At 44.8% G+C, this 59,455-nt stretch overlaps 1 protein-coding gene and 2 long non-coding RNA genes across 3 annotated transcripts in view; 1 reads left to right on the top strand and 2 right to left on the bottom strand.

Annotated features, from left to right (window-relative positions):
* LOC138808323 (uncharacterized) overlaps nucleotides 1-3,578 on the bottom strand; it is a 3,760-nt gene extending 182 nt beyond the window's left edge. The window contains exons 1-2 of the long non-coding RNA XR_011366453.1: nucleotides 3,482-3,578; nucleotides 2,997-3,113 (exon numbers count right to left, since the gene is read on the bottom strand). This is a non-coding gene — a long non-coding RNA (uncharacterized lncRNA). The remainder of the gene's footprint in view (nucleotides 1-2,996; nucleotides 3,114-3,481) is intronic.
* Nucleotides 3,579-10,183: 6,605 nt separating this feature from the next.
* Nucleotides 10,184-12,888, top strand: LOC138808324 (uncharacterized). The gene is made up of 3 exons (XR_011366454.1): nucleotides 10,184-10,279; nucleotides 10,575-10,681; nucleotides 12,460-12,888. It is a non-coding gene; the product is annotated as an uncharacterized lncRNA (long non-coding RNA).
* An 18,791-nt stretch (nucleotides 12,889-31,679) lies between these two features.
* LOC138808244 (zinc finger protein 705A-like) lies at nucleotides 31,680-54,730 on the bottom strand. Its single transcript, XM_069994223.1, has 5 exons — nucleotides 54,648-54,730; nucleotides 36,334-36,423; nucleotides 33,509-33,635; nucleotides 32,353-32,445; nucleotides 31,680-31,762 (listed from the first exon to the last, which is right to left on the bottom strand). Exons 2-5 carry the CDS (start codon nucleotides 36,367-36,369, stop codon nucleotides 31,680-31,682), a joined length of 339 nt encoding a protein of 112 aa, XP_069850324.1. The 5' UTR covers nucleotides 36,370-36,423; nucleotides 54,648-54,730.
* Between the last annotated feature and the right edge of the window lie 4,725 nt (nucleotides 54,731-59,455).

Raw genomic sequence — 59,455 nt, 5'->3', positions numbered from 1 at the left:
AGCTGCTCCCAGGACCAGAAGGTCTCCCTTTCCTTCTCCGTCTAGCTACTACCCATGCACACCTGCTCCTGGGGCTTGAACTCAAAGCCTGGGCACTGTCCCTGAGCTATTCTGCTCCAAGTTAACACTTAAGCCACCACTCCACTTCTAGGTTTGTTTATTTTTTGGAGGGGGTGATGGGTTTTTAGTCTTGTCTGGGAAGGGAATCTGCTTTGATGTAATTCCATTTTGCTTCCATGGCTCAGGCCCACTGATCACCCTCCCCTGGGGATGTCTCCTGCTTCCCAGGAAAACCTCACACCTGGCCTCTTCTGAAATGCCAACAGCCCTTATCTTAAAGAACAGGACTGCCAGGAGGATACCCCTACCATAAAACCTGCCAGACAGGGCTGTTTACACTGTAAACCCCAACACAGGACAACTCCTGTCAATAAACCCCCATCAGGGCAGGACAAAGAATTTCCAAAAAAGAGTTTCATCTTAGACTGTATAAAAACCTAACACCTTCTCCCCTCAGCTCTGTTTCTCTGACTTTGCTCTGTGTTACATGGAATCCCTGTTGTGCTAATTAAAGTCTGTTCAGGTCTGTTGAGGACTCTGTTTTTTTTTTCTTTTTCTTTTTCTTTTTTGTCAGTCTAGACAAAAGTCTTGGGACTTGAACTCTCAGCCTGGACACTGTCCCTGAGCTCTTCAGCTCAAGGCTAATGCTCTACCACTTGAGCCACAGTGCCACTTCCAGTTTTCTGGTGGTTAATTGGAGTTAACAGTCCCACAGACTTTCCTGCCTGGGCTGGCTTTGAAGCAAGATCCTCAGATCTCAGCCTCCTAAATAGCTAAGATTACAGGCATGAGCCAAACAGCGCCCAGCTGTATCTGTCTTCTTTCTCTTCTTTCTTCTGCTTGACTTGGTTTCCTAAGAGTTTGAGGGGTTTGGGGTGATAAACTGGAGATAAGAGTCTCATGAGCTTTTCTCCCTGGGCTGGCTGCAAACCATGATTTTCAAATCTCAGCCTCCTGAGTAGCTAAGATAACAGACATGAGCCCCTGGGGGCGGGCTGGCTGCTATTCTTTTGATTGAAATCCCATGCTGAAAACCATCTATTCCTGGGAGCCATGCAAGCCATAGGCCCACCCCCCTTTCCAGCACCCATCACAGCACCTTCACTAATTGATTTCCCACAACTGGAGATGCCAAGGTATAAGAATGCAGGCCTTGAGGAGGGAACTGGGGTTCTACACCTCTTCTCCCTAGGCTCTGTGAGGCAGCAACTGATTAAACAAATCAATGAATGAACATGAGAAATGAAAATCTGGCCTTGCTTCACCGTGTGTGTGTGTGTGTGTGTGTGTGTGTGTGTGTGTGTGTGTGTGTGTGTGTGTGTGTGTGTGTGTGTGTGTGTGTGTGTGTAACTATCATCATGTGCATCTCCATCCCGGAGGAAGCCAACCACCCTGTCCTCTGAGCACCCCTCTTGGTGAAGCAGGCTAACAACAGGGACAAAATGCTGATACCCCATCTCCAGTCACATCCTAGGAGTCAGACTCAAGAAGTTGAAACTAGTGGGGTGCTGGTGGCTCATGCCTGTAATCCCAGCTACTCAGGAAGCTGAGATCTAAGGATTGCAGTTCCAAGCCAGCGTGGACACAAAAGTCTGAGATTCTTATCTCCAATTAGCCACCAGAAAACAGAAGTGGCGCTGTGGCTCAAGTGGTAGAACACTCGCCTTGAGCTGAAGAGCACAGGGACAGTGTCCAGGCCCAGAGTTCAAGCCCCATGACCACCACCACCAACAACAACAACAACAAAAACAGAAGCTGAAACTAGGTAGTAACTAATAAAGCAATTAAGCTTCCCTCCATGTAAATGCTAAGTTTTAGCAGTTTGGGAAACTTAAAAGTTTGCCTGTCTGCTTGCCTGCTTGTTTACTAACTCATTAAAGCTCTGCCATTGTCACTTGTCCAGAAATTCTTATTCCGTGTCGAAGTCAAGGACCTTACGTGAAGAGTTCCTATATTTAAGGGAAAGCTTCACTAAACCTCATTTCCGTCCAGTGACAGTATGAGCTACGCACATCAGCTTCACTCAGTTCTTCATTGGAGAACTCACATTATCCTTTCAACTCTCTACCTTCCACCTCCTCACACTGAGCTCTACAGCTTAGGTGTCAGAGTTACTGGGCACAGCATCCAACTGCCATTCCATCTGTTTGTTTTAACGGCCCTGGGGGCCTGAACTCTGGTCTCTAATCCCAATTTCCAGATCTTTCCAACAAGTTGTAGGGTACCTAACAGCAGTCTGGCTAGTGTGATCTGTCCACTTTCTTGACAGTTAAGATTAGCTTCTTGCCAGACATCAGTGGTTCACGCCTGTAATCCTAGCTATGCATGAAGCTGAGATCTGAGGATCATGGTTCAAAAGCCAGCCCAAGGCAGGTAAATCCTTAAGAGTCTTCTCTCCAGTTAGCCATCAAAAAAAAGCTGGAGGGCTGGAAAGGTGGCTCAGTGGTAGAGTGCTTGTCTTGCATGCATGAGGCCCTGAATTCAATTCCTCAGCATCACATAAGAACAAAAAAAGCTGGAAGTGGCACTGTGGCTCAAGTGGTAGAGTGCTAGCCTTGAGCTGAAGAGCTGAGGGACAGCGCCCAGGCCCAGAGTTCAGGCCTCACAACCAACAAACAAAACAAACAAAAAGCTGGAAGAAAGGGTGTGGCTCAAGGGGTAGGCTACTGGCTTTGAGTGAAAAAGCTAAAGGATAGTGCCTAGTCTTGAGTTCAAGCCCCAGTATTGGCACACAAAAAAAATAAAAATAAAAAAGAGCATCTCCTATGTAAGATGATGGCAATTAATTCCTAATATCTTGAAAATAGAACCTGTTGTAGGGAAATACTATAGGAATGACAAATAAGGCCTTTACCAAAGATTTCCAAGTAGTTCCATTGCTGTTGGCCTTGCTTCTGGCTAGTTGTTGCCCCCCACCAGGTCAGGCCTTCCCTTACCTGAAGCTTCACTTCTGAACTCTAGGCAGCTGCACACAGCATCATGGGAACAGCAGGCTAAGGGTTCTCCATACGTCTATGTCCTCAGAAGTCTCTCTGAGCTCCTAAACAAGAAGTCTGTTGCATGAGGAAATACCAAGGCTGCAGATTCATTCAAGGCCAACCCCATCATCCCCTTTCTACACATCATATCTCTTTCTACTTCCACTGATTCTCCTCCACAGATGAGTGCCGCCACTCTCAGCCCTCTTCCTTCATATGGCTCATCCTACCAGAAGAAGAAAGCCATAGCTGCCAGGGACACTGACACTTGGGCCTACCCAGGTTAGAACAATGAGGCCCCAGTATCACAGATATATTAAGCCATCCTCTAAGTGAAAGGAATCAAAACTCAAGGTGGAGCAGACCAAAAACTGAAGCTGGGACAATGAGCTATGAAACTAATAAGGCTAATGGTATCAAGAAGGGCTGCTGGATAAGCTCACCAGAAATGTTCCCTGACTTCTTGTTTCTGCTTAATTTGTTCTGTCGTCCTCATGAGGATTTTCTCTTGAGTAGGACAGGAAAGCACCAACTGTTAACTGAAGCCAACTGACAAGAGAACTTCTCTTCCCTCCAGGTTCTCAGGCCTGACCCTTGAGATGTGATTGGTTCTTGCCTAGACCTTAGCCAATCATGTGGTCAGGGAAGATGATCTCTGTGATTGGCTAGTCCAGGTCAAGTGAACAGTCTCCAGGGTGACTTAAGAGTTGCTCACCAAGTTTCTAGTGGGAAATGATGTGGTGTCTGAGCTCAGAGTAGAGCCTGAATCCTCTTGCGCCTTACCTCCTGGCTTGGGCCTACTCATGCTTCCCCCCAACACCCACTGTCTTCTGTCTATGAATTCATAGCAGCCATTCTTCCCTTCTCAGCCCCATTTCACCAATAGCAAAGAGGACTTTTAGTGCAATAGTGAGGACTTGGAACGTCCTCGTGGCTTTCTATTATATGTTCACTACTATGTGTTCTACTATGTATTTACTAATCACTTACACATGCACTAGACTCACTAAATGCTGAGTCCAGGGGTCATCAGGAGTGTTTCTTTCCTCAAGGAGATGACACTCTAGCAGGCATTGATCAGAGAAACCTGGAAAATAAATGAAGATGTCTACAAGAAGAATTTAAAATGCGACAACAGTAGAAGAGGACATCTTCTGCTAGAGTTGTCCTTAGCATAATTATTCTTTTTTTTTTTTTTGGGGGGGTCCGGTCGTGGGACCTGAACTCTGGGCCTAGGCGCTGTCCCTCAGCTCTTCAGCTCAAGGCTAGCGCTCTACCACTTGAGCCACAGCACCACTTCCGGCTTTTTTCTTTTTGCTTATGTGGTGCTGAGGAATGGAACCCAGGGCCTCAGGCATGCAAGGCAAGCGCTCTACCACTGAGCCACCTTCCCAGCCCGCATAATTATTCTTTTATTCTCTTTCTAATACTTTCACTCCTAATTCCTTCCATTCTGCCCAACACTCTAAGGCCGGGATGGGCAATCTTTTTCCTGCTAAAAGCCATTTGAATAGGCTATACAAAATTATCAGTACAGACAAATGAGTCCAGTGCTGACAAAGAGAAGTGTTCAAGAAGTATGCATGTAGCCAGGCATGGGTGATCCTAGCTCATCAGCAGGCTGATATCTGAGCCAGCAAGGGTAGAAAGGTGTGAGACTCTTATTTCCAATAGAAAAAGCCAAGTGAGAGTGCCAGACCCTTGAGTTTAAGCCCGAGTACCAACACACACACACACACACACACACACACACACACACACACACACACACACAGAGAGAGAGAGAGAGAGAGAGAGAGTGGGTATGTCTATTGCATTATGTCAGGGCATTATATGGCCTGAAAGATGGGAAAAGAAAAAGTTTGCCCCATACCTGCTAAGAAACCTCACCTGAATAGTTTTAATTCTGAATGCCCCAGGATTCTCTCCAAATATTTGTACCCAGGGACACCAAGAGATACGAGGCCCTGACACTGGTTCTGACACAGTCCCAGAGACATACAACAGTCTGAGAATGTGAAATTCAAATGAGCCACCCAGAATAGTGATAGGATGAGAAGGTTGGGAAATAGCCATCTTGGAAAGGCTATGTTTTGTACCATTGCTGTAGTCTGGAACCCTTAGTGGATACAGAGGGTGTGGATAGAATGACATGGGAGCTTTCACCCAAGTTTCCAAGGAGTTTTCTGGATTTTGGTGGCTCTTAACATTGCTACCTAGAAAATAAAATAAATTCGTGAATTTGGGTATTGGTAATAATTGATCAATAAATTGCTAAAAATCATACAGGCTGAAATTGACTTTCATATGACTGAGGCAACACAGGATAATGTGACAGGGAAATAGATAATTTTTTTAAGCCAAAATCAAGAACTAAGGCTGAAAAATCAATACAGCAGCAAGAAACGGAATCATCCATTCAAGAATGTTTGTTGCCAGGTGCCAGTGGCATACATTTGTAATCCTAGCTACTCAGGAAGCTGAGGATTGTGGTTTAAAGCCAGCCTGGGCAGGAAAGTCCTTGAGACTCATTGTCAATTAATCACAGAAAAAACTGGAAGCAGTCCTTATGACTCAAGTGGTAGAGTGCTATCCTTGAGTAAAAGGAGTTTAGGGACAGCACGCAAGCCCAGATCTGGTTCAAACCTCAGGACCAGCAAGAAAAGAAAAAAAAAAAGATTATGTTGCCAGGTGCTGGTAGCTCATGCCTGTAATCAGGAGGTTGAGATATGAAGATGAAGATTCAAAGCCAGTCCATGTAGAAAAGGCCATGAGATTCTTTTCTCCAATTACCCAGAAAAAAGCCTGATGTGAAAGCCTCTATTTTGTGTCTCCAAATCATTCTCTCTGCAATCACTTTGCATTCAAATTGAATTCCTAATTGATAACATGTTTATGACAATGCTCTGAAATTACTTATAATGTGATTCTAGCTACTGAGACTGAGATCTGAGGATGAAAGTTCCAAGCCAGCTTGGGCAAGAAAGTACTGAGACTTTTCTTCAATTAAGCACCAAAAAGCGGAAAGTAGAAGTATGGCGCAAATTGGAGATAAGAGTCTCACAGACTTTCCTCCCCAGGCTGGCTTTGAACTGCCATCTTCAGATCTCAGCCTCCTGAGTAGATAGGTGTGAGCCACCAGTGCCAGCTGAACAGGATTATATAATACTTACTATGCCTCTCTCCCCGGAACTCTAGTTCTTTGTCTGTTTAAGCCTATAACTCATGTTTGAACCCCCAAAATGGCTGAACAACAGAAGTTGCCCACTGACATACCTGCATGTAACGTTATCATTATAATTGAGTACTTTGGCCAGGCACAGGTGGCTCACACCTGTAATCCTTGTGGCTCACACCTGTAATCCTTGCTATTCAGGAGGCTGAGATCTGAGCAACAAGCTTAAAGCCAGCCTGGGCAAGAAAGTCCATATGATTCCTTTTTTTTTTTTTTTTGGGGTCTGGTTGTGGGACCTGAACTCTGAGCCTGGGCGCTGTCCCTCAGCTCTTCAGCTCAAAGCTAGCGCTCTACCATTTGAGCCACAGTGCCACTTCCAGTTTTTTGCTTTTTACTTATGTGGTGCTGAGGAATCGAACCCAGGGCCTCAGGCATGCAAGGCAAGTGCTCTACCACTGAGCCAACTTCCCAGCCGGTCCATAAGATTCTTAATCCCCAATTAACCATCAGAAAGATGGAATTAGAGCTGTGGTTAAATGATAGAGCACTAGCCTTGAGCAAAAAAAAATCTCAGGGACAGTGTGCCTAGGCCCAGAGTTCAAACCCCAGTACTGGCACCAAAATACATACATACATACACACACACACATACATACATACATAAAAGATCTGAGGTAAGATGAGCTAATGAGGGCTTATAGGAGAGCAAATATCCCTGCCACTGTTGGTCCTGTAGGACAAGTGGGGAAACCAGGGCTCCAAGGTGAGACTGAGTAGACAGCTAGCAGCCAGGAGCCCTAGGTCCAGGCAGAACCCTCACATCTTACTCACTTGCCAGCGACTCAGCCCTCTGGGCTGCCCACCCTGTCTCGGGACTCCTGAGAACCATCTAAAGGCCTCCAGCCTCCACCCCTGCCCTGGGGATGTAGATGGGCCCTCAGCATCCTGGAAACATACTGACAGTCTAGATCTGTGACCGTAGCTCTACCCCTCAGACAACTTCTTAGGGTCCTACCTGTCACTCAGTGTTCCTCCCTGGACTTAGACCCTCTTAGCCCATCCAGCATGGGAGCAGAGGGGAGCGATGGTATGCTACATGACAGTGAGGAAGGCTAGCATAGTGATAACTGGTATAAAAATGAAAACAAGCTGGAGCTTGGCACTGGTGGCTCACCCCTACAATCCCAGTTACTCAGGAAGCTGAGATCTAAGGATCACAATTCAAAGTCAACCTCAGGCAGAAAAGTCTGTGAGATTCTTATCTCCAGTTAACCAGAAAAAAAAAAAAAAAAGCCAGAAGTGGAGGTATGTCTCAAGTGGTAGAGCTCTAGTCTTAGCCAAGCCAAGCAAGAGAGCAAGGCCCTGACTTCAAGCTGTAATACCAACACACAAAAAAGAAAAGAAGCCAGAGCTCTAAAAATTATTTTTTCACCTTTGTGAACTCAATTATGGTCTCTGTGTGTGTGCGTGCATGTTTGTGCACACCCATGGGTTTGTGCACACGCATGTGTGCACATGAGCACACTCAAAGCCTAGGTGCTGTCCCTGAGGAATTTTTTTTTTTTGCCAGTCCTGGGGCTTGAACTCAAGGCCTGGGCACTGTCCCTGAGCTTCTTTTGCTCAAGGCTAGCACTCTACAACTTCAGCCACAGCACCACTTCCAGCTTTTTCTGTATATATGGTTCTGAGGAATTGAACCCAGGGCTTCATGCATGCGAGGCAAGCACTCTATCACTAAGCCACATTCCCAGCCTTCCTGAGGAATTTTCTGCTCAAGGCTAGTACTCTGTCACTTGAGCCACAGCTCTTCCTTTTATTTTTTTGCTTGGTCATGGGACCTGAACTCCGGGTCTGAGAGCTGTCCTTCAGTTCTTCAACTCAAGGCTGGCACTCTACCACTTGAGCCACAGTGTCACTTCCGGTTTTCTGGTGGTTTAGTGGAGATAAGAGTTTCACGGCTTTTCCTGCCCAGGCTGGCTCTGAGTCCTGATCCTCAGATCTCAGCCTCCTGAGTAGCTAGGATTACAGGCATGAGTCACAGGCGCCTGGCTCTTCTGACTTTGTGATGATTAATTGGAGATAGTAAATTGGGTGTTGGTGACTCACACTTGAAATCCTAGCTACTCAGAAGGCTGAGATCTGAGGATTACAATGCAAAGACAGCTGAAGCAGGAAAGTTTGTGAGACTCTTATCTCCAATTAACCATCAAAAACCTGAAAATGGAGCTGTGGCTCAAGTGATAGAAGGCTAGCAAAAAAGCTCAGGGACAGCACCTAGGCTCTGAGTTCAAGCCCCAAGACTAGCACTAAAATAAATTTTAAAAAGAGACTTTTTTTTGCCAGTCCTGGGCTTAGACTTAGGGCCTGGGCACTGTTCCTGAGGTTCTTTTTCTCAAGGCTAGCACTCTACCACTTGAGCCAAGTGTCACTCTCAGCTTTTTCTGTTTATGTGGTACTGAGGAATCGAACCCAGGGCTTCATGCATGTTAGGCAAGCACTCTACCACTAAGAAAAAATCTCATGGAGTTTTCTTCCCAGGTTAATTTTGAACTGCAATCTTCAGATAGCAGCTTACTGAGTTGCTGAGATTACAGACATGGGCCACCCGCACCTGGTTAAAATGGTTCTTGATGTATGCTTGAGACATTTTGTTTTGAGCTGCAGTGCCCAGACATACATCCCAGCCACAGAAGCATTAGGGAAAACACACACAGCTCAGCAACCATGCTGGCTTCTGAGAACAAGTCTTAGATACAACAGTGATCCTGGCAGCTTATTTATGATCTGTGCCTCAGATATGATCTGTGCCTATTTTCCTCATATGAAATTGTTGCAAGAATTAAATGAAAAGCAGGAGAACTAAGTGGCATTGAAAGGTCAGTTGGTATATTTAGCATTATTAATATTAAGTAGAAATAATCAACATTAATATATTTAATGTTGCTATTAAATACTAACATTACATCTGTCAATATATTGATATATTAATCTATTTTAATGTTCAATTTGTCAAATAATATTTACACATTATATTTAATATTTAACTTAATCATTTTAATACAGCAATATATTAATATTGGCAATAACTATACGAATATAAATATGTAGTATATACCATATATTATGTAATATATAACAGTGTAAATAATAAATAACCTTTTAAGAATCGGTTGTTATTAATAATTAATAGAATGTTATTATTCATTATCTGGGGAGAAGTTGTGTCTGTGCCTCGGTAACGGCCTAAGGGTCTAAGGCAGGGCCCTGGCCGGCTCTTCCCTGCAGAGGCCCCGCGCGCGGCGGCCGTTCCTCCGGAACGGTGGACTGATGGCGTCATTTGGCCGTTAGGGGGCGCGCGCGCGCCGTCCTAAGACGCGAAAGCAACTGGCGCGGCGGCCGGCCGGCCTCCGGGATGGGGGCGGGGGTGGTGGATAATAATAACCTCAGGCTTTCATTCTTACGATTTTTTAAAGTCAGGGTGGGAACGCATGCTCGCTACAAGATGATGGTTAATGTGCGTGGCCTTGCAGCCTCCAGTCGAGTGTGCATACTTTTGATCACCTAGCACCTCTCCGCAGAGGAAAACGACGCCGTCCTCGGCATGTTATTCGTGACTCTCAACGTGAGGTGCTAAGAGGTGAAACGTGTTGCAGAGGTCTCGGTTTCAGAGATTTGCACCGCGACCTGCACAGCCGCTGCGCCCCGGCAGGGCCCGGCCGGGCGGGTAACCCGGGGCGCCTCCCCGCTCCGGCTCCGGCTCGTGCTCCGCAGTTGCTTTCGCGTCGCAGGGCGGCGCACGGGCGCCCTCTGGCGGCCAGGGGCCGCCGTCGCTTCACCGTGTGAAACGAGCCTGGGCCCTTAACTTGTCCGACTACCTTTCTGTTCATCTCTCCTTCGCCAATCCTCTGTCCCTGCGGAGCATCCTTGACCCGCCGCCTGGCTGTGCAGCTGCCCCTGGGCCGGCCCAGTTCAGTGGGATTGTTCGGTGTCACTACAGAAGTCACGGGGGAGGGAGGGGGTTGTAGGGAGGCAGCTGATTCGCCCCGAGCAGGAAACAGCCTCCCAGGTACGGGATCCCCACGAAAGGACGCCGGGTGGGGGTGGGGCACCTACCCGACTTTAGGAACCCCCCCCCCCCAGCCCATAATTCACTCGAGCTAAGAGGACCAAAAATCCCATCGGCTCTTCCAGAATCCTTCCTTAAAGACTCAGGGAAGTTTGGGGGTGGGAAGGTAATGCACAACCCTTGCGTTTCCTGTGGCTTGCCCTATCTGCTTCTTTGGGACTATTTCTAAATCGTTTCAATTCCGTTTTCTTAAGTATACCAAGGCATTAACTACTGTCTTCTGTAACTGAAATAGGCGCTGCCGAAGTTCTAGAAGGACAGGCATGGCACCATACCTGCTGGGCGTCTTTCTGCAGTATGGATTTTACAGCAGGACTTGGGGAAAAGGAAGTTATTTCGAAGGTAAGCAATTGAGAATGTTAGATACTGGCAAGGGTAGACAATTCTGGGCCATTCATGATTGTCAAGGATCCTGTGCCTGAAATGCACAGAAGTTCACAGAAAAACACAGTAAAGAAATTTTTCTTTTCTTTCTTTCCCTTTTATTCATTTTCTTCTTTCGCCCTCCCTCCCTCTCTTCCTCCCTCCGTCCCCCCTCTCTCTGCCAGTACAATGGCTTAAACTCCACCACATGCTTGGTTTTCTTGCATGTGGCTCTATCACTTGAGCCAGGCTAGCATCCCAGCATTTTGCTAGTTGAGGATGAACATTTAAGGAATTTTCTGCCCAGGCTGGCTCTGAACTCTGAGATCCTCCAGGTCTTAAACCTCTTGGGTAATTAGGTTCACAAGTGCAAGCCCTTGGTGCCTGGCTATTTCTCATTATGTTAGTAGGAAAAACTGTTAAGGCATAAAAGGGTGATCAGAGCTGGGTGCTCATGGGTATTTTCATTTTGTTCAAAGTCTCTTTTAATTTACCAAATAGTTCTTCCTGATCATTATTATTATTATTATTATTATTATTATTACCATTATTATTAATATGATAGGAACCTGTAGCCTGAGCTGGGACAAGATTACATCTGTCCTAAGACTAAGACAGATGTCTGTTCTTCAGCAACGAGTGATTCCTTGATGTCCTTGAGGCTAAAGCCCACACCAGCCCAGGCAGTCAGTGATGCAAAGCTCACAGGAGGCAGAGGAAGAAGACCCAGCACCCCTGTGAAGTACACCTGACATCATCCTGGCAGTTTCCCCAGCTATACTATTTAAGATGGAAAGGGATATACCTCAGGAGGTCTGGGATACTGTGTATCAGAAATCCCTGTCTCTTTTGAAGGAAAAGGGAAATAAGACTGAAAACATCCAAGGGGATGAAGTATCTAAAAGGATCCATTAGCATATAGCTAGGAAGTAGCCAAGAAGCAAACCTACATTCTTTTCTAACAGAGAAAGACAACCCCCACACCTGCCCAACACATTATCTTTTCAAAATTTCAATTTCACTAATGTCCTTAATTCAAACAGTCTCTCTGGTCCAGAAAGACCCACTCTAGACCTGTTATTTCCATGTTCTAGTTTTTAAAAAAAACTGTAAATTAGCAATGTAATTGATGGTGACAGGGTTACTTACCTAGGAAAAGTTTAAATTGAAGTCCCTAGCTTAGTCTAGAGGGTATAAATACCCTTCAGAGGGGGCTGCTAATTTTAACCTCTCTGCTCCTACCTCCTGTTTGGTGGGTCCTCCTCTGCCCTTACTGTGGAACCAAATATCCCCAAAGAAAATAATAGCAGCCTCTCCACCCCCAGCCTGGGGCATTGATAGTATGAGGAGGGAAACCCAAGGACACAAAACAAAATGAGTATTTGTAGAGACAAGCACTGGTTGCTCAGACCTGTAATCCTAGCTCCTCAGGAAGCTGAGATCAAGACAATCATGGTTCGAAGCCAGCCCAAGGCAAAGAAGTCTGAGAACCTTCCATTTCCCAAATAACCAGCAAAAAATAAGGCTGGAGATGTGGCTCCGTGGTAGTAAGTGCAAAGTCATAAGTTCAAATACCAGTACCACCAAAAGAAAAAAAAAAAAAAAAGCAATGGCAACTCCATTCTCTACTCCCTTAAGACACAATCGAATGAAAGCTACAAAATCAGCAATCACCCCACCCCTGTGCTCTCCAGGAGAGCAACTCAAGATGTAATGCGTGCCTATTAATTTTGCTCGGTATGTGTTCATTTCTACAGAGACATCTCCCCTCCTTCACAAACACGGAAGGAAAGAGAGAGCGGAATGGAAGACAGTCCCACCTGCAGCTCCTGGCCCATGGCTGCTGCTCTTATCTTCCAGGTTGCTCCCAGACCACCTTAAAAATCAGTGATTATTTTGGACACAGTGCTTCAGAAAGTCGTGGATCTGCTGTCTCAAAGCCTCTATGTTTCGAGGGCCACAGGAGTTTGCTTGCTTCTGTTCTCTCTCACGTGAATCTCTGGGGCCAGATGAGCCGATCTGGGCTGTTGGCTATGGCTTGGCTCCCACCAGCCCATCTTGGCTGCCCCCCACTAAAAGGGTCACATGGGGTTCCATGTAACCTGCATGAACCACAAGTGATAGTCCTGCCTTGGTTAGTCTCTGTCACTTTGACCTGCATGCCAGGTCTTGCTGGCAAGCCTCAACTCGAGCTTTACCAGCTGGTAAAGCCCCCTAGGAGGGTCTTTTCCAGAGAGAATCAAGGAAAGGTCCATCTACCTGTGAATTCTGCCCTGTGTAGCCAGGACAGATTGTGCAGAGGCCCCAGTTCCTTGGAGAGTACACTTCTCTGTGTCTTCACCAGGGCTATGGTGCCTGGAGAGGGGAAAGGGAGAGGAGGCCACTGGGACTCCCCTGGGAAGGGACAGGGCACTCCACTGAGGGGGAGATGATTTTCCTGACTAGTGAGATGATTTTCCTGAGAACAGGGGACTGTGTGAATGGCCTTCTGCTATGACTTTTTGTCTCCCTCTGGAAATTGCTTCCTTTAGAAAGGGCAGAAATGAAAGGTAGAGTGGCAGGCTCTGTGTTAGCAGAGACCTGATGGGAGTGTCTGCCAGATGTGGGGGGCTGTGGCTATGGGGTTGGGGGGCAGGTAGAATCTTCCCTACCTTGAGTTTCCTGTAGCCTAGGCTCAGGCTGGTGGGCACCATCTTGTTGTACTTCTGGCCCATTAATGGGTCCTGAATCTTGTTCCATGTGTCGCCCTTGGATAACATGAACTCAGTCTGTCAGGGACCCATGTAGTTAGGGATTAGTGCTCTATAAGTTCTTAACTCCTCCCAACTCCTATCTCTCTGGGAGTCCCTATAGTGGCCTCTAACATGCTTGCCTTGCATCCTGTCTCCCCTATAAGGGCTTCCTATGGAAAATAACTCTGGGATGCCACAGAGATTGGTCATTTGAGTCCAAGGATTATTCTGAGGCTTTCTCCTACTGGTCACCAGGAAACCTATTGCTGACCTTGATGTTCAAGTTGGCACCCCATGCCAAGTGGTCTTGTCTTGGGTCCTAGTGAGCAAGCCCCCTTCCATGTATACTGCCCAGCAGAGACCATTTATCGAAGTATTCCTCCAGCCTCTTTCTCTCCCATGTGGCCGAAATCCCATAAATAATGGAATCCCCATACCTAAGTAGTCTCAGATTGTTTTATGACACTTGAATGGCTCCTGAGGAGCTTTGTGCTTTGAATTTTATGGCACACTCTCCAAACCTCTAAACAGGACCTGGGTTCTAATAAGCATGTCTTCACTGGCAGAGGACAATACTAACCAATACAAAGGAAAAGTAAAGAAGTAAAAGAAGCTAGCTTAGGTCACAGAGCGAGCCTTAAGTCACCAAAAGCCAGCTTCCTGGGCAAGCCAGGGACTTTGATGGGTACCTGGAACTGTCTGCCAAGGGCTCTCTTAATGCTGGCCTATTATGGTTGGGCATAATTCACAGTGCATTTGTCACACTGGGCCAAGAGTTTTCTTTCTATAAGGGGATGGCGGACCCCAAAGAGCTATTTGTTTATGTAGCTCTTTATTCATTTATATAGATCAACATTTACCTTTCTATAGACATGAAAACCTATAGGATGGTTTAGTTGCCATTTTTAATTAGGAAATTGATAGCAACTTTTGTTACTCCAGTTTCTTCAACTCTCACTGATAGGTCTTTGCACACAATAATGTTGATCAAGACTCTACTTGACTTAGCTTTATTCAGGACTCCTCTCAGCCCTCTGATCCTTGGCCTTGACGGCCTTCAGTGATAGGTCAAAAACCTTGCCATGTTGGGTTAGGAAGAATCCCCCTTCCTCCTTATCTGGTGACTTTCGAGATCTCAATTATCAGATTCTTTATCTGCTCCCCTTCAACCTGAGCGCTATAGGAGCTGTTTAATCAGAATCCCTTTTATTCCTGATATTTCCTCGTTAGTAATTTCCCATCCACCATCCGGACCCTAACCTCTGGTCCCTGCTGTGTTCAAAATGGAGCCCAGCTTCATATGGAGATGTCTCTTCCCCCATTGCAATAGTTCCTGAACAAAACCAGTCTTTACCAACTTCCCTCCTACTGTCCATATTGTAAGACAATACTCTGTGGCCCGAGACTCCATAAGGTCCATTATTAATGTCTTTACAGCTGAGGGGTGGCAAGAGTCCTTGCAGTGAGACCCTTTCTTCCGTGAGCTGGAGCCCTTGCTGGATCCACTGGCTTTATGCTCAGAGATGCTCCCGACCAGGGAAAAGAGTCAAAGAATCTCATTTTCTTCCTCTGATTCTCTCTCTTCCCCCCCCCCTTCTCTTTCAATGAAGGTCTGAGTTTGAGACATACATCGTTGCCTCTCTGAACTTTTTAACACTTCTTTACAAGCAGGTCTTACTGATAATAAATTTCCTCAATTTTTGCTTGTCTGACAAGGCCTATATTTTCTTCCCTTTTCCCATCCCTTTATCGAGGTAATGATTTCAAGGTTTTTCTTCCTTGCATGAATTTTGAGGACAAATCTGATATCATTTCTACTCCTATCCTTCCACATGGAAGCCCCTGCTGGCTTCTTTCCAGATTTTCTAAGTCTTTGGTTTTTCTGGAGTATGACTATGATCATGCTGTTACCGGAAGAATTTTGTTGTTTTGTGTTCTTTTATATTTGCCTGCTTAACCATCCTCTGGAGATTCCTGGATGTATAGTTTGGGATCTAATGATTAACTTTGGGAAATTCTCATCCATTGCCTACATTACTAAGAATCTGTTCCTGTCCCAAAACCTGTCTTCTTTTGGTATTCCCGTTACAGATAAATTATTCCTTTAACCAGTGTTTCACAGTGCTTGGAGCTTTTGTTTCATTCTTTTCTTGCTTTTCAGATTGGGCAGTGTCTTCAAGCTCATTGTATTTTTTTTTTCTCAGCCATTTCCAGTCTACTGATGAGCCCATAAAAGACATTCTATTTCTGTTACAATGCTTTTGGTTTCCAGTATTTGCTTTCTGTTACCTTTTTCAAGCTTCCATTTCACAACTCCTATTGGCTCTCTGCAGTCTACTCATTTCACTATGAGCACTTAGCATATTAATCATAGTTATTTTTAATTCCCTGAACAATAATTCCAAAGTTCTGCCCTATCTGAGTGTAGTTCTGATGCTTGCTCTGTTTCTTCAGGCTAGATTTTTCTTTCTCTTTAGTATGCATTGTAACTTGTTACTGAGAGCAAAATGGGTGCTTAGGTTAAAGGATCTGAAACAAACAGACTTGCTTTTTTTGTCTAGGAGCTAAGCCGCTATGTGCTTAAACTCTAGGTGTCAGACACTGGCTCTGGTGCCCTTGTTTTTCTTTTCCTCTCCTCTTCTCTTGGAGGTTTCCCTGAGGACTTCTGATTTTCAGGTCCAGGGCTCATAACTGGTCTCACTGTCGTAAGTGTAGAAGAGTTAGAAGTGCTGTTGGTGGGGGCTAAGATGTGTGGAAGGAGGGGAAGTGTTCTAAAGTCTTCTCAGGCATTTAATGCATCTTTGCCCCAGGGTATGGCTTTCACATGTACTTCTCAGACACCTCTGAGATGGGAGGCTAGGGGGCATAGAGTTGGGTATTTACCATCCCTAAGCTTTGGGGAGACTCAAGATGGTCAAGCTCTTAAGTAGTTTTCTTCAAGAAAAGCTTTTGTTAAGGAGAAGAGAATGCTCCAGGCATACTTCAAGTGGGGTTTTCCCCCTTCCCCTATGGGAAGTGGGGCATGTTCCCTGCGTGTGAGTACCTGGTGTGGCTGTCCTAGAGGGTACACCCTCTGAAACAGAAGGCCTCTGAAGAGTGGGCTCCCTTAAGTTTGAACTCCCAAACTTGAGCCTTCTCTCATGATACATCATTTCCATTTTAAGTCTTTCAGCTCGAGTACTGGCTCCAGGGGCTCGCTTCTGCTCCTAGACTTCTGCTCTGGGTAAGCTGGGACTCTTACATGTCCACCTGGCTCCCCAACATTAGAGACACAGTGGTTGGCTTTATGACCTCCGTTCTCAAAGGAATCAAAGTTGCTAATTTTCAGTTAGCCGAGCTTTGGTCATATAGAGGACAAGAGGCACAACAATTTCCAAGCTGAAAATTGGAAATTTCATTTTGTTTTTTCCCCATACTATTAATCCTCTAGCAAATAATGATGCTTCACATGATTGTATTTCATGTGTTCGTAGTACATGGGCCTGCATTTCTGACATTTCAGAAATGAACTAACCCAATAGGATATGTTCATTTTCAATGTCTTATTGAATGCCAAACACATTCTTCTCTCTTTTTTTTTAAGATCAATGTAATTTATTTCAGACACTACTCCCACTGTCTTGAAATGGTATGCCTAACTTGAATCCTTGTGAGTATAAAAATAAATGCTTATTCTAAATGCACTGGGGTCATCTCACTCTCTTCTCTAAAACAGGAAGAGAGAGTTCTCATTGCTTCCTGTCCTTGCCAATTCTTGGTAATATTAGTCTTTTTAATTTTAGCCATTCTGAAGGATTTATGCTGATATCTGTGATCTTCATTTGCATTTCTGTAAGCATTAAGGAAATAAATGCAGGTGGATAATTTCTTTTGTTAATTTAATATTCAAGTCTCTCCATTTTGCTAATGGATTGTATCTGTTACTGATTTATAGGAACTGTTTATATGTTGAGGACATGAGCCCCTTTTCAATTATAAGTGTTGTATAGATCTTTTCCCACTCTTCCACACACCTTTTGAATCTCTTAATAGAAATTCTTTATTTAAAAGAAGTCTAATTTTTTTTATCAACCTCTTTACAGGGATGGCATTTTGTGATCTGTTTTAAGATATCAGTCACTATTTAAGACCATTTAAAAAAACTCACATTTTTCCTATGGAGGTTTTTTTTTTTTTTTTTTAATTTGAAGGTACTGTCTTTCCAGAACTAGTTTGTGTGGGCTGGTATAAAATACATTTTAACATGCATGTTTTTATGCATGGCTGTCTAGCAAACTAGCATCATTGAATAGTTAAAACTGGTATATTGGTAATTTAGTGGCCAAATATCATTTGTGTGGGTCTATTCTAGGGCCTGATTTTTTTTTCTATTTTCTCTTCAATATTCATTTCAATATCGTGTCTTAGTTTCTGCAGCTGTATATTGTCTTTGTATCCATGGATCTGCTTTCATTACGCAGAATTCTCTCAGTTAAAGGTTTTTAGTTGGAAATTATAAGAGATGTTATCATCACCAATCAAGACTCCTTTGAGGGTTAACATGATTTGGATGGAAGGAAGGAAGGAAGAAAGAAAGGAAGGAAGGAAGAAAGGAAGGAGCTCTGATCCAGAAATTAAACTGACAAAGTTCTCAAAACCCCAGAAATCTCTGGATATACTCTCAATGATTCCCTAATGTCTAAAAATGTGTTTAATATGCTGTATTTTAAATGATCTAACAGTTTGGGGATAAACATTCTAGATCTTCTAGATGACCTTTCCAAAAGTAATGAGTCATGTTATTATTCTCAAACTACAATAAGGAAAGCCACCATGATTATAAATGTTTTGATATTTCGATATGAAGAGCCATGGATTTACTAGAAACCCATTTTATTTCTCCAACATATGAAATAACATTCCTAGCTGATTGTTTTATGTTTCCAGTATTGTACTTTTATCTCTCAGTAAGCCGTTGAGACTTTAATAATAATTGTTTTTATCTTTCAATGTGTGTGCAGAATAAAAATGAATGTTTTATGGAAACTTATTTGTGTCTTATAAATCTTTAAATTTTTTTTCCCATAATGACTTATACTGAGACTGATTCAAACAGCCATTGTATCAAGGCAGGCATGAAGCTGGGCAGACATTTCTGTGGGATAGCTGGGGTCACAGGCTGAAACTTTCACCAGACAGCAGCTGCCCCTCAGAGCTGGCTGGTTTCTCTGGAGGGAGCCTGAAGCATCTCTCTCTTTAACTTCCCCACCTCACCACCCACTGCTCCCCACAATAGGTGCTTATGTTGGCTGTTTTGGGATCACAATTCTGCTTCAACTGGGAGCAGAGTGGCCAAGGAAAACAACTACTTAGAAAAATAGGTATGGAGCTGGCAATGTGGCTCAGTGGTAGAGTGCTTGCCTAGCATGCATGAAGCCCTGGGTTCAATTCCTCAGTACCACAACAGAAAAAGCCATAAGTGGTGCTATGGCTCAAGTGGTAGAGTGCTAGCCTGGAGCAAAAGCAGCTCAGGGACAGAACCAAGGCCTGAGTTCAAGCCCCCAGGACTAGCAAAAAAGAAAAGAAAAAAGAAAAATAGTTATGGCTAAAGTATAAAATGTATAGGGGAGAATTCCAATGGTGTAACACCTTTGAGCAACTAACTTACAGTCTTAACAAAATACCAGAAAGCTGAAACTTGAGGTGTCAGGGAAAGTGAGGTCAATGGAGGCGCGTAGATGAATGAAGGGAAAAAGAATAGAATGCAGTCCTATTCAATGTGTATAGGTGAACTAGGAAAATTGAGAGGACGGTGGGTTTGAGGGAGAAGGGAGAACAATGAAAGGGGTTACATTGATCAAGCTGCACTGTGCTCATAAACTGACATGTTCAATTGAAAACCCTTTGTACAACTGATTAAAGATACATATATAAATTTTTGCTGGGTGCCTGTGGCTCATGCCTGTAATCCTAGCTACTCAGGAGGCTGAGATCTGAGTAGAATCTAGGTTTAAGGCCAGCTCAAGCAGGAAAGTCCGTGAAACTCTTATCTCTGATAAACTACCAGAGAGCCGGAAATGGTGCTGTAGTTCAAATTGGTAGAGTGCTAAGTTGAGCTGAAGAGCTGAGGGATTTAAAAAAAAAAAAAAAGATATATATAAAAAAAAAAACTACTTCCTCACTGGGAAGTAAACTGAGTAATGAATGTAAAAGAGCCAGGTCCCATTTTAAATAAAGTTATTAAATCCAGTGCTGATGACTCATGCCCATAATCCCAGCTACTCAGAAGGCTGATCTGAGGATCATGATTCAAAGCCAGCCCAGGCGGACAAATCTAAGAGCCACTTATCCCCAATTACCATCAAAAAAACAGAAGTGGAGGTGAGGCTCAAGTGGTAGAGCACTTGCCAAGCATGTATAAGGCCCTATCTAGCAGAGATCAAACTGCTGTTTGGTCCATTCAAAAATCAGCTCTCACAGTCAAAGGCTGGTTTGTATTGGCTTGTCTGTAATTCCTCCCCCCAAAATGGCCTCTTGGCTCCCTTTTATGTCCCTTGAGGTTGAGCTTCAGTGGCTCACATCTGTGATCCAAGCTATGCAGAAGGTTGAGATCCGAGGCCGGCCCATACTGCAGTGAAATGGGGAATTTCCAGGAGCCACCGTTTAGACAAAATAGATTGCCAATGGAAAGTCTTTATTAGCCAGCTGGCCACCACACTAGGTGACAGGTGCCCAAGTGTGATAGCCCTCCTTCCAACCAAGTCAGGTTACTATACCCCTCACCCGGGGTTTGAAAATTCCCTTTTTTCCTAATCTACAGCTGCAAGCAAGCAAGCAGGAAATAACATGAGCAAAACTAGGCATGTGTTCATCCACCCTAACCAAGCCATTTCCTACCACTAGGTTCTTTCTGAAGCGTATCAGTTCCAAGCAAACAGGAAATAACTGTTTCCTGAAGCTTTTTATCCCTGGGAAAGCAGGAACTAACCCCGAGGAAGAAGCGAAGTGTACATGATGGCATGGGAGGCAGGGCGACATGGATGGTACCCGGAGAAAGTGAAGCATACGTGACAGGATGGTGCTCAGTCATAAAATGGAAGCATTCTGTTCAATATGCTATCGCAGCAGGCAGGAAAGCCTAGGAGATTTTTAATCTCTAATTAACCACCAAGAAGCCAGAAATGGGGCTGTGGTTTAAGTGGTAAGACCATCAGCTTTGAGGGAAAAAAAGTAAGGGACAATACCCAAGCCCTGAAGTCAAACCCCACCACTGGTGTGCGCCTGTGTGCGCACGTGCGCGCACGCGCGCGCAGCGCGCGCGCGCACACACACACACACACACACACACACACACACACACACACCACATTCAAATTAAGTTCTCTGAACCAGTGATACTCCATTTTGGTTTTCTTCCTTGACAAAGTAAGACAGATGGAAATTGCTCAGACACAGACTGAGGTTTTGGCTTTTGGGGCCCCTTGTGGTTTGGGGAGTGGTGTCCTTGATCATGTTGGGCCTGCGTGCTATGGGAATGGAGACCACTTTGGTTGTAGAAGAGTGTCTAACATCTCCCAGAATCCCTTGCAGGAATGTGCTCTCCCAAGAGGAGAGCAGATGGAAATGTGTACCCCACCTTCAGACACACAGGCTTGGGGGATTTTAATGGAATGGTTTTTAGGGTACTGTTATGCACTTCATCTGCGGAAAGAGTGAACCAGAGTAGGAGGTTGGCAGAGTTTTTCATGCTGGCCTGGGGTGTGTAACCCAAATGAATGCTGACCAAGGGAATAAGGGGTGTGTGCGCATATGCACACATGCTGAGACTTGAACTTGGGGCCTTCCACTGGCACTTAGCTTTTCCACTCAAGGATGACTCTCTACCACTTGAGCCATCCCTCCACATCTAACTTTTTGGTTGACTAACCGGAGGTGAGAGTCTCTGGTATTTGTCTGCCCAGGCTGGCTTTGAATCAGGATCCTTAGACTCAGCCTCCTGAGTTGCTAGGATTACAGGCAGGAGACACTGACACCTCGAGAAGCACTTGGTAGAAGCCAACTTTCATTTGCCGCTATACTTAAATATCTATGTCACAATGAGCAGATTTTGAATTCTCTGAGCTCAGTTGATAAAGCAGTGGTAACAACAAGAATGATTAATTGTAACAAACCCAAACTCTACCTTTAAGAAATAAACAATAAACATCCCTGGTGTCAAAATAGCTCAGGGTTTCTTGCTTGAGGCACCCATGCTTTCTCTGCTCAATAGACCATGTCTTTGGTTTCTGTGCACTTGCTCCATAAAGCTCTGCCATATTCTCTTACCATTGAGTCTCCTCTTGAAATTCTCATTCCATAATTGAAGTCAAGGACCTGGGACAAAACTCTGAGCAGAGGATCCCTACTCTAAAAGGAATCTTCACATACTTTTATCAGCCACCGGTGACAGTGTGAGATCTCTGCCCAGCAAGAAAGAGAGAAGAGGAAGGTTGTGAGGATCTGAATTAGAGGCCCTGGGCACCATACTTAGCAGTCTGGGTGGAAACAGGAAGGCAGAGAGAGCAGCCCTAGACAGGTATCAGTTACAGGCCCCAGCCCTAGCTGTCACAAAGGCTCCAAGGGAGACAGCTAGTGGTGAATCAGAGCAAGTATCAGACATTCTGACCAGGGCTGCCCCATGGGGCACTGTGGAAATCCTTCTGTTCTTTCTCTTCTTTATTGCTTGAACTCACCTGACAGAGCCTAATTAGCATGTACATGAATAAATATCTCTCTGACTCTAATATTCTAGACTTATACTGGACATCCTACAAACTCCTTAATGCAAAGCCACATGCATGTGGCTTGAACTCAAAGCCGAGGCAATATCCCTCAGCTTTTTCACTCAAGACTGATAGTCTACTCCACCTCTACTCTGGCTTTTTAGCGGTTAATTGGAGTGGTTAAATGGTGGTTAATTGATTTCTGAGCCGGGTGCCAGTGGCTCAAGCCTGTAATCCTAGCTACTTGAGTGGCTGAGATCTAAGGATCTCAGTTCAAAGCCAGCAGAAAAGTCCAGGGCAGAAAAGTTCCCCTGAGACTCTTATCTCCTAACCACTCAAAAACCATAAGTGGCACTGTGGCTTAAGTGGTAGAGTGCTAGCCTTGAGCACAGAGAGGCTCAGGGACAGTCCTTAGGCCCTGAATCCAAGCCCCACAACCACCACCAACAACAACAAACAGAATCTCTGGTTCATCTGCTTGGACTGGCTTAGAACTGCGATGCAAAGATTTCGGCCTTCTGAGCAGCAAAGACTTCAGGGCCTGGCACTTGTTCCAAATTTTTATTATTATTATTATTATTATTATTTTTGGGTCCGGTTGTGGGGCCTGAACTCTGGGCCTGGGCGCTGTCCCTCAGCTCTTCAGCTCAAGACTAGCGCTCTACCACTTGAGCCACAGCGCCACTTCCGGCTTTTTTCTTTTTGCTTATATGGTGCTGAGGAATCGAACCCAGGGCCTCAGGCTTGCAAGGCAAGCGCTCTACCACTGAGCCACCTTCCCAGCCCTGTTCCAAATTTTTAAATAGTCTATGAACTAAATTTATTTTTTACAGGAAAAAAATAATTAAAAATAGCCCCAAATAATAGCCCCCAAAAATAGCTGAGGGAAATATATATAGAAAGAGAGAAAGGGAAAGGAAGGAAGAAAGGGAAGGGAAGGAAGGGAAAGAAAAGAAAAATAAAAAGAGAGAGAAAGGAAGAAAGAAAGAAAGGAAGAAGGGAGGAAAGAAAGAAAGAAAGAAAGAAAGAAAGAAAGAAAGAAAGAAAGAAAGAAAGAAAGAAAGAAAGAAAGAAAGGAAGGAAGGAAGGAAGGAAGAAGGGAGGGAAGGAAGGAAGGAGGGAAGGAAGAAAAGAAGGAAGGAAGGAAGGAAGGAAGGAAGAAGGGAGGGAGGGAAGGAAGGAAGGAGGGAAGGAAAGAAGGAAGGAAGAAAGGAAGGAAGGAAGGGAAACAAAGGAAAAGGAAAGGAAAGGAAGGAAAAGAAAGATAGTAAAGTTCTTCCTCTACTCTCTTTACAGGAGAGGGAAAGGGCATACATCCGAAGCAATGTTGGCCCCAGTGGGATGAGGGTGGAAGTTTCTAAGCATTTAAAATGTAGAAGAAACGTACTGCTGACGTTTGGAGTTTTTGTCCTGTAAGCTGCTGAGGGAAGTTGCTGAGTGGTTAGTTTCTTGGTGTTTTTGCCAAGGTGGTTGTCAGCTGTACAATCCTTTCCAGGAATAAAATATCAACACAGGCAGGGTTCTGCTTGAGTTCAGAACAATTTCTTCCAAATAAAGTAAGAAAGACTTCCTGCCAAATAAAATGGAGTCCTCTATAAGATGGAGTAGGTTAGGCTAACTTGAATTGGACATCTTATAACACAGGGTCTCAAAATTCAAAATAATTCATTATTTCTACTGCATCTCCATCATTTTGTCTGTTATTAAAGAGACTTAAGCCAGGCACTGGTGGCTCATGTCTGAAATCCTAACTACTCAGGAGGCTGAGATCTGAGGATCACAGTTCGAAGCTAGTATGGGCAGAAGAGTCACTGTGGGACTCTTATCTCCAATTAACCACTGGAAAATTGGAAGTGGACTGTGGCTCAAAGAGCTCAGAGACAGCACCCAGACCCTGAGTTCAAGTCCTACAACTGTCAAAGAGAGAGTGAGAGAGAAAGGGGGAAGGGGGGAGAGAGGGAGAGAAAGAGAGAGAGGGCGAGGGAGAGAGAGAGAGACTTAAGGCTTCAGCCTTAATACTATGCTTCTTTCATTAAGATCTCCATAACTTAATATTAACAAATATTCATATTAATGACAAATAGTAATAAAAACCACTGGTCCTATCCAACCAACAACTACTCTTATAACATGTAGTTACCCTGCTTTTGCTGAAAAGCACTTACTTTCTATTTGGTCCCCCAAATTAACTAAAAGCAAGAGAAAAGCTTGACATGTCAGCCTCCATTTTGTATTTGTCTGTACTCTGAGCCATTCATCTTACAGCTATCTTAGAATCCTGGATTCCAGGGATGGAAGGAGAAAACTGCTCCCAAGAACAAAAACAGAGCCTCTTAGGAAAAGAGCACCCACAGGTAATAATAACTAGACTGCTCTCCTCAAATGAAGGTTTCTCCAGAACCCCTCCCCAAACCAGGACCCAGAGAATGTCTAAGCCAGGCCACACTTGTGATGGTTTAACTCTGGGTACCTCACATCCCTGCTCTAATTCATTGTGTACTTCACCCTAAAGCTCGTGTCTATATCCTGAAGATGGTACAGGATGGGTTGAAGTGCTTTGTCTCTTCCTGCAGCTATCACACACATAGTAAGTCTCTTTTCTCTACCCTTCACCATGATACATCTTTATAAGTGGCCAGCCTTAACTTGTGGGACCCCAAATTTCAAATTTAGCTTTAAGATCTAATTGGCTTTCACTCATGAGTCTAGAGCAGGCAGCACCTCATTCTATAAACAATGAGAGCTCTGAATAGCCAGTCAGAGGAGGTCAGAGGTCAGCTATGTAGGCAGAAAGGGCTGAAGAAAACAGAAACAGAACAAAAAGTGGCCTGATCATTAGTTATTTTCTTAGGGGATTAAAAGAGGATGATACCAGGTGGTGGTAGGTCCTGCCTGTAATCCTAGCTACTCAGGAGGCTGAGATCTAAGATCCAGGTTAAAAGCTAGCCTGGGTGGGAAAGTCTCAGATATGCTTATCTCCAAGTACCCACCAAAAAGCCAGAAGTGGAGCTGTGGCTCAAGTGGGGAAGCACCAGCCTTGAGTTGGAAAAGCCAAAGGACAGAAAAAAGAAAAGAAGAAAGGGAAGGAGGGAGGAAGGGAGGGAGGGAGGGAGGGAGGAAGGAAGGAAGGAAGGAAGGAAGGAAGGAAGGAAGGAAGGAAGGAAGGAAGGAAGGAAAGAAGGAAGGAAGGAAGGAAAGACAGGACAAAAAAAGAGTGTTGCTAGAGCTAGGGGGAAGTCCCAGCCAGGGAGTTCCATTGACTCCACCTATCCAGAAACACCAATCAAAGAGCACAGCAGTGGTGAAAGTAGGAAAGCAACTTACAAATAGCCTGGCAGCCCTATGAGGAAGATAGGAACCATAGGAGCCACAGGGTAGTTCTGAGTGTAGTCAGTCCTGAGAGCTTTCGACCTTGACAAGGCTTTCACAGGCTTGATCAATATTAACTCTTGGTCTATTTGCTATTTTTATCTAACCCCACCCTAACAACACCTTTAAGTTTGATCAGATAGTGGGTGTTTTATCTCATTTCTGTGTGTTTACCTGCACACTAAGGCCTTACACTCAGAGCCTTGCATTCTTGCTTAGCTTTTTCTCCTCGAGGCTGGCACTCTACCGTTTGAGTTCTATCATCTCCACTTCTGGCTTTTTGCTGTTAACTAGAAATAAGATGCTCTTGGATTTGTCTGCCCCAGGTGAATTGGAACCTTGATCCTCAGGTCTCAGCTTCCTGAGTTGCTAGGATTACAAGCATGATCCACAAGCTCTGGGCTTTGTTTTAATTCTTATGTCCCTAGTTAAGTGGGCTAGATTTGCTATTTGGACACTAGGAGGTGAGTGTGCTTGCGTGTCACCCTCACACCACTACACAACCACAGTGATGTTTGGTAAAGGAAGGGCAGAGGAAGGGAGGGGAGGGGAGGGCGAGGGCAGGGGAGGGTTCCAAGTCCTGCCTCTGGGTGAATTTTTCTGAGTTGTGTTCCCAACTAGATGAGTCCAGGGCCAATCAGTGTGGTGACACTCAAGGTGCAAAGCTGCTCAGATCTGCAGGTACAGATCTGAGTCCTCCCTCTGCCCATAGACGCCCTGCCTGCCCCAGGGACAATGCCTGGACCATGGGAGGGATGGCTGCACATCTCAGGCCCAGGAAGCAGATGTGCAGCTGGTGGTCACACTACTGCCTCTGGAGGAACAGGCTGTCACCAGGGGCAGCAGGAACTACAGGAATGTGCTACTATAGGATCTTCTCCCATCCCAACCTCTTCCTCTTGCAGAAGGCCTGCAAATGGGAGGAACCCATGAAGCACAGCCCAGGTGACCATTGCATCCAGTAAGAAGCCAGATGCAGCTAGCAAAGGCACTAATGCTGAGGCCAGTCTAGAAGGTCTTTTTAGTGAGAGAAGGATCCTGGGTTCTGTCCTTCCACCCCTGGGCTTTCTGTGTGCAATCAGGACCTGGCAGAGTTCCCAGCCCAGGAATTGAGGAGAAAGTGGATTCCATGCACTCTTCTCTGTGAGGCTTCTAGTTCCCAGGGTTCTGCTGACTGTATTCAACAGAGAGCATACAGCAAATTTAAATTTCCTCTTAGGCCTTTATAGTAACTTTGCAGACCACAGCACAGAATAGAAAAGGGTCTGTAGTTAAGCTAGCTTCATGAATCAGTTAAACTTTTAGTGAATTTTGCATTTGAAATAAACCTCCTCTGAGTAAAGGTAAACTGGTTTCCTTTATTCTCAATGAGCTCGGTGAGAATACAAAGACACCAGATGTGCAATTATTGCTGTACTGGCAGATTTGTCATTGCTTCTGAGATAAAAGAAGGCATCTGAGATATGATCCCCAGGGCACCACCCATCACCAAACAACAAACACCTCCAGATGTCTCCATTCCTTAAAAGAGAGCATTGTAAGCTATAGAACCTTATTTTAGAACCTACCACCATCATTGCTGGTTGATTTAGTGTGTTTAAGCTGGTACTGGGACAAACTCAGAGACTTGTATCCTTGGCTACTTTGCTCAAGGCTGACACTTTACAAATTGAGCCACACCTAGGTTGACTTTGATATTCAATCCTCAAATCTTTTTTTTGGGGGGGGGTCTGGTTGTGGGGCCTGAACGCTGTCCCTCAGCTCTTCAGCTCAAGGCTAACACTCTACCACTTGAGCCACAGCTCCACTTCCGGCTTTTTTCTTATGTGGTGCTGAGGAATCGAACCCAGGGCCTCGAGCATGCAAGACAAGTGCTCTACCACTGAGCCACCTTCTCAGCCCCAATCCTCAAATCTTAAGACTCCTGAGAAACTAGGATTACTTGTATGATTCACTAATTCCCAGCTGACTTTTTTTTTTTTTTAATACAGTACTGGGATTTGCACTCAGGGTCTTGTGCTTGCTAGGCAGGTGTGCTAGCATTTGAGTGACACTTCTAGATTTTGCATAAGTTACGCAAAATACCTTGTTATAATATGTACATGTATGCATATGCATATACTTTTATCAAATTCAGCCAACTGGAATGTAGATGATGAGAACATCGGGTCATGTACAACTTAATCCCCATAACAATTCAACTCTGATATACTGAAAATCACCAGTAAATATGAATAATTGCAATTTTGCTGACCAGTTAAAAAAGGTAACTTAGGTACCTCCTTCAGCCTGTTCTGGGAATCACATTTTCCCTTAAGAGATTAAATTAATTCTTACTCTCCTTATTTGTATTAGAGATATAGCAAATGAAAATAATAAAGGAAACTAATGAAACAGCAGTTTATTCACAAATTATATACAGATATACCCTTATTTACGTTCAACTTGCCATTAACATTAGACCAGTAATATGACCCTTAATACACATTCTAGTGTGTTCCACATTTCTGGGGTACCCTTCAAGGTTTTATTTTCTGATGGGTCACAGGTTCTGTAATTATGTCCATAACTTCACAAAAATAGCAACTCCCTGATTAACAGTAACAAATATCAAAGGAAAACTGACCCATTCTTACTCAGCACAATGCTTTGTGGATTTTTTTTTGCGGTGAGGGGGAGTTAGTTTAGCTTTTTGAGATAGTAACCAAAGCTAGCCTCAAACAGTAATCCTCTTGCCTTAGCCTCCTGAGCATTGGGATTAGTCATTGATGCCTACCTTTTGTTTTGTTTTTGAAAGGCAAATTTCCATTCCACAGGTTTCTCAGAAATAGCTGTTAAGTGCCGACTTATTTACGAACATGGACCTAGCAAAGTATTTTTGCTTTGTTTCTTGACACTTCTTTCGAAGAATTGCATTCAGTTATCTATTACCATTCTCCATCTTTATGCTTTACATTATTCAGTCTTTGACAAACTCTAAATTCTTTTTTAAAACATTTGTTTTCATAAAGGTGACATACAGAGGGGATTACATAAGTCTACAATGAGTACATTTCTTTTCATCCCCTACCTCCCTCTTCCACTTTTTCCCTCCCATCCCTACCTATAAGGTGTATGGTTCATTTTCAACACTATCTAGTGAGTAATACTGTTGCATTTGTTCATCCTTTGTCCCTCCATTTCTGTGCCTCCTCTTACTCTCCCAAAGACAGATAAATTAACAAGCAAGACAAAAAAGAAAAAAAGTCTGAATTTGTTTGGGGGGGGCGGGGTCAGTCGTGGGGCTTGAAATCAGGGCCTGGACACTGTTACCCCTTTGATCCACAGCTCCACTTCCAATTTTCTGGTTGTTAACTGGACCTAAGCGTCTCAGACTTTCTTGCTCAGGTTGGCTTTGAACCCCTATCCTCAGTACTCAGCCTTTTGAGTTGCTAGGGTTAAAAGCATGAGCCACCAGCACCTAGCCAAAAAGTCTGAATTCTTATCTCAACAGTCACATTTTTCGGGACAGAGGAATTTCCCAGGTTTTCTAAAATAAGTGCCAGGCCACATGCCACTTCAGACATTCGATCTGGGGGCTCCTCCAAGAACCTTTCTATGTCCACTGTGGAACAAATAATTGATCAGTGACACTTCCCTTCCTCCCCCACAGACATGCCACACACTATCATAGTTCCTATCACAGGTCCTACACCTGTTGCCCAGTATGTCATGGCATTCTCACAGGCCTTTCACTCCACTTCTACAGCATGGAATATTCAGTGACGACCCAAGAGGCCTTCTCTTCCCAAGGAAGCTTGGCTTGCTTCCTTCCCTGCATCATGGATGACAAACCTGCTTAGGATGTATCTCCAACCATGATCACAGATAGAGCCTGGGCTGGGATGGGGGGAAAGTAGTGAGTTTCCAGGAGCCAGTGCCCTCTAGTGTTTGGAAGAGTGATGTTCTTGGCTGCTTAGGGATGTGAAGATTGTACTGTATGAGTTCTCTGATGTTTGTGTAAGTGACAATTCTGACTGAAGGCTGCCCCACACTGATTACAGCGGTAGGGCTTCTCCCCTGTGTGAGTTCTCTGATGGACATAGACATGAGCACTGCGCCGGAAGGCTCGACCACACACATTGCATTTGTAGGGTTTCTCTCCTGTGTGAATTCTCTCGTGTTGTCTGAGGTCATAGCTTTGAGCAAATGCTTTATTGCATTGCTGACATACGTGCTGTTTCCCAGCAGTGTGCACACGTCCATGCCGGTAAAGAGATGATTGCTGGCTGAAAGTCTGGCCACAGAGCCTGCAGACATAGGGTTTGTTCCTTGGGTGAGAGGTTGGATTGGAACCAAGGTTAGTTCTCCGAACGGTGGTTTGGCCGCATTCACTACTCTGGCAAGGCTTCTTCTCAACATGGGTCTTTCTGTGGCTATATAGGAGAGTGCTCCGGCTGAAGGCTTTTCCACAATCTCCACACTTGTAGGGCTTCTCTCCTGTGTGAGTTCTCTCATGCCGTCTAAGATTGCTACTCTGTCTAAAGGCAGCCCCACACCACTGACATGTGTAGGGTTTCTCCCCAGTATGAATCTGCTTATGACGATTAACTGATGAGTAATACCTGAAGCCTTGTCCACAGTGATTGCAAAGATAAGGTTTCTTCCTTGGCTCAGTGAATACCTGGAAAGTTGACTTGCATGCAGAATCTACCATGGAGTCATTACATATGAAGGGCTCCCTGTCAAGGTTGAAGTTCTGTGACTGGTAAGGAAGAGAGAAGCTATTAGAGGATTTCTCCAACACATTCATTCACTAAAGTCTCTGTTTGTGACTTCTGGTTGCTCTGGGGCCTCAATCTAAGCCTCCTATGCCAGATGCATCCTCCCACACAGATGTCCTACTGGGCTGGTTCTCACTTGCACAGTTTGTCACTGAAGCACTACAGACACAGCGTCTGAGCAGAGCAGGTAGTTCATACCTGTAATCCATACTATTCAGGAGGCTTAGACCTGAGGATCTTGGCTTGAATCCAGCCTGGGCAGACAAATCCCAAAGATTCTTATCTCCAGTTAAGCACCAAAAAGCTGGACACGGAGTTGTGGCTCAAATGCTATAGGGCTAACCTTGAGTGAAAAAGCTAAGGGATAGACTCCAGGCCTGGAGTTCCAGCCTCAAAATTTGGCCTAAACAATAATAATCATGATAATAATAATAAAAGGTAAGTTTTAAATGTTTCACCAATTTTACTACAAAATTTGAATGATTTGAAGGCAAAGCTAAAAATCTTGAGTCCCCAGCACTCAGCTCAAGTTTGCTTCAGTCAAGTGATTATTATGAGTTCCTAACTGACCCCCAAACCAGGCAGACTCCCTTGAGACTTACCATTGATTGGAAATCAGGTTGTACCTTCTTGAGGATGGCCTGAATAGGTGGTATTACATGCTTTTGAAGTTCACTTTCTATGTATGAAATTGTTAAGAAAAGATACCGTGAGAATTGTTTATGGTGGAGCTGGGAAGGTGGCTCAGTGGTAGAGTGCTTGCCTTGCATGCATGAGGCCCTGGGTTCAATTCCTCATTACCACATAAGCAGAAAAAGGCAGAAGTGGTGCTTTGGCTCAAATGATTAAAGATACATACATAATTTTTGGGGGGGGTTCTAGTTGGGGGGCCTGAACTCTGGGCCTGGGCACTGTCCCTCAGCTATTCAGCTCAAAGCTAGCGCTCTACCACTTGAGCCACAGCACCACTTCCGGCTTTTTTCTTTTTTGCTTATGTGGTGCTGAAGAATCAAACCCAGGGCCTCATGCATGCAAGGCAAGCACTCTACCACTGAGCCACCTTTCCAGCCCCATAAATTTTTGCCAGTGCCCTTGGCTCACGCCTGTAATCCTAGCTACTCAGGAGGCTGAGATCTGAGGATCGCGGTTCAAAGCCAGCTAGGGCAGGAAAGTCAATGAAACTCTTATCTCCAATAAACTACCAGAGAACTGGAAGTGGTGCTGTACTCAAATGGTAGAGTGCTAGCCTTGAGCTAAAGAGCTGAGGGATAGCGCCCAGGCCGAGTTCAGACCTCACGACCGACAAAAAAAAAATTGTGCATGGTGGCACACACCTGTAATCTTAGCTACTTGGGAGAAAGAGACTGAGAGATTAAAAATTCAAGGCAAGCTTGGAGAAAAATACCTTGTCTCCACCAACAAGCTTGGTACAGTAGCTCATGTGTGTAATCTGAACTACAAGAATCAAGGTTCAAGGCCAGGCCTAGACAAAGAGACCATATCTCCAAAGTAACTAAAGCACAAAGGGCTTGGGGCATAGCTCAATTACTTGTCTAGCTAGTGCATGATTCTGAGTTCAAACACAAATACCACTAAAGAAAAGAAAGACTATTGTCCTCTTCCCTACCCAACTTGGATTTTCTTTCTTTCTTTTTTTTTTAATTGTGAAAATACTGTACAGAGGGGTTACAATTACATGGGCAAGATAATGAGTACATTTCTTATCAAGCATTGTAGCCTCCTCCTTTGTTTCCCCTTCCCATCCCTTCCCATCCCCCCCCCCCCACCGCCCTGCACCAAAGTTGTAAAGTTTGTTTTCAACATTACGACTTGTACATCTCATTGTTGCAATGGGTCCACCTGTATCCCTATTTAAACAATTTGTTTTTCCCCTTCCCCCTCCACAAATTATACCAACATCAAATACAGTGAAAGCAGGGGTTGTACTGTGGGGGAGGGACATACAAAGCAACAAAGAAATAATCTTATAAATGTGTTCCAACTTGGATTTTCTTTATATATACTTCTGGGTGCCAAGAACTCACCTGGCTTCAGGGCTCTGAGAAATTCTCTTCTTTCTCTCCACATCTCTCCCAGTTCTAACTGGGAAAGCATATCTGATTCACAGAGATCAACACCTGTTTATATAAAAATAAAAATCTATGTTTTCTGAATTGCACGCAGATTTCTATGTGTGGGCCTTGACTCTGACCCAGAAGGAGGAGCAATTTGAACACTAAAAGTCAATGCCTGGAAGCATATCTAGTTCACCAGAGACATTGTGCTCCCTCACCCAGCATGGAGGGAGCAAGTATTTACTACAAGGTCAAAGACTTCAGGATCCTCATTTCTTTCCTTCAGTTTCCACAGTGGCTGGAACAATCATTATGACCTATTTCAGAAGACAAAATCAGCTATGGTCACAGCTGTGGCACCCGGATCTTCAGAGCATACTCCTTGCTTTATAAATGCTTAATAATTTGTTCTTCCATTTCACAAATACTTACCGAGTATCCAGCACTCTTCTGGGTGTTAGACATGATGTATAAAGAAAGATATACACTTATACCTATAATCCTAGCTCCTCAGGAGGCCGAGATCTGGAGGACTCTAGTTCTAGGCCAGCATAGAAGTTTATAAGAGCTGGGCACCAGTGATTTATACCTGTAATCCCAGCTACTCAGGAGGCTGGGGTTTTAGGATTGTGGTTCAAAGCCAACCTGAGCAGAAACTTGTCTGTGAAACTCTTGTCTCCAAGTAACCAAAAAGCTGAAGGGAAGCTGTGGCGCAAGTGGTAAAGTACCAGCCTTGAATAAAAAAGCTAAAGTACAGGCCCTGAGTTCAAGTATCAAGTACCAACATACACACACACACACACACACACACACACACACACACACACACACACACACACACACACACACACACACACACACACACACACACACACACACACACACACACAAAGTTTATATAGACCTCCTCTCAATGAAAAGAACTAGGCATGGTAGTATATGCCTGCTATCCCACAAGGCTCTGAGTTCAAATCCCAATACCACCTCTACTCAGAATAAAGACAGAAATATGTAGCGAGGAAATTTACATCCTTATGGAATGACAAAATCCAAAGTAAATAACCAAATTGCCTCCAGTTTGATGTGACTCCAGGAGAGGGGACAGAAGGGACAGGTGCAGACTCACCCACAGCCAGCAGGTGGCTGATGCTCTCCCACATCACATCTCGGTGCAGCTTTCTCTGGGATGCATCCAGTATGGCCCACTCCTCCGCCGTGAAGTCCACAGCCACATCCTGGAAAGTGAATGCCTCCTAGAAACACAGCAGTCTTCATGATTCATTGCCAAGTGCTTCCCCAAGCCTGAGTCCTGGAAGGCACTACTAAGAACAGCTCAGTTTTTCTTTTTTGGCAGTACTAGCATTTAAACTCAGTACTTGCAAGACAGGTACTCTACAACCTGAGCCATGCCTCTAGTCCTTTTACCTTTGGTTATTGTTAGATAATGTCTCACCTTCTGCCTGAGCTGGCCTAGACCATGATCCTCTTATTCATACTTCCCACCATAGTTGGGATGACATAGTTGAGATCTAGTGAACTTTTCTGCCCAAGCCAGTCTCAAACCTAAATCTTTCTTATCTCAACTTCCCAAGTAGATAGGATGACAGCTGCAAAGCCCATTGAGGTCCAGCAAGTTGTTTCTCTGAATAAACTCTGAGTAACCTCACTGTAAAAAAAAAAACAGTAAGTGCTGAGCACTGGTGGCTCAAGCTTATAGTCCTAACTACTGAGATCTGAGGATCGAGGTTTGAAGCCACGCTGGATAGGAAAGGCCATGAGACTCCATCTCCAATTAGCCAACAAAAAGACAGATGTGGAGCTGTGGCTCAAAGAACTAGCCTTGAGCAAAAAAGCTCAGGGACAACAATATCCAGGCCCTGAGTTCAAGTCTCATAACCAACAATATAAAAATAAAAAAGAACAGCAAATGGGGAAGAATGCTAACCACCTTAACCATTCTGTAATGAAATGCAAATTCTCCCTGGTGGTTACAAATTCTATACTTAGGAGTTTGTAGATAAATCCTATTTCTCACCGATTTAAGTTAGTTCTACAGATTAACCAATGGGAGGATTAAATCTGCAGATGAACCAGTAGGAATATTATCCAGGATACTCCATTCCCATTTATCGACTGTGGCATGGGGCATAATTTCCTTCAATATGGGAAGTAGGTGTGGCTTGAGTGGTAGAGCACAGCCTAGAGCAAAAGTCAAGTGAGTGCCAGGCCGAGTTCAAGCCCCAATACCAGCACATACACACACACAAAATTCTCAATATGAAACTCATAGATCTCATCTATGAGATGGTCTGATAAACTCTTGAGAACGTGGGATAATTAAAACAAGCAAAAATGAAAAGTGTGTCATGTGTAGAAATACCCCACTAAATAAAAATTAAAGATGGGCTAAGCATGGTAATCTTTATCTGTAATCCCAGCCACATACAAGATCATGGGCCAAGGCAAGGCCAGGGGAAAAACCTAAGGCTTAGCCAGGTGCCAGTGGCTCATACCTGTAATCCTAGCTACTTAGCAAAGTGGTAGAGTGTTAGTCTTCAGTGAAAAAGCTCAGGGACAGTGCCCACGTCCTGAGTTCAAGCCCCACTACTGATAGAGAAAACACACCTGCACACAAACAACAACCAACAGCAACAAAAACCCGTGAGGCTTATGTGAAAAACACTAAGAGCAAAAAAGGATGGGGCAATAAAACATCTGCCCTGCAATCCGAGGACCAGAGTTCAAAACCCACTATTACCAAAAAAAGAAAAAGAAAAAGAAAAAAGTACATATTACTAGTGGCTCATACCTATAATCCTATAATCAGGAAATTGAGATCAGAGGATAACAGTTCAAGGCCAGCCCAGGAAGGAAAGTCATGAGACTCTTCTCTCCAACTAATCACCAGAAAATCAGAAGTGGTGCTGTGGCTCAGAGTTCAGGGACAGAGCCCAGGCCCAGAGTTCAAGCTCCATGACCAACAACAACAACAACAAAATCTGATACAAAGTCCACTATTCTAGCCAGGTGTTAGTAGCTCACATCTGTAATCCTAACTACTGAAGAGGCTGAGATCTGAGGTTCACAGTTGGAGGCCAGACTAGCAGTCAAATCTATCTATATAAGACATTTCCAGCTAACCAGCAAGAAACCAAAGTGGAAGTTTGGCTCAAGTGGCAGAGAGCCGGGTTTGAGCAAAAAAGCTAAGTAAGAGCACACGTCCCAAAGTTCAAGCCCCAATACTGGCACACCCATACACATACATAGCAGATGCACATATACATGCGCATGTGCGCACGCACATAGTCTGCCCCAGGTATGTTCCCAGAGGTTAGTGCTATTAGGAGACAATAGAGCCTAATGAGATCTATGGACCCTTGGGGGCCACTCCTGAAGGGGCTGTGGGTCCCTGGTCCCTTTCTTTTTTCTCTGCCTCCCTGACCAGGAAGTGAGGAGGGAAGGGGGAAGGCTAGCTATCCCATGTTTTCCTTCCATGTGTTGTCCCGAATAGCAATAGGGTCACCTGATCATGGACTGGAACCCTCCCAAACTCCAAGCCAAACCCCTATTCCCTGTCAACAACTGTTTCAACACTCATCATGGTGGCAGAGCTAGCCAACACTGCCCTTAGGCCCCAGATTGCAGCTTGTTTGTCCTCTCCATCCTGGCCCTCCACCACTGAAGCACCTGAGACCAAGGCCCGACTAGACTCACCTGGGGCCCCAGGGGCCCCTGAGCCAGCCCCTGGGCATCCATGCTCCCTTATCTCCCACCTATGCAAAACAGGGATGGCTGGCACCTCCTCAAAGGCCCTAACCAGGGGCTGCAGACACGGCCTCCATGGGACCTGGGCATGGGCAGTGGGGGACTGGCAACATGGGATTCTGGGGTCACAGAGATGGGGTCAGATCCTGGTACATATGGCCCAGCTGAGGGCATAGCATTACTCACCTTTGGGGTCACTGTGGCATGGTCATAACTGTCCATTTCCCCTCTCCTTGTTCCCCAGACACAATCTGAACTCCGAAAATAAAGGAAAATCTGAGGAAAGAAACAGGAAGCTGGGTCATGCTCCCCAAAACTTTCTGGGATCAGCCAACCACCCCATAGTGCCAAGGGTGAATGGCCTGGGGAAGCAAAAACTCCGGCTTCACAAAGGCTAAGAAGAGCCAGGTGCTGGTGGCTCCCACTTGTAATCCCAGCTTCTCGGCGGGCTGAGATCTGACATTCAAGGCTCCAGGCTAGCCAGCCAGCCAAAGCCAAGAGACTCTTGTCTCCTAAGTACCAGCAAAAAGTAAGAAATGCAGGGGCTGGGAAGGTGGCTCAGTGTTAGAGTGCTTGCCTTGCATGCCTGAGGCCCTGGGTTTGATTCCTCAGCACCACATAAGCAAAAAGAATAAAAGCCGGAAGTGGCACTGTGGCTCAAATGCTAGAGCGCTAGCCTTGAGCTGAAGAGCTGAGGGACAGCGCCCAGGCCCAGAGTTCAGGCCCCACAACCGGACCCCCCCCCCCCAGAAAAAAAGTAGGAAGTGGAATGTGGCTCAAGTGAAATAAACAAACCAACAATAGCTTGAGGCCCTGAGTGCAAGTTCCCGTATTGATATGCACATGCACACATGTATAATGATAAATCCCATCTCTGACTTTTTAAGATGAAGAATCTTCTGACACTAGCTTCTTCAACTCCAGCCTCAGTTTAAATATCAATATCTTTAAAATCCTATTTAAATTGGCCTCCAGACCCTCCCGGATCTCTTGATAGAAGCTCCTCAGGCTATTTTTCTAACTTGGCTGTCTAGTCCACCCTCTGCTGGGTTTCCTAACTGATCAGTTCCTGGAGCCCTGAGAGAACAAAATTTGATGACTAGCAAGTTCTTTACAGAAACTTCACAGCATTGTCAAAAACTCTGTTCATCTCTTATATACACAGCCATCCTTAGATGACCTGAAAGACTAGCATGGTGTACACACTGTGCGTATGTGGTGAAGACAGAAGTCTGTAAGTGGTCAACACAGATGCAATTCTCTACAAATATTTTCAATCCAAATTTGATCAAACCCTTAGATATGGAATGTATGGATAAGGAAGGACAGCTGTAGATTTTTTCTTTTTCTCTTTCATCTCTCCCTCCCTCCCTTCCTGCCAGTACCAGAGCTTAGGCCTTGAATTCTTGCTTAGCTTTTTCACTCAAGGCTTGCACTCTTGAGCCACAACTCCACTACCAGGTTTTTGCTAGTTAGTTGGAGATAAGAGTCACAGATTTTCTCAAGAGGGCAGATTTGGAACTTCCATGGTCAGATCTCTGCTCCCTGAATAGCTAGAGTTATAGGCATGAGCCACTGACACTCAGCTTTCTCACTTGCCTTCTCCCTCAAATTCTGAATTTTAAGGTAAAGAAAGCTTCCCCGTGGGAATATTGGGTGCAAATTTTAAGCCCACTGAGATTCCATGTCAGCACAGCCTGTTATACAGTTAGCCAGCCCGTAGTCTATCTATAGTGAGATGTAACTTTGGCTCTCATTAGCAAATTCAGTTCCAAAGATGGGGGTGTAGTTTAAGTGGAGCCCCCTCCCATCACCAGAGGAAAAGGAGGAGGAGGGGGGTAGAGGAAGAGAAGGGAGAGGGTCTGGAGGGGAAGGGGAGCTGCATTTTCAAAACCAGGTCAGGCCCTTCAGGGAAAGAAATTTGCTCACCAGATCCTGGCAGTTGGGGAAGCTAGGATCTCCAGATTCTTACAGAAGGTTCTTCTTACTCTCCCAGGACAGAGCCTGCATTTTACGTAGTGGAGGATCAGGTGAGTGGCTTAATCCCAAGGACACGCCCTGTTTACACCCATAGGAAGTTCTAGTAAAGACAGGCCATTAAAACCCAACAAAGAAGACAGGCTCCGGCGGCTCACACCTGTAATCCTAGCTACTCTGGAGGCTGAGATCTAGGGATTTTTGGTTTGAAGTTAGCCTAGGCAGGAAAGTCTGAGACTCCTCACCAATTAAGCACCAAAAAGCTGGAAGTGGGGCTATGACTCAAGTGGTAGAGCAATAGCCTTAAGCAAAAAAGCTCAGGGACAGCGCCCAGGCCCTGAGGTTCAAATCCATAAAGTGGTGCCAAAATAAATAAATAGCTTAATCAAAATTTTGCTGGAGGTATACTCTTATGATCTTAGGACCCAGGAGGCTGTGAAGCAAGAGACTCAGCCTCAAAATGAAATAAAAAATAAACCCAAAGTCAGCCTTTCACACTACAAAGGCTAGTTAATTGCAGAGGTTATGAATGGAAAAGACGTGCTTTTTAATCCTGTCAGTCAGATTTCATATTTTTGTCTAGTGAGGTTGGCTTGTCCTGGGAAGTGCTATGGAGTCTCAGGAAGGTCAGTCTTCTCTATGAGAGGACTTCAACTTATTGACATTTCTCACTCCGTGGACTCCACAGCGAAGGAGCATTAGAGATTTCCAGAGAGACCCAAGGCCATGAACTGAGTCTGTATTGATAATCAAGCAGTTGTCAGGAAGGAGTGGCTCAAGTGAGAGCCATCTAAGACTCCCAGGGGAGATGGGATGAGAAACAGAACATTGACATAATCTTACCCTATCTCCTCCTAATCATTTTGTTGTTTTGTTCTTTTTTTGTATTGTTTTTGGTTGGTTCTGGGGCTTGAACTCACAGCCTGGGCACTGTCTCTGAGCTTTTTCACTCAAGGCTAGTGCTCTACCACTTTGAGCCCCAGCACCACCAGTTTTTGGAGATAAGAGTCTCATAGACACTTTTCTGCCCAAGCAGGCTTTGGACCATGATCCTCAGATCTCAGCCTCCAGAGTAGCTAGGATTACAGGCATGAGCTAGTGGCACCTGGCTCTCCCAGTCATTTCCTATAGTGGGAAAGTGAATCTGTGTGTGTTCAGGGCAGTCTGGCTAGCTAGTTGTCACCAACAATGGTGACAACTTGGTGGGCTTCAGTGGACTTTGTGTCCCTCTGATGAAGGGTCACGATGCTGAGTGTCTTTACAGGAACTGGTCAGGAAGAGATGACCTGAGATGGGGTCATCTGTACTCTGAAACAGAATGTCTGAGGAAAGTTTGAGACTGAAGGAGACACAGGACCAGGATGGAAGAGGACAAAGACAGTTGGTGGAAGTTGAAGTGGGTCATCAATTACATGACACTGTGGAAACAGGTTGGTGATTTTTTTTCCTCAGGTTAGGTTCCCGAAGAGTGTTGTGACGGGAAAAAAAAAATCTCTCTTGTAGTGTTTTCTGAAAAGAGTTAACTATGTTGTGTGGCTATCATGATTTTTTTATTTTGTCTTTTGCTGATCTTGGAGCTTTAACTCTGGGTTTGAGCTCTGTCCCTGAGCTTTTGTGCTTTTGAGCTCCGGTGCTCTATCACTGGAGCCAAGTTCCACATTTGGCTTTTTAGTGGTTAATTAAAGAGTCTCACAGATGGGCTGGGAAGGTGGCTCAGTGGTCGAGTACTTGCCTTGAATGCATGAGGCCCTGGGTTCGATTCCTCAGCACCACATAAGCAGAAAAAAAAAAGCCGGAAATGGCGCTGTGGCTCAAGTGGTAGAATGCTAACCTTGAGCTGAAGAGCTGAGGGACAGCGCCCAGGCCCAGAAGCAGCCTCCCGTGTAGTTAAGATTACAGGGGATTAAGTATTGTCAGGTGCAGGGTAGGGTCTTCAAAAGCCCCTTCAGAGCTAGAAGCTGGTGACTTGTACCTGTAATCCTAGCTACTTAGGAGGCTGAGATCTAAGGATCATGGTAAACCATGATCCTGCCAGCCTGGGCAGGAAAAGTCCATGAGACTCTTATCTCCAACTAACCACCAGAAAATTAGAAGCGGAGCTATGGCTCAAAGGGGTAGAGCGTTAGACTTATGCAGAAAAGCTCAGGGACAGCGCTCCAGCCCTGAGTTCAAGCCCCACTGCCAACAAAAACCAAAATGCCCCTTCAGCTTGGAGGACCCCCTAACTCCCACTTCAAATTCAAATACGTGGCCCAAAGCCTTCACCACAGAAAGCACTGAGAGCATCACTTGCTCCAGGGAACAGCAAGAAGGCCTGCAGCACACAGGATATGATAAGAACTACTCAAGGCTGGCTGCCAGAAGTCAACCACACCAAACCTGTCGTTGGAATGTCATGACTTGCTGGGTCAGGCTTTCTTGCATAAGAAGTGTTCATTTCTTTGAGGGGCTCAGCAACTGGGTTATTCCACCTGTTTTGCTATTTGTTTAGTGTTGTATGGAAAAGTCCACTTTTTTCCAGAGTTGCTGTATGATTTTACAGCTGTATATGATGCAGGCATCAGCTAGTTTCCCCACAGCCTTGCCAGCATTTGATCCCATTCTGATATTTAAGACATTCTAATGGCTGTTATGCTGTGTGACTATTATTTTAATTTTCATGGTTTCATGTGCTTAATTAGTCATCTGTATGTGCTTTTCAGGATCTATCTGGTATTTTGTTTATTTGGAATTCAGATTGTTTCCTTTGTTATTTTGTGCTGGTACTGGGGCTTGAACTCAGGACCTGGGGGCTGTTCCATGGCTTTTATACTCAAGGCTAGTGTTCTACCACATAAACCATAGCTCTACTCCCAGCTTTTTGCTGGTTAGTGGGAGATAAGAATCTCATGGGCTTTCCTGCCCAGTTTGGTTTCTAACCTCGATTCTCAGTTCTCAACCTCCTGAGTAGCTAGGATTACACGGTTGAGCCACCAGCACCCAATCCATAATGCCTGCCTTCCTTCCTCTTTTATGGTGCCAGTACTGAGGCTTGAATTCAGGGTATTAAGCTCTTTCATCCAACTTTTTTGCTCATAGAACTATACTTGATGCATGCCTCCACTTCCAGCTTTTTTCTGGTTAATTGGAACTAAGAGTCTCTTGGACGTATTTAAGCCGAGTACAGTGGCTCATGCCTAGCTACTCAGGAGGTTGCGATGTGGGCAAGCAAATCCCTGATTCTTATCTCCATTTACCCACCAAAAAGCCAAAAGTAGATATGGCTCCAGTGGTAGAGCAGCACTAGCCTTGAGGGAAAAAAGCTAAGAGACAACACCCAGACCTTGAGTTCAAGACCCAGTATTGGTAACAAAAAAATTAAAAAGACAAATTTATAAGGCTGAAGTTAGTCTGGGATATACAGGCCTTGTCTTGTCTCATGTTCATGTTCTTCTATTTCTATCATCTGGTATGTTAATCATCCTGAAACTGATAAATTTGGGATTTATCCCAGAGACCAAGTCTCCTTAATTAACAGTGAAAGATATGTGAATCTACCAGGTACTTTCTTTGTATTGTTTATTTAGAACAGTAAAGCCTGTTGTTAGGAGATATTTGTTCTCCTTTAACAAGATCTCCTTTTAGTCTAAGGATGAATTTTTACCAATTATTTTTCTTGTGATAGCCACCCAGGGCATGACTATCTAGAACTCCAGGCAAGTCATTAGTGCAAGGTTAAGATCATGGTCAGCTGCTGTAGCCTAATGGGAAAGGAGAGACTTCAAGTTTTCTATTAATACAATGCTTATTCTCAGCTTCTGGCTCTTGGTCCTCATGCCTCATTTAGCTTACCTCAATGTCAAGTCTAAAATCTCTTTGTCTAGCCTAAGATCCTGTTTTTCTTAGAAATTTTACTGAAATATTTATCTGGAACGAATGTTTGTATTCAGGATAAGAATATGAATTGGGAGGTTTAGGTACTTACTTAGGTCAAGGTTCTTTTTGTCTTGTTTTGGACTTTTACTGAGGCTTGGACTCAGAGCCTGAGTGCTGTTCCTTAGCTGTCCGTTAGAGCTGGTGCTCTACCATTTGAGCCATAGCTCCATTTTTTGGGTGGTCAATCAGAGGTATGAGTCTCATGGACTTTCCTTCCTAAGCTGGCTTTGAACCTGTCTTCATATCTCTGTCTCCTGAGTATCTCAAATAACAGTCATGAGCCACCAGCACCTGGCCCACCTTAGCATTTTGTTTTGTTTGTGTGTGTGTGAATGTGTATGTTGGTATTTGGTTCTTTTTGTGGCAGTATTGGACTTTGAACAAAAGGCTTCATGCCTGTTATATGGTCATTCTACCACAAAAGCCACTTTTATGCAATGGTTATTTACAAGACAGGATCTCATTTTATGCCACACCAAACTAAATCTACATCTATTAGTACTTGCCTGTGTTACTGAAATGATAGCCCCATGCTACTGCACACAGCCACCGACTGAGATCAAGTCTCCCAAACTTTTATGTGGGGCTTGTCTTAAATCATGATCCTCAGATCTCTGACTCCCAAACAGCTAGATTTAAAGTCTAGAGCCATGTGCCTGGCCTATTTTGCTCTGAGAAGATAGGCAGGGGAGGGGGGCAAGGGGGGAAATGACTTATTATGATTATTTTCATCTTAGATATGACCTGTTTTCATTCTATTGGAAGTGAATTCCTTTCCTACAAAGCTTCCCTATCAGCCCGGGGCTGGTAGCTCACGCCTGTAATCCTAGCTACTCAGGAGGCTGAGATCTGAGCATCACGGTTCAAAGCTAGCCCAGGCAGAAAACTCAGTGAGACTCTTCTCTCCAATAAACCACTAGAAAACCGGAAGTGCCGCAATGGCTCAAGCGGTAGAGCGCTTGCCTTAAGCTGAAGAGCACAGAGAAAGCACCCAAGCCCACAGTTCAAGCCCCATAACCAACAACAAAAAAAAGCTTCCCCATCACTTTCACTGCACTTTGCATCTTGCCTGAATTCTTTCTTCTCTTGCTAGACAAGAACTGAGATTAATAACTGTTAGCCTGGTGCTAGAGGCTCACAGCTAATTTCCTAGCTATTGGAGAGGCTGAGATCTGAGAATCATGGTTTACAACCAGCACAAGAAGACAAATCCATGATTATCTCCAATTAACCAGCAAAAGACTGGAAGTGAAGGGAGGGGAAAGACATGGAGGGACAAAGAGTGAACAAATGCAGCAGTGGCACTCACTGGACACTACATTGAAAATAACCTATACAACTTGTAGGTGGGGGTGGGAGGGGAAAACTGGGAGAAAGCAAGGGAAAGGGTGACATTGTCCAAAAAGGAATGGACTCTTTACCTGGCTTATGTAACTGTAACCCCTCTATACATCACCTTTATAGTAACAATTTTAAAAAATGACCCTGGGATAGCACCCAGGCTCTGAGTTCAAGCCCCAGGACCTGCACCAAAAAAGAAGAGGAGGAGAAGGAGGAAGAGGAAGGAAAGGAGGAGGAAGACAAAAACTATGAACAGGAAAAGAAAAGCTATACAAAGAAAAAAAATCACAGTTGGGGCTGGGAAGGTTGCTCAGTGGTAGAGCGCTTGCCTTGCATGCATGAGGCCCTGGGTTCGATTCCTCAGCACCACATAAGCAAAAAGAAAAAAGCTGGAAGTGGCGCTGTGGAGCTGAAGAGCTGAGGGACAGTGCCCAGGCCCAGAGTTCAGGCCCCACAACCAGACCAAAAAAAAGAAAAAGAAAAAAATCACAGTGATTAAAGGTAAAAAAGACTGAAAGTGGAAGTGTGGTTCAAGTGGTAGAACACCAGCTTTGAGGGAAAAAAAGCCAAGCAAGAGCTCAAGGTTGAGTTCACAGTACCAGCACAAAAATATTTTTTTTTAAATTATAAAGACATTACTGTGCTGACTTTTGGTAACATATTGTGGCGCATAGCTTGGATGAAATATGTTTACTCTGACTCTCATCCACTGAGTAGTAACTCAGTCTCCCCTCCTCCTATTTGGGGTTGAGATGAACTGAATTCTGTGTCTTCCCCTATTCTTCAGACATTTTCCTCTGACTTGCCTAGCTTATTTGTTTATTCATTTATTTACTTATTTAGTGCTGATACGAGGGCTTGAACTCAAGGCCTGAACACTGTCTCTTAGCTTTTTTACTCAAGGCTGGCACTCAACCACTTGAACCACAGCTCTACTTCCAGCTTTTGGGTGATTAATTGGCAATAAGAGTCTCATGAACTTTCCTGCCCAGGCTGGCTTCGAACCATGATCCTCAGATCTCAGTCTCCTGAGTATCTGGCTTACAGGCGTGAGCCACCTGCCCCGGGTTGGGATATCTTCTTGTGTGTGACTTGCATCCAACAAACCGGCTTGTGCAGGAGGTTAAGAACCAGCCCACCCCCCCCCCCCCGACCCCTGTCTGCATGGCGGGCATGCGTAGTTACTCACTCTGCAAACACCTTTCTACTGCTTGGACTCTGCCAGCTTTCTTCCAGTGGCGTGGTTAAACATGCCTTGCTTTAAGGTTTCCGCCAGGTGCTGGCCCAGGCTTTCTACGGGGTTACTAAGTACCAGGTGCTTCCTTTTCCTGCCATGTTTTCAGGCCTTCAGCCTGCTTCTGGCCTGCTGTTAGGTCTGCCGGGGGAAAATGGCCCCTTCTCCTGGCGTTCCCTCCGTTCACGTGGCCCCTTTCCTAGAAGTCCCGCCCAGCTAATGGCATACCAGGGTGGGGGCGGTGGGAGGGCCCTGGGGCTCCGAGGCCTGCGCTGCAACCACACCTTCTCCCCACCCTCTCCCTATGTATCAGGCTCCAGCATTAGTCCCATCCCCTTTTCCCCGGACCCCTCCACCCCTTTCCCTCTCCCTGCACCTCTTGCACCCCTGCACCCTCCATCTTGTACAGGCCGGCGGTGTGCCCTCCCCGCAGTAAACTCTTGTCTGCTTGAACCATGGTGGCGGTCTCCTTTCCCTGAAGCCTACATCTGCCAGGGCCCATTTAGGCTGGCTGGTTCCCCACTGGGTTGGCCTTGTTTGTCTTTTGTTAGAAAGATGGTTCAAATGTCCCCAGATACGGGCTTTTAAGCTTTTAAGCTTCTATCCGCCCCTTTTTTGGACCTCCTTCTTTCCGTTGCTACCGTTCCTATCTTCTGAATAGACCTGAGCTCTTCCCTTTATACCCCCACCTCAAACCAAAGTTATTCCAAATATGGTCTTCTCCACTTAGTAAGGCATTGCCTTAGTCACTGGCTTCCTGCCTGGTCTTTTTGCAGGGCCTCCCTTTGTGCTAACACTAATTCAATAAGATGAAACTTACTTTGGCTCACACCTGGAATCCTAGCAAGGCTGGCATCTCAAAGGCAGCCCAAGCTGGACCGTTTGTGAGACTCAACTCCAATTAACCAGCAAAAAAGCGGGAAGGGGAGCTCTGGCTCAAGTGGTAGAATGCCAGCCTTGAACATAAAAGCTAAAGGATAGCACCTGGGCCTTGAGTTCAAACTTCAGTAACCAACACACGTCCACATGCACACACACACACACACACACACACACACAGATGAAAATTCCCACTCCATGAGGGATGCCCAGAGAAAGATGACTGGAAGAAGCAGAGGCAACAGGCAGGGGTTGGAAAGCACACAAAGATATTTGGCTGGAGCCGGGGCGCCGGTGGCTCACACCTGTAATCCTACCTGCTCAGGAGGCTGAGATCTGAGGATCATGTTTCAAAGCCAGCCGGGCAGGAAAGACAGTGAGACTATTATCTCCAATAAACCACTAGAAAACCGGAAGTGGCACTGTAGCTAAACTGGTAGAGCACCCGCCTTGAGCTGAAGAGCTCAGGGACAGCATCCAGGCCCAGAGTTCAGGCCCCACGACCTACAAAAAAATAAAAAAGTATTTGGCTGGTGGGCTATATATCCAGGTTAAAAGTTTCTATTAAGTAAAACTCAGGCTTTGTCTTCCCCTGAGAGGGAATCCTGCTCAATGATGACAGGACCCTCTGTTCCTCCAGAGAAGGGATGGCATACATGAGGGTATGGCATGCACCACTAACGGGCTATTTTTTCTCACAGGCTCACTCTTGGGTTGCATTCTTTGTAATATGGCTTGGCCAATTTACAAACTGGGAGATCAAGAAGAAGGCCTCAAGATAGCACTCCTATTTGATCTTTTGACCACAATTCTTCTAAACAAGCTGAGGTCCCCTATATCTAGGTCTTCTTGTCCCTCTCATGATCCAGGCAGGTCTAAAAGGATAACCAGATGCATCTGGCCTGGTCAGAAAATTTGAGATGCACAATTCTCTCTCTTTTTTCTTTCTTCCTTCCTTCCTTCCTTCCTTCCTTCCTTCCTTCCTTTCTTTCTTTCTTTCTCTCTTTCTTTTTTTGTTGGTTGTGGGGCTTGAACTCTGAGCTTGGACACTGTCCCTGCACTCGTCAGCTCAAGGCAAGCACTCTACCGCTTAAGCCACAGCTCCACTTTGGTTTTCCAGTGGTTTATTAAAGAGAAGAGTCTCATATGGACTTTCCTGCCCAGGCTGGCTTTGAACCATGATCCTCAGATCTCAGCCTCCGGAGTAGCTAGGATTACAGGTGTGAGCCACTGGCGCCCAGCTGCCTAATTCTCTCTCTTTTTTTTTTTTTTCCATTCTGCCATTGTATACAGTTCTCTGTCCTTCTTCTTCTAGTCCTGAATGTTGTGGTTCCTCCCGTCCACCCTAGAGCATCTTTTACTAGTCAAAAAAGTGGCTTATTCCCAGCTCAGTGCCGGGTGCTGGTGACTCAAGTCTGTAATGCTAGCTACTCAGAAGGCTGAAATCAGCACCATGATTTGAAGCCAGCCCAGGCAGGGAAGTCTGTGAGACTCTTATCTTCAGTGAACCACCAAAAAGCTGTAAATGGAGTTGTGGCTCAAGTGGTAGAGCTCTAGACTCAGTGAACAAGTTAAAGGACAGTGCCAAGGCCCTAAGTTCAAGCCCCCAAATCAGTGAGAGCACGCATGTGCTCGCGCGCGCGCACACACACACACACACACACACACACACACACACACACACAATGGTTCGTGATCTATTTCTGTGGAGTTCTCCATGTTTAAAACTCCACAAAAATCAGTGGATCCTTTCCTGTTTTACTGCTCTTTCTGAACAACTTCCCCATACTCCCTTTTCTCTAAGAGAAGTGTTTCACTCTTTTTTGTGTGCTTCTGATTACAATCCAGGCTGGATCTGTCTTAGAAGGCAAGTTTTCTTAATTTGAGAGTGAACCCCTCAACTTGGTTACAGTGTGTTTGGCCTCTGGGGGCCTGATGAGGAAAAAACAAAAGGCAACTTCCAATCACTGTGGTCTGTCCTTGTTCTATACACATATGCTGTATGTAACATGGCTAATATAGTTCCTCTAAAAGTACTTTAGAAAAACCTGTGGTCAGCCAGGCACTGGTGGCTCAGGCCTGTAATCCTAGCTACTCAGGAGGGTGAGATCTGAGGATCATAGTTCAAAGCCAGTCCAGGCAGGAAAGACAGTGAGACTCTTGTCTCCAATAAACCATCAGAAAACCAGAAGTGGCGCTGTAGCTCAAGAGGTAGAGCGCTCGCCTTGAGCTGAAGAGCGCAGGGACAGCACCCAAGCCCAGAGTTCAAGCCCTATGACCGACAAAAAAAAAAAAAGAAAAAAGAAAAGAAAGAAAAACCTGTGGTCATGGACTCAGAGATAGGAGAAACCCTGGAGTCTCAATCCTCAGAGCTCAGCCTCCTAGTGGCTAGGATTACAGATGTGAGCCACCATACCCAAATAAAGATTTTGTGGGGGTGGGTGTGGAAAGGGGGAGTAACTGGGGCCTAATCTTGAGGCCTTGCACACACTCCCTTGGCTTTTTTGATCTGTCACTTGAGCCATAGCTCCACTTCCTGGGCATAACCTTTCATGGATCCCAAGAGAGAAGTACACGATAAAAACTTGTAAGAAAGTATGTTCACAAATAAAATAAAATTAAATTTAAAAAAATTTAAATTATTAATAGTATATTAATAATAATCTTATGTACAATAGCATATATTATTGTAATTATATATGATAATACAGTAATAATATATTAACATTAATACTAAAAGCAATTAAAAATAATAAAAAGCCAGGCTTTTAAATGAAAAAAAAAAAACTTGTAAGAAAGCATAAGTAGTGGAAAGTAAGAATATAATAGAGTTCAGCTAGATGTGGTGGTGCATGCCTATAATTCCAGCACTTAGAAGGCTGAGACAGAAGGATCAAGATTTGGAGGCCAGCCAGGGCTTCACAGTGAGATCCTGTTTCAAAACCAAACAAAACCAGTCAAGGTTGCTCACACTTGTAATTCTAATTACCCAGGAGGCTGAGGTCAGGAGGATTGGGATTTGAAGCTAACCTGAGTAAAGCAGTCTCAAGCAATATCTGGGTGCAGTATGCACCTGCTATCTCAGCTACAAGGAAAACATAGATAGGATTATGGTCAGGCAAGCTGGAAAATAGTAAGACCTTATTTGAAAAATGAGAGGTTGCCAGTACCCACGGCTCAAGCCTGTAATCCTAGCTACTCAGAAGGCTGAAATACAAAGGATTGCAGTTTGAAGATAGCCTAGGCAAACTCTCTCCAAAATAGGCAGCAAAAATCAGGCCTGGATGTGTGCCTCAAGTTGTAGAGCATCAGCTAAACAAGTAAGCCAAGATAGTGCAAAGCCTGAGTTCAAACCCCAGTACTGAAAATTTTAAAAATATTTTATATGATAATAATTATTATTATTGTCAGTTGTGGGGCTTGAACTTGGGGCCTGCCTCTGAGCCTCTTTGTGCTCAAAGCTAGCACTCTACCACTTGAGCCACAAAACCACTTCCAGTTTTTGAGTAGTTAATTGGAGATAAGAGTCTCACAGGGACTTTTCTGCCTGGCCAGCTTTGAACTGCAATCCTCAGATCTCAGCCTCCTGAGTATCTAGGATTATAGGCATGAGACACTGATACCCAGCACTAAATTATTATTATAGCAAAAAAAGTGGATATATGGGCTCAAGTGGTAGACTGTATGCCTGGCAAGCACAATACCCTAAGCTCAAACTCCTGTACCACCCAAACACAACAACAGGCACTGGTGGCTCATGATTGTAATCCTAGCTACGTAAGAGGCTGAGATCTGAAGACCAAAATTTGGAGTCAGACTAGTATTTATCTCCAATAAACAACAAAACAGCCAGAAGTAGGGTTGTAAGCCAAAAGCTCAGGGACAGCACCTAGACCCTGAGTTCAAGCTCTAGGACCAGCACAAAAGAAAAAAAAAAGACTCAAGATTGAAATTTTCAGTCCATATCTTGTAAAATTCTACACTTGAATATACTAAACTGAGCCAACATGAAACATATTTTCTGTTCTTTGGATCATACTGTAAGAGAACTAAAGGTAAGCCAGAGTATATGGGTATTTGCAAGCTGGTACTATGGACTGCCTGTAATACCAGCTCTTGGATTGCTAAGGCAGCAGGTTAGGCTGGGCTGTATTGTGAGACTGAGGCTGTTTAGTGGGTTTTTTGTTTGTTTGTTTGTTTTATTGTTGTTGTTGTTTTAGAACTATTTGAAAAGCAGCTGGGCCTTAGTGGCTCAAGCTTGTAATCCTAGCTCAAGAGTCTGAGATCTGAGGATCACAGTTTGAAGACAGCCTGAGCAGAAAAATTCATGAGACTTTTAACTCTCAACTAATCCAGAATGGTATAGGGCTAAGCTTGAGTGAAAAAGCTGGGAGAGAGTGGAGTTCCTGAATTGAAGTCCCAGCACTAGCCAAAATGAAAATAAAAATAAAAGGAGCTTATGCCTATAATCCTAGCTACTCAGGAGGCTGAGATCTGAGGACTGTAGTTCAAAGCCAGTAGGGAAAGTCCATGAGACTCTTATCTCCAATAAACTATTCAGAAAAAGCTGGACGTGGCACTGTGGCTCAAGCGGTAAAGCTCTAGCCTTGAGCACAAAGAGGCTAAGGGTCAGCACCCAGGCCAAGACTTCAAGCCCTAGGACTGGCAAAAAAATAAAAAAATAATATCTATCTATCTATCTATCTATCTATCTATCTATCTATCTATCTATATATATATATATATATACATATACATATATACATCCAAATTAACTTTAGTTAATTAATTAGAAGGAATAAAAATTTGGCAAAGGACATATCCCAGATTGACACTGAAACATCACTCTTACCAAAATTGAAGCAGGATTTTTTTTTTAATCTTGAGGCTATTATGGATCTTTTATTTTTTTCCTTTTGTACTGGTCCTGGGGCTTGAACTCGGGGCCTGGGTGCTGACCTTGAGCTTTTGTTCAAGTCTCAACACCCCTACCACTCCCCTACTTCAAACTCATAATCCTATATCAAATTCTTGGCTCTTCTTTCAAAACCTCTTGTTCTAGAACAAAGATTTTTTTTTTTTTTTGGTCGGTCTTGGGCCTGAACCCTGGGCTGTCCCTCAACTCTTCAGCTCAAAGCTAGTGTTTTATCACTGAGCCACAGTGCCACTTCTGGCTTTTTCTGCTTATGTGATGCTGAGGAATAAAACCCAGGGCCTCATGCATGCAAGGCAAGCACTCTACTACTGAGCCATCATCCCAAGCCCAGAATATTAATTTTTTTATGAACTAATTCAGGTCTGGGGGAAGGTGGCTTAGTGGTAGAATGCTTGCCTAGCAGGCATGAAGCCCTGGGTTCAATTCCTCAGCACCACAAAAACAGAAAAAGCTAGAAGTGGCACTGTGGCTCATGTGGTAGAGTGCTAGCCTTGAGCAAAAGAAGCTGAGGGACAGTGCCCAGACCCTGGGTTCAAGCCCCAGGATTGGCAAACAAGCAAACAAATTAATTAATTCACTAGTGACTATATACATTTTAAATTTGTGTGTATGTGCACACCAAAACTCTAGCTTCAACTCAGGACTTCGAGCTCTCACTTGGCTTTTTAACTCAAAGTTGACACTTTGTCATTTGAGCCACACCTCCACTTCTGACATTTTATTTTCTGCCTGGTCTGATCTCACACATGATCCTCAGATCTCAGCCTCCTGAGTAGCTAAGATTATAGGTATGAGCCACCAGCATCAAGTGTATACATACTTTTAAATAAACTATTTTTTAGACCACTTCCAGGTTCATGTTGAAATTAGCAGCCAGTACAAGGTTCCCAATACTCCTTGGTTTCTCTTGCCCCAGCTATATATGCAGCCATGCCCACATATCTACAGCCTCCCCGTCAGCAGCACCCTACTCCAGATGTACATTTGTTAGAATTGTAGAATCATCTAGGCGCCCACCCCCACCACATCCCCTTTGCTGTCCCAGCACTCAGAACCCTTCCCCTGACATTTAGGCTGGTGGTCTAGTGCCATCTAGAGGCCACTGCTATATATTCTTGATCTCCCTAGTCCTAAAGGGCTGACATGTGGCCAAGGTGCCCAGAGTTCTGGGAGGCCCAGCCCATTCCTCATCCATGTGTAGGAGAAGTCATCACAGCTCTACTGGCTGGGAGCTGGGTAGCAACCTTAGCTGGCCATCAGTATACAGAGGACCCTTGGTCTGCAGAGACTAAGCACAACCTTGAGTGAACAGTACAGGGCATCCTGAACTCACATTGTCTTTGATGTCCTTGAGCCCTGCCATTTGGCTCAATTTCCCAAATCCCAGAGAGGGTGCCACTAGGTTGGTTCCATGCCCGCCAACATGGAACCGAGTCACCAAAGACACCTCCCACAAGTTTTCCCAAATTCCCTTTGGGTATCAGATATCTACATAGAATATCCTGTGAGGGCCAGGGGATGCCCCGTAGACAGATGGCATTTCTTCCTGGGTACTTTCAGACTATTTTCTTAAGTCCTCCTCCTTCAGGGACAAGAGCTAAGCACCTCTATTGCATACAGGTGGTGAAAGAGTTTATACTCTTTCACCTGTAGGACTTACTTTCCTGCCAACTTTATGAGTGGGAACAGCCCACAGTACTGTGCAGCCTACAGTACTGTCATAATATGACATCTCTGTACATGCACTGTTTTGCATGGAACTTGGCCATCAAACCTTCCCTCACAGGGCTGGCATAGTAGCTCATGTCTGTAATCCCAGATATACAAGATGATCTGAAGGATCACAATTCAAGGGCAACCCAGAGAAAAAGTTAGCAAGACTTCATCTCAATGAACAAGCCAGCCATGATGGCTTGCATCTGTAAACCCACCTATGAAAGAGGTATAGGAAAGAGACTCTGGTAAGAGTCACATATAATGGGGGTGGGGTGGGGGTTGTAGAGGGAGATAGTTGAGAGCCAACTAAAAAATAAAGCAGAAGAACGAGGGGGGACTGGGAGGCATGGTTCAGTGGTAGAGTGCTGTTGTGTTAAACCTAGAATTCAATCCCCAGTACTGCCAAAAGAAGGAGAAGGAGAAGAAGAAGAAGAAGAAGAAGAAGGAGAAGAAGGAGAAGGAGAAGGAGAAGGAGAAGGGGAAGGGGAAGGGGAAGGGGAAGGAGAAGGAGAAGGGGAAGGGGAAGGGGAAGGGGAAGGGGAAGAAGAAGAAGAGAAAGAAAGAAAGAAAGAAAGAAAGAAAGAAAGAAAGAAAGAAAGAAAGAAAGAAAGAAAGAAAAGAAAGAAAGAAAGAAAGAAAGAAAGAAAGAAAGAAAGAAAGAAAGAAAGAAAGAAAGACAGACACAACCATTTTTCCAAGCCCCCTTCCCATGTTGTAAGGCCCACTGGAATCAAGAGGTCTGTTTTTTCTCTCTCTCTCTCACCATTATTTATTTCCTGCCCTCTGCAAGGAGGCCACAAGTGACCCGTAGTGTCTCCTGCATCCCAGGTGCCTTGCATCCTGGTGCCATCCCCGTAGGTGGGCTGAATTAGGTACCTGGCAGGTGCTTCTACAGTTTCCTCTTGGAGCTCCTGTGGAAACAGTGATGAAACCAGATCTTGCCATGGTTCCAGAGACGGAGTGCCACAGGCCACCAGCGAGGACACCATCCTCCAGATGGCATCTCTGAGTCTGCAGTATACAAGTCCCAGAGATGAGATCTGTTTCTCAGGAGATGGGGTGAGGGGAGCAGCCCACCCTGCCTCTTCCAGATCTGTCAGGATGTGTGGTGTTTTCTGATGGACCAGCCCACAGGGCTCCTCCATCTCATCAACACTGGCTTTTCGTTGTGACTGCATTGTGTGCCTTGGGCATGGATACAGTTCAGTGCAGAGCATCGTCACTAGGTTGATTTTTTTTGTTTTGTTTTTGTTGGTGGTGGTGGTGGTAGTGGTTGTGGGGCTTGAACTCAGGACCTGGGCACTGTCCCTGAGCTCTTTCAATCAAGGCTAGTGCCCTACCACTTTGAGCCACATGTCCACTTCTGATTTTCTGGTGGTTAATTGGAGACAATAGTCTTGCCCGGGGTGGCTTTGAACCATGATCCTCAGATCTCAGCCTCTTGAGTAGCTAGGATTACAGGCATGAGCTAACTTCCCTCTTGTATGCCAAGAATAGCCCAGACTGCAGTCCTCCTATTCACACTTTGTGTTTAAGCTGGGATGACAGGTGCAACCCTACACAACACTGTAGTGGTTAAGATAGGATCCTGCTCCAGGAAATGGAAACAAGAGATTTTTTTTCCTTTTTGTTGTTTTTTCTTTTCTTTTTGTCCTGTTCATTTGCTTATCTGTCTTTGGCAGTATAGAAGGAGGCACAGAAGTGGAGGGACAAAGGGTAAACAAATGCAGCAATAATGTTCACTGGATACTATGTGGAACATGAATTTTACAACTTGTGGGTGGGGACAGGAGAGAAAAACTGGGAGAGAGCAAGGGAAAGGGTGACATTGTCTAAAAAGAAATGTACTTTTTACCTGACTTATGTAACTGTAGCCCCTCTGAACATAACCTTTATAAGAATAATTTTCAAAAAGAGTCTCAAGGACTTTCCTGTCTGGGCTGGTTTTGAACTGTGACCCTCAACTCTCAGTCTCCTGAGTAGCTAGGATTATGGGCATGCACCACTGGCACCAGCTTCATTTGTTATTTTTAGTTTTATTTTGTGCCAGTGCTGGAGCCTGAATTTAGGACCTGTGCTCTAGCTTAGCTTTTTCACTCAAGTCTGAGGCTCTATCACTTGAACCACACACATAGCTCTACTTCTAGTTTTTTTTTTCTGGTTGAAGATAAGAATATCTTGGACTTATTTGCCTGGACTGGCTTCAAACATCAATGATCCGATCTCAGCCTCCTGAGTGTTAGAGTTATAGTCATGAGCTATCAGTGTCCAAAAGGGCTCAGTCATTTAGACTCTACTTGGAAAGGTTTTCAAGTCTCCAGAGCTGGCATGGGGCATCCTTGTGAGAGCTAGGAAGGGTGCCACAAGTTAGGCTGTGGTTCTTTGTCGGATATGAGCCAGACTTTTCCCATGCTGGTGGCCAAGGAAAATACCTCTCACTAAGATATATAATGTGAGGTGGATTTGGAGGAGGCCAAACATGCATTGGCAGGAAGTGAGTACCTGTTGGCTTCTAATCCTGATTCTTCATGATGCTATTCACACAGGTACTTAGGTACTTCCTGGTAGCTGCTTTTCTAGCTTCCCAGAAGGTTGACCAGATAGCTTACAAGAACCATGTTCAATGAATCATGAAGACAGACAATTAAAGCTGAAGTTTACAACAAATGGGGGCAAAAGGGGGCCAAAATGTATCATTCAAGTAACTGGTGTTTTTACTCATTGTTACAATCATTATTTCTGTAAGGTCCGCTCCTGGATGGCTAGCAGACTCCACCCTCCTCGCAGCAAAGTCTCCACCCAGTACCTGTGTTACCTAGGCAACTGGGACACCTGGAAGAGGTCACATCTGCATCCGCTGAGGTCACATCTGAATTTGATGTGGCCACACCCTTCTCCACCCATACCCTAGATAAGGCCTAGCGCAGGCCCAGACGCTCTCTCTTTTCTAGCTCTCTCTGCTCTTTTCTAGTTCTCAGCTTTTTCCTTCCCTTCTCTTTCCCAGCTCCCTTCTCTCTCTGTTCTCTCTCTCTCTCTCTCTCGGTTCTTTTCTAGCTCTCTCTGCTCTTTTCTATCTCTTTCCTCTCTTTCCCAGCTCTCTCTCATTCCCAGGCCTTTCCCAGCCACGTGGAGTGCCAACCTTGCCTGGTCCCAGCAGGTCTACTGAATAAACCTACCCCTTACCTGAATACCACGTGAGTGCTGCTGTTCTTACTTGGCTACCTCTTTTTAAAAACCTAACAATTTCCAGTTAATTGTGGTTACAAAAATATAAGAGCCAGGGTCCATGGCTCATGCCTGTAATCCTACCTACTCAGGATCTGAGGGTTGCAGTTTGAAGCCAGTCCAGGCAGGAAACTCTGTAAGATTCTTTAAAAAAAGAAAAGAAACCCTCATTTCCATTTCCTGCAGTTAATTTCAACAAATATTCTTATTATTTGGCCAGTCCTGGGGCTTGAACTCAGGGCCTGGGCACTGTCCCTGAGCTTCTTTGCTCAAGGCTAGCACACTACTACTTGAACCACAGCACCACTTCCAGCTTTTTCTGCTTATGTGTTACTGAGGAATCGAACCAAGGGCTTCATGGATGCTAGGCAAGCACTCTACCACTAAGCCACATTCCCAGCCCTCAATAAATATTATTTTCTTTTTTTTTTCTTTTTTTTTTTTTTTTTTTTTTGTCGGTCGTGGGGCTTGAACTCTGGGCCTGGGCGCTGTCCCTCAGCTCTTCAGCTCAAGGCGAGCGCTCTACCACTTGAGCTACAGCGCCACTTCCGGTTTTCTGGTGGTTTATTGGAGATAGGAGTCTCACGGTCTCTCCTGCCCGGTCTGGCTTTGAACCGCGATCCTCAGATCTCAGCCTCCTGAGTAGCTAGGATTACAGGCGTGAGCCACCAGCGCCTGGCTCAATAAATATTATTTTCTGATGAGAGAATATCCTCCTTTGGTTTGATGGTCTCATCTCTAGCTAACCACCAAAAAGCTGAAAATGGTAGAGTGCCAGCTTTGAGCAAAAAAACGAAGAGACAGTACCTGAATTGAAGCCTACTATCAACATACGTGTGCGAGCCCCCACATGCGTGTGCACACACACATACACACACATCTCTACAAAGTGTCTGATGAGATAACAAGAGAGTGGCTTCAGATCTTGGAATTTCCTAAATCCACTAAAACCTCATGGGACTCCTGGTGACACAGCCTCCCTGGAAATGCTCTAACATCTATCCACCCAGACCAGAACCCCAAGCTTGGGTATTCCCCCTGAGAATCCAGGAGAGCTCCTAATAGAGAACAACTCCCCTGGGGGAGGATGGTACTCTATAATAAGGAGCAGGTGCCTGGGAATTGGGAAGTTACCCAAGCAGCCTTGGGAATATAATTCAGACAAGCCAATTTGGCTCTGATGGAGAGCTGAATTGGAACACCATGAAGACTGGAGACAAGCCAGGAGACAGAACACAGGACACAAAACACAGGACATGGGAACACGGGACATAGGACACAATCACAGAGACACACGTGACATGGTGTCCTGGTGCTTGTGCTCCTCCAGCCCTAAATAGGATCTGGGTGAAGTATCCTGTTTTCGGATGCCCCCTCACAGACCACCAGAGACCATGATCAATGCAAACAGCAAAGAGTCGTTTATTGCAAGCTTGAACTTGGTCCTCTGCGCACTGGGCAACCGGTGATGCTTAGAGGCCCCGAGCGTAAAATCAGCACAGTTTTTATAGTATTGAACAAACAACTTTAAGGAACTTTACATAAGAAATTACATGATTGGTTAACATTTACAGCAAGCTAAGGTGGGCAAATATGATTGGTTGACCTTTACAGAAAAATATCCTTGGTCCATAGCTTGACCACAAACGGTTATGAGTCACACCTGGACCAACAGTATGCATGGCATGTTTCGCCCTGGGCTCTGAAGAACCGGTTGGTGGGAACATTATATGGTTTTAAGTGAAACTCTTAGCTTGTGGTCACTCAGGAGCAAAGTCAGGGTTAACACCTGCCTTAAGCAAACGCCATCTATGGCTCCAAGAATTGTGCATGGCTTTCTGTCATAAATTCCTAGCATTGGGGCTAAAGAGGGCCATGAGTTAAATTGCAGAACTGAGATGGGGTCTTAAGTAAAATGGAATTGCTTAGGTTTTTCATGGGCAGGGGTCAGGGTCATAGGACCCTGGTACTGGTAACTTCCCAATTCCAGTCCCAGGTACTGGACTGACAGATTCGGCAACCTATCAGCCAAGTGCCCACCCCTTTCTCCAGGGATCCAGGTATGCCTATTACCTGGAGGGGGGGAGGATGGGCATCACCCTCTGTCACCAAGAATACAAGATGTTAGACCTTAAATGGACATACTCAGATACCAGCAGAGCTTTTCCATCTAGGGAAAATAGGTCTTAACCTTCCAAATAGGGTATGCTACTGAGAGGCTAGTGATTCAAGACATTTAGGGAGTTAATCTATGCAGAATCAGAGCATTCTGTATATTCAAAGCTTTCCTGAGGCTATGGTATCTGCATTTCTGTAAAGCAGAGCCCAGATTTCAGGCCCCACGACTGGACCAAAAAAAGAAAAAGAAAATGGAGTTTAAACAAATAACAACAAACAAAACACTACATGTACCACACAATGTTCAACAAAGTCCTTATCAGAGATAATAACATGTGTAGTGGCTCATGTCAACATCTCTTAAACACAGAGTTAAAATAAATCCCCTAAATACATATTACATGCACCACACACAGCTAACTACAGTGTTGCTCTAACACTAACACCCAGAGCTAATAAACCATCTAGAGGGTATCACAGAGAAATATACCACAGGAAACACATAATGCTAAACACACCATTGAAACTAACACTGCACTTAAGCAAGCTTGTACCTCGCTCTGTTAAACATGGGTTTAAACATCTAGTAAGGAAGAGCAAAGTACCTGTATTGCACTCAGTACAAACCAGAGTTTCACAGGGAAAATAATTATGCCAAGTCACTCATAAACCAACCTCTAATAAACACAGATTGATTAATGTGTATTTGAAGAACAACACTAAACATATTGATTCCCAGAGATAACATAAGGCTCATCACTAAGGAGCCCAGTCCTGCTAGGCATAATGTTTATATATGTAGCTCAAACCTGTAATCCTAGCTCCTCAGAGGCTGAGATCTAAGGATTCTGGTTCAAAGCAAGCCCAGGCAAGAAAACCCCTGAGACTCTTAATTCGATTAACCATCAAAAAGCCAGATGTAGAAGTGCAGTTCAAGTGGTAGCACCCCATCCTTGAGCAAAAATGCTAAGCAGAAGTGGAAAGCACTGAGTTCAAGTTCCAGAACAGCATGTACATGTGCATGTGTGCATGTACACACACACACACACACACACACACACACACACACACACACACACACGGCAGAAGAATGTAGCACATGACCTCATATTTCCTTTTTGCTGTTGTTGGTCCTGGGATTTGAACTCAGTACCTGGGTGCTGTCCCTGAGCTTTTTCTACTCAAATCCAGCACCGCCTCTGGTTTTCTGGTGGTTAATTGGAGATAAAAGTTTCACCAGGGCTGGGAAGGTGGCTCAGTGGTAGAGCGCTTGCCTTGCATGCCTGAGGCCCTGGGTTCGATTCCTCAGCACCACATAAGAAAAAAGCCGGAAGTGGCGCTGTGACTCAAGTGGTAGAGCGCTAGCCTTGAGCTGAAGAGCTGAGGGACAGCGCCCAGGCCCAGAGTTCTGGCCCCATGACCAGACCCAAAAAAAAAAAAAAAAAAAGTTTCACCAACTTTCCTGCCAGGTCTGGCTTTGAACCACTCTCCTCAGATCTTGGCCTCCTGAGTAGCTGGGATTATTGGTGTGAACCGCTGGTGCCGGGCGTATGATCTCATATTTCTTTTCTTTTTTTGGGGGGGGGGGTCTGATCATGGGGCCTGAACTCTGGGCCTGGGCACTGTCCCTCAGCTCTTCAGCTCAAGGCTAATGCTCTACCACTTGAACCACAGCTTCTTTCTTTTTGCTTATGTGGTGCTGAGGAATCGAACCCAGGGCCTCATGCATGCAAGGCAAGCGCTCTACCACTGAGCCACCTTCCCAGCCCCAGGATCTCATATTTCTAAATGCTTTGTAGAGGCAGCATTATGCATCAGTTACTCATGCATAAACCTGTCCTAACCAAAGAGTAATGTATATCCATGAACAATGTGCCATTCACTAAGCACTGTGAAATACAGTAGCCCATAAGATTACCATGACATTCAGACATTCCTGAACCATATCTTAAGCAGTGTTGACTATA

The sequence above is a fragment of the Dipodomys merriami genome, unplaced genomic scaffold, assembly GCF_024711535.1.
Source record: "Dipodomys merriami isolate MVZ:Mamm:240054 unplaced genomic scaffold, mDipMer1.0.p SCAF_45, whole genome shotgun sequence".
Taxonomy (NCBI): domain Eukaryota; kingdom Metazoa; phylum Chordata; class Mammalia; order Rodentia; family Heteromyidae; genus Dipodomys; species Dipodomys merriami.
This window is presented reverse-complemented; position numbering and strand designations above follow the sequence as displayed.

Bases quoted from the DNA above. Each gene is read 5' to 3' on its own strand.
- LOC138808244 (XM_069994223.1), bottom strand. From the start codon at position 36,369: ATGGACAGTTATGACCATGCCACAGTGACCCCAAAG. The intron at 32,446-33,508 runs GTGAGTCTGCAC...TTATATAAACAG, and splicing joins CAGCCACCTGCTGGCTGTGG to GTGTTGATCTCTGTGAATCA. The intron at 31,763-32,352 runs GTGAGTTCTTGG...TGATTCTTGTAG, and splicing joins TCTCAGAGCCCTGAAGCCAG to TTCAGATTACACACATGAGC.